Here is a 72,089-nt window from a genome sequence, read left to right on the forward strand (position 1 = left end):
CAGGTACACCTCAGCTACCATGACGTAGACATGCTATGGAGATATGAAAGCAGCCAAGATGGAGGGAGAGAGCGATTTGGGCAGCACATGATTCTTTAGTCTTTTTAACAAACTTTAGAGAGGAGCAAGAACCAGTGGATTACTTCTTTTCTTTTTCTCCACCCATATATTGTTAAAGATTTCAATAATAAAATATATATATATATATATAATAGACTTGGTGCTGCATTGTGCAGCATATCTGTATGTATAATAGGGAAAGGTTGCTGCGATGCGCAGCAAGCCTACAGGTGGAAAGGTTGGATTTCAACCTTTGTACATCTTGTTGAATGGTTACAATTTTTGGTTAAAAGATATGATGCTTACTCAAATTGTATGAGTAAAATTAAAAGATATAATTAGTCAATATTTATTTTCTGAAAATTCTAAATAAAAGACATGTCTTTTAGATCAACACTTTTAAGAAGAGTTGTATATCTTCAATTAAAATGAAAGGACTCGATGAACGGGTGCCTTAATGCCTATAAATACCTATTGTGGCATAATGTTTCATACACAATTTCAGAAATTTGTTGTCTACATAATTTCTTTGCTCTCCTTTCTCTCCTCATCATATTCATATAATTTCTTTCTAGTTATTTCTAAGGGAATACAATTCGGTTTTGCTAATCGAATATTTCATACTTTGTTGTATCCTAGAAGTGATTTGCCAAGAACCCTTTAGCAAACTCATTCGAGTGGGGGCAAATAACACTTTAAGGAAACGATTCAAGTCGTACCTCAAAGTCATCATTCGGATTATTCTCCATATTTCTATATTTACTCTAACATATATGCATGAATTTGATGCATACTTCCTTCTTTAATCTACAATAATCTAGACACTGGTACTCTTTCTTGACCAGAAAAAGACTAGTGCTCTTTATAGCCGATAAAATCTAAAGAATAAAACATTATATGTTTTGACTACTTTGGGACTACATCTGCTACCAGAAATCATGTACAAATAAAATCGAACATGCATCCAAAATACGAGCACGTGGACGTTATTACTTAATTATATGTGTGTGTGTGTATTTGAAACCTAGTATTATTAAGATGAGCCCCATTCTTTTAATTTCTAATTAGAAATTAATTTCTAATTAGAAATTAATTTCAGGACCCATTCCAATTATGCTTACGGCATTATTTACATAGTTTATGGCTTTTTTTTTTTTTTTTTTTTTTTAATGTTCAACACTTCTGTTGAACATCTAGGATACAATCTGGAAACAAAGTTTGTTTACTTTTATCTTCTTTCGTTTTTGTGCGTACAGCTAGCAGGCCAGCCAAAATTTGCATATTCCCGTTCCAAACATTTGAATGCAACCTTTCCCCTCTGTTTGTGGACTAACTGTAGTGATCCTGGAAGCATGAAATTAATTTTTAACAGCCAAACTGATTTGGTTTTGAGGCCAGGGCCTTTGGAAATATGAGCTAATTTCTATACACGAATCTAATCCAATCTTCAAAATCGATTGAAAAGCCAAAAGAGTGCACACATCATTGGTAGGTACAGGACGATCCCCCCCCGGGGCAAAACCAAACATTCTATTAAGAAACTACGTACACACACCACCACATATTATTAATTAGTAGTGGATTTTTCTAAAGCGGGTACATGGTACACCGTATATTGACATGAACTCTTGCGAAATAGTTGCAGGATGTAAGTAGTCGGTAAATCAGCATAATACAACCTGTATATTTGTATTCTATGGTGGGTTTGGGTAAACGTGGTTGCTCTTCTTGGTGTTTGATGTTTCAGCTTTGCAAGCAGAAGTGGAAGGACAAACCTGGACTATTTGAACAAGAATCATGCTCTTAACTAACCTTCTCCTTGATGGAATTACGCTCCCTGGTTTTGGATTGAATGTTTTTGGCTCATCAACTGAAATGTCGCTCTTCATTTCCATCTCCATACTTTGTGTTAGAGAGCCTATGAGTGTATATAGTGGTGCTGTTATGCTTTCTTTTTCTTAACCTTTCGGTGATTTATATAAGCGCAGAAGGTAGGTAAAGGGTTCGATGATGCATGGTAGGGTACGTCATGACTGGTGACGCAACCACCGAAGTTAAAGCGTGGTGGTCAAGTTCTTTCAGCATGAAACTGGTTTAGACTACTGCCTTTTGTTGACAGAGCAGTGACGGAGTTACGATTTTGGCCTAGAAGGGGCCCTAAAGTCTCAATCTGAATAGTTCTTCTAATCTCACATAAAATACTTGGTTGTGTGGTGAGGAACTGACCACCCTTGAAATTTAAGCTTGCTATGGTTTTATCATCATTATTTTTCTTAAACCTAAACTCCATGTTTTTCTAAATTTCTTACGCTCTCCTTTCTCTTTAAAGCTCACAAGCAACAGATTGTTTGAATTATTTAAGAGCCACCAATCTCAAATCAAAACCAAATAAAGAAATTAACTAAAAATCTTAAAAATCATGAACATAACACTAAATATTTTTGCATGAAAAAATGTCATGATTGGCCTGGGATCATTGTGGACCCCTCCGCCCATGTGACAGGATATTGGCTGGTGTTCACAGCCCACCTACTATTATAATACCCCCACAATCTTTCTTTCGTAGATTTCTTTCCAGTCAACGCACCAAGGCATATTCTTAGGCCGCATTTTGTGCAGGGCGAGTAAACCTTAACCGACCATGGCAAACAAATATGGACTATGATTATCTCTCTTATTCTTTTTATCATTTTTTATTCTTTCATCTCACATTCTCTATTTTGTCTCTCATTTTATAAAAAATTAATATAAGATGTTAACGTGACTTAACCGTGATCGTTCAACTAAGAGGAGAAGGAAGGGAAGGGACAAAAAGAGAGGAGAGAATCCTACTCCAACAAATATATATAGGCAACCATTTTGTTCCCTCCAAAAAATTTAAAATTGGGTAAAGCCATAAAACTCAATTCATAAATCAAGATCTTGAACTTCATAATTTCACAAAACCGATTAATGCGAAATATGTAAATCACATACATTGATAATTAGTCGTCAAACATCATCTACAACCTTTAACTTGAGTGATCCATATATGAACCGTTGGTATGGAGAAAATTAGGTTTCTCTCTCTAGCCTTACTTTCACTATAAAATTCCAATACTTGTTTTTTCATTACCGTACACATTAGATAGGTATGTGCAGCTTTAAAGAGAAAGAGGACTTATTTCTAACAAATCTCATAATTAAGAGGACTTATTTCTAACAAATCTCATAATTAATTACCACTCATCACGATGATAAAGTAGGAAATCAATAGTTTGACTAAAAATGATTGCTTCCAAAATTTTGCGAAGGTGAAGCTTTGTTCCGATTTGAGTACCGATGTTTAATTGAAGTACATATCCCCTTTTTTCTGTGTGCGTGTTGGAGGTTACCCCTGATTTATCATTTACAGTCTGTATTTCTTATTTTGAGTTAATTAACTTACAGGTACACTCTTGGTTGTCTCATTACGTTGTGATGAACCCTATGAAGTGCCTGCTGCAAGGAGGTAATGACTTTATAACTCATATAAATCACTATCGAAATAAAATCAACATTATAAGAATTCAGTGTACAAGGGTTTTTTTTCCTAGGACCCTAGACATTTCAACAAATATGAAATTTGTTTTCTCCTTTCTTTCTTTCTACATTTTTTTTAACCTTGCACCTTTTAAATTTCGCTCATCCTCCGATAATTTCTAACATCGTCACTGTGTGTAAGAAGTAACAATAGGTGTGTGGATAGCACTACCTATTTTAAAATGAGAGTTACGATGGATACACAGAATAACGAAAGAAAATTTCAGTGGTGACAGCAAGTAGGTTTTGGTAGTAAAGACCTTGTGACACCAAATGGGGACTTTTCTCGTTGTGATTTTTTATTTATTTTTTTATCAAACATTACTTCCATAAAAAACTAGTACAAGAAAGAGAGACCAAAAGGCCTCCTAAAAACAACAGTAGGTAAGGTAAAAGGTCCAAACAAAATGAGAGTTGCAAGCCTACAACACAAGATACAACGGGAGGCCCACACAAATTTAGGTATGAAGGCTGAAAAAACAAACAACAAAAAAACCTATTCTAAAGCAGTAGAAACCAAATCGTCGTCGCCACCACATCCTCAAAGAAAGCCAAACTCCAAAACAAAAAAGTAGACACTAGACTTAAATTCCCTTTATGATCCCCTACAAATATATACAAACAAAATATCATATGGATAAAGTTGAGACTAAGAGGTATGTGAAATATCCTTATTGTGACGAAGACCACAGAACACATGTCCTCAATGAGAATCCGGCATGCCGGTTGAGAGAAGAGAAATGGGGAAGGAAAATGAATCTGATATCCAATTGACATTATTTTAGAATAAAAAATAAAAATCGGCAGCACTTATAAAAATGCAACTTCAAGTCAAGTCAAATCAAATCCAAAGCTAAATATGACACTAAATGCTAAATATTTCATTGGGCTATGTTTCTTGACCCTGTAAAAGTTCATTATGTTCACGTCGAGTCAAGATAGACAAAATTAAACTTCATTTTGGTCCATTAAAGTAATTAAGTAAAGCACTCATCTGAAATTAGGTAGCGATTTTGCTTTCACTGATTAACCACTTTGTAGTTTGCAGGTTAAACTTATGCCTTCTATTTTCAGTTGTACAACTATACTGGTGGTCTCCTGTTTGTTGATTTTCTTCAACTTTTCGTAGATGAATTCCGACGCGGCTCTACAGAAAAGGATACGGAGCACAAAGTAAGGGGATTTTCACATATAAATGGGGTCCTTGGGTATTGAAAATGACAGAAATATTATGTGTGGGGGTTTGCATAGTGAGGCTTAGATGGATTACATTTTTCCTTTTTAAGAACCAAATTGGAACTTGAAATATCTGGCTGGAGGTTTTGGGCCATACAAGTCCAGAATTGCAGATGTGTTCATTGAACTCAATAGTAATGCAGAGCTCTCAATCTGTTTTATTCATTTTGTTGGTGCGCTAAATTAACTCTAACCCTTTTGTATTATTACTTCCCAATTCATCGTTTCCCACCCCCCCCCCCCTCCCCCCAACAAAGGAAAAACATTTGTTTTTGGGCCGGTCCATAAAATTAAAGGAAAATTAATGAAAAGGGCTTGAAAACTTTGAGTTTTAATGATAAGGACAAAATAAAGGGTAAAGTGAATAGTACCATGATTGATTTTTTAGTGTAAAAATGTGGTTTTTCGTTAAAGTGAACAGTACCGGGTGCTTTTCGTTAAAGTTCTCTAAAATTAAATATCAAAATACAAAAAACAACTTACAATATATATCGTCATCGGGGTTTATCTTGATTTCTGTGGGGAAAATGGGGGGTTAACTGTAATATCTCAGATTAATTATGAATTGTCTATGAATCTAATTACCAATCGTGGAATTCATAAAATTTATCCAGAGAGAGAGAGAGAGAAATCCCAGCATCTTCTATGAAATCCATAAAAATTATACCAGCATAACAAGGATATTAGCAGAAACACAATGACTCTGTACTAATTAAAAAATAAAAAACATAGTTCATATGCAAATCTATGGTGACCTAGGATAAACATGGTTGCTGATGACCTTCTTGGTATCTGAGTCTGAACCAGAGCAAAACCATTTGACAATTTGATCAAGCATCATTCTTTTCACTAACCTCTTCTTCACAGGGAAAACACTTCCAGCTTTTGGCTTGAAAATCCATGGCTCAGCCTTGTTGTGGAGTTCCACCATTTGTTCTTGTTGAGATGGGTTCTTCAACTTCAACTTCATCATCTGCTCTTCCTCCACTGCTTCCGAAGCCTTCTTCTTCATTGCCATCTATAACTTTCTCTTTCTTTTTTTTTTTTTAAATGTGTGCTTGGATGTGCTATATATGAAGTTATGAACTTCTGAACCTCCATGAGATGAGTTTATATAGATGAGAAAACGCAGAAGCAGCCAAGAATGGTTTTAATGCCCGAGTAATGATAGGAAGACTAAATTTAGAGACTAAAATTACAAACTAAATGATGTGTTATCAATAGAAATAAGCATGTCTATCAACGTTTAAGTAATAAATCAATTATTAACTTACATAGTTTTTAGTTTTCAAATTTTAGTCTCCAAATTTAATCTTTCTAGCATTATTTCTTAATGCCCACGGCAGATGGTGGCAGAATATTTTCATGGACCATTTGAGTCTGTGACCGTAGACTCATGGCTAAGTACTGATAATTGACCTTGATCGCTTCAATTGTCCGATCGACTTTTTTGTCTGTCAGGATTGAGAATATTTGGTTATAAATGTTGGGATTTGCCTGAAGTTCAGCCTTGTACTGGTGTTGTGGCGTGGAAGTCTTCAAAGTGAAGACGTGATTCGACATGATTTGTCTGCCACTAGCAAAATTGAAAGCAGGTCTTCACTTGGTCATTTTTCATGCAATTGTGCTTTTTCTTCCATGCATTAAATGGCAAATGGAGAAAATGATTGCAAGCTATAGGCTGCGTGGAGCAACGGATTTAAATAAGAAAACTAATGAAAAGGGTTTGAAAATTTTGAGTTTTAATAATAAGGACAAAATAAAGGGTAAACAGATTTAAATAAGGAAAACTAATGAAAAGGGCTTGAAAATTTTGAGTTTTAATGATAAGGACAAAATAAAGGGTAAAGTGAATAGTACCAGGATTGACTTTTTAGTGTAAAAATGTGATTTTTTATTAAAATGAACAGTACCAGGTGCTTTTCGTTAAAGTTCCCATTTAAATATGGTACGTGAACTAAAGGCCAATTTGGTCTTAGTTGTTGGCTTCAGTTTAATGGGTTGCCGATGATGTATGCCTATAACTAGAAGTAATATTGGTGCATTTGGTATGGATTCGGAGTTGAACACGGGTTGAGAGAAAATCAAAGAGTAAGAGTGAAAGATTTCTTGGGAGAGAGTAAGTTTTGGGGAAATACTGTGAGAGGATGTACAAGGATTTTGAGATTAGGTCAATGGAACATGAAAGGCATATGATTAATTGGGAAATTGGATTGGATGCTCTAAAGAAAAAGAAGGATTTTCACACTTCAAGTTCTCTCTGTTTGGAGAGCTTGCTAACAATTTTTTTTTTTGATTCTCGTTTTATGTAATTGATTGAAAAGAGAGTGCAAATGAATAAAATTAAAGTGTGAAAGCTACGATTGTAAGATAATAAGAGTTTGTTTGGTACCAATTACCTAAAAATTAATTGAATTAGATAACTCATGAAATTCCATTTATATTGAAAATAGATGCCAAGGATTACATGAACCTTCTAATTCTATCATTTTTTTTAATTTTAAATATTAGAGATATTTTAACATCACATGTAAGTAAGGCTTCAATAAAAACAGTAGCATTTGGACCAGTGAAATTACATTATTACCCATCATTTTTTTTTTATGATGGATGACTAAGTTGTTTTTTCACCCTCTTTTAATTGACAAATAGGATTTCATTAATTAATAGATTAATAGATATTAATAGAGATATGCAAAACCGACTAACATAAAAGATAGTCATCTGTTTCTTTGCACTTCCAGCTTTACAATATACCATGCATATGGGGGTGGTTTTCTGAACACTTTTTCTAGGGAAAAAAAATCGAAAGTATCTTATTATGGTTTATGAAAAGGAATATGAGCATTCATGTCATGGGCCACGGTCAATTGACTCATGGAAAGAACAGAGAATGTATCTTATTATGATTTGTGAAAAGGAATATGAGCACTCGTGGGTCATATCAATTGACTCGCTGATTATTTGATTTGAAAGAGCATATTCATAGCATTGTTGTTACTAAGAAGATGGAAACGCCTTAAATATAGCAGAATGTTTCTTTATTTTCTACTTTTCTAGCTTGACATCTCTAACAGTTTTATGGGTTAAATTTCTGGCTTGTATTGAACCCTTTTGATTGTAAAATGGTGCTCTTCCAATTTTTTCGTATTTTCTTCCACTCTTTATATATAAATGACCCAGTGAACATTTGAACTTTAGATGGAGAAGAACTTTGATATGCCACAGAGATTTTACATTGTTTTACAAATCAATCGCATACTATTAAGGGATACATCCAATGACATCCTCATAAGTGATTTGATTGTGTTATTGTATGTTTTTTTGGATTGAAAACTTGAAGTCCTTTTCAAGTTTAAATTGTCAAAAAACAACAGAAAAGGCCAAAGACGGTTGATGTCAGGTACGTGGTGGGAAGCAGCATATTCATGGACCATGTGACCTGGTCTCCATGCCACTGTTTTCCTTAGAGTGACATTTTGTAAACATCCTCCAATTTGGCACCAAAATGTGTCACTTATTTTGAAAAATTTGGTCCTTTTACAACGTAAAAATTAATTCAGAAGAGTGAGTTTGGCAATTTTTATATAGTTCCTTATCAAATTAGTTGAAGAAAAGAAGATTGTGAGCGATTAACGGAGTTTGGTAATGTTACTTCCCTTTTTTATAATTGTTGAGTGATCATCACCTTATTAATTAGCAAACACAATCCAGGATTGGAAAATTGAAGACATATGATCTTGTTAGACATTTTCTAAAAGCATCATTATATGCAATTCCGTCAACATCATCGAGATGCATGCTTGGAGCTAGTTTCCAATAGTTTGATGCCATCAGTTCTCAAAAAAAAAAAAAAAAAAAAAGTTTGATGCCATCTGGTTGAATAGAAAAAGGCATCAAAGTGTAATTATATTTTCTTTATCGTTTATTCCTGTATATGATCCAAATCTTCAAACTAGCCAATCTGCGTTTCCATTAACTTCGGACATAATAATCATGCGAGCCTTAGAAAAAGGTCTCCTACTTACGTCCCCCTAGACCTTTGGGACACGCAAGCTAGTGAGTGCCAGAAAAGGGTATCTCCTCAAACATTTTTTTTCAACCTACCTATTATTTGAGAAAAATCTGGTGTGTTAAATTGTCAATGTCATATGGTTTGTCTTATCAAGATGCTATTTACATACTTTTTTTTTCAATTTTTATACATTTTTATTAAAATAATGTTAAGAAGATTAAATTTGTAGACTAAGTTTTGTAAACTAAATGATATGAAAGTTGATGATTAGATTATTACTTAAACGTTGATAAACGTGCTCATTTCTTATTGGTGACAAATAATTTAATTTGCAATTTTAACTTATAAATTTAATCTCCCTAGCATTACTTTTTTTTTCTGTACTTTAATCATCTTCAATTCATTCGATATAACAGCTGAAAATTAAGAGAGATCTGTGGCCAGCATCATTTTATCATAAATTGGTATAATTTTAATATTTTGTAGTGTAAAATGAAAAGTTCAAACATCATTACCCCTTAAAAAATACCCCAAATTTCAAGAGTGTGAAATACTGTTAACCTTGAAATCAATCATTTTCTTTTCTTCTCGTGAATCTCCTCTGTCCATGACATCTCTCCCAATTTCAGTCATGGAACTTGTGTTTGTTATATAAGGTGACGATCACTCATCAATTTTGATGTTAAAAAATTAATATGATTCTGACAGTGAGTATAATACATAGGGTCCCGTTTATATCACATATCAATTTTGATGTTAAAAAATTAATATGATTCTAACAGTGAGTATAATACATAGGGTCCAGTTTATATCACATATTCGTCACGTATGATATTATTGGGATCCCTTGTTTGTGTATGTGCACACTCCCCCAACTACGTTGTATTAAAAAAAAAGATCTTTGATTTTCATTTTGAAAGTAGTTGCATGCAAAGCATGAACAATTTCATGGAATATTTAAGAAGAAGATTTCCAAACCAACACCCCACCCCCACAAAAACATTCTATTATGAAACTACGTACACACACATCACCACACAAAGCATAATACAACCTGTATATTTGTATTCTATGGTGGGTTTGGGTATACGTGGTTGCTCTTCTTGATGTTTGTTGTTTCAGCTTTGCAAGCAGAAGTGGAAGGACAAACCTGGACTATTTGATCAAGAATCATGCTCTTAACTAACCTTCTCCTTGATGGAATTACGCTTCCTGGTTTTGGTTTGAACGTTTTTGGCTCCTCATCTGAAATGTTGCTCTTCATTTCCATCTCCATACTTTGTGTTATAGAGCCTATGAGAGTGTGTATATAGTGGTGCTGTTATGCTTTCTTTTTCTTAACCTTTCTGGAGTTTATATGAGTGGAAAGAGATCCTCTCTGGATCTTTTCCTCCAAAACCCAAGGATCAAGTGATCCGGACCTTTAAAATTTTATTCAACGGCTAAAAACAAAGAAGTTAGTAAAAAAAATTTAAAAGCTATAATAATTTTTTACCGTTGAATCAAATTTTAAAGTTCCGAATCACTTAATCCCTGAACCTTAGAAGAAAAGATGCGGAAATGATCTATTTCCTGTATAAGCGCAGAAGGTTGATAAGGGGTTTGATGATGCATAGGGTCGTGGCTGGTGACGCAACCACTGAAGTTAAAGCGTGGGAGTGAAGTTCTTTCAGCATGACACTGGTACAACTGCCTTTTGTTGACTGGGCATTGGCTGGTCATCACCTGCCACCTACTATTATAATACCCCAGTTGCTTTCTTTCGTAGATTTCTTTCCAGTCAACCACCAAGGCATATTCCTAGGCCGCATTTTGTGCAGTGTGAGAAAACCCGACATGGCAAACAAGTATATATATATGTGTGTTTGTGTGTGTGTGTGTGTGTAATATATTAGGCAACCATTTTGTTCCCTCCATAAATTTAAAATTGGGTAAAGTCATAAGACCCAATTCATAATTCAAGATCTTGAACTTCATAATTTTAACAAAACGATAAATGCAAAATACGTAAATATCATATTTTGATAATTAGCCGTCAAACATCATCTACAACCTTTAACTTGAGTGATTCATAAACAAGCCGTTGGTGTGGTGGAAATTAGGTTTCTCTCTCTAACCTTAGTTGCACGTTAAAACTCTAATACTTGTTTTTCATTAGTGTACAGTTAGATACATATGTGCACCTTTATATGTCACGTCCCCACCTGGGCCCCCACTATATCCCGGGCTCAACTCCGCCGTAGCACGATATTGTCCGCTTTGGGCCCGGGCTCCCACCACATCCCGAGCTCGACCACGCCCTCACGGTTTTGTTTCTAGGAACTCACATGAGAACTTCCCAGTGGATCACCCATCCTAAGATTGCTCTCGCGCGAACTCATTTAACTTCGGAGTTCCGACTAAACCCGAAGCCAATGAGCTCTCTAACCTTAGTTGCACGTTAAAACTCTAATACTTGTTTTACATTAGTGTACAGTTAGATACATATGTGCACCTTTATATGTCACATCCCCACCCGGGCCCCCACTATATTCCGGGCTCAACTCCGCCGTAACACGATATTGTCCACTTTGGGTCCGGGCTCCCACCATATCCTGAGCTCAACCATGCCCTCACGGTTCTGTTTCTAAGAACTCACATGAGAACTTCCCAGTGGGTCACCCATCCTGAGATTGCTCTTGCGCGAACTCACTTAACTTGGGAGTTCCGACTGAATCCAAAGCCAATGAGCTCTCAAAAGGCCTCGTACTAGGTAGAGATGAGAATATACATATAAGGCTTAGAGGATCCACTCCCTTGGGCGATGTGGGATGTTACAATCCACCCCCCTTAGGGGCCCGACGTCCTCGTCGGCACACTTCCAACCAGGAATTGGCTCTGATAGCAAACCCTCATAAGTAGCCACTTATTCTGAGATTTGCCAAGAATCCTTGTCAATACAAACCCATCGAATAAGTTATTGATATTATGGTTTGCAGCCTGCAATACCGACAACTCAATGTTGTCTCAATAAGCAAGTAACAATTCCCGAGGGTGCAATCCTTATCCACCTTACTGTACTTTACTTATGATCTGTAATCACGTGTGAAATGGGTCCATATCCACTCACTGCGCACTCTAGTATTTAGGCACTCTTAGGTTTAAATTTATTCACATTTTTCCACATCATCGCACTTTATGGTTTCGTCACCTTCCAGGTGTTAGCCAGCACAGCTCGATTCGAAGTCCTAGTGGATGTTCTAGGTCGGGATTTGTCATTATAGGCAAAGAGAGCACTCGATTTCTAATAAAGCTCATAATTAATTATCACTCATCACTCATCACGATAATAAAATAAAAAAATCAATTCTCATAATTTGACTAAAAATGATTGCTTCCAAAGTTTTGCCAGAAGGTGAAGCTTTGTTACCGATTTGAATATCGAAGTAATGCACCCAAATTCAGGTGTAGTCAATTAAAGTTTTAAAGAGTCCATACAAATACGTAGGCATTCAAAATATCATACATTTTGAAGGATTTCATTAAGTATGTGATTTCGTAGGATTTAAGAGTGAATTTTATGCATAACATAAGCAATTAAAATCTGACCTACACCCCTAGAATTTCTTTTCAAGGTTGTATCTCAAGCCGACTTCTCTATCTCTAACCACCCCCACTCGCGCCTTTCCTTTCTATACTATGCAAGGCATCCATGGCTGCCATTTGCCTACCTTCCATGTTTTTTTTATTCCTTGTCGGCACCATCGTCTCAGTTTTGTTCTAAACTCTAGCAGACAGAAGTGCAGAAATGTGCAGCTTCGGTCGTTAGGGTATACTGAGTTCATGCGTGGACTTAGCGAATTCATTGTTTGGCCGGACAAAAGCTTTATTTGGATCCAGATTATTTGTGTGGCTGGATTAGGAGTTTATATCTTGAATGCATAGTTCAGCCATACCATTCATATAGGATATTACGTCTTATGGGTTTGTAGTTCAATGTTTTTTGGCAAAATTATTAGGCCATCTCCAACCGAAGGGTCCAGAGGGCCAGAGGGCCGAAAATAGCCCTAAAACCGTCTCCAATCGAGGGCTAGGCCAGAGGGCTCGAGAATCTGGGAGGGCCCCACGGAATTTCAAAGGGCCAAAGGGTCAAAGGGCTGGCTGCTTCCGGCCAGCCAGCCAGCCCCGGACTGGCTATTTTTTTTTTATTTTTATAGTTTTGTTATTAACCGACAGGAATACATATTTAATATACTAAATAATGGTGTATTCCTGTCGGTTATAACCGACAGGATTGTTTAAAAAAAAAATCAAATGAAATGGCTACTAGCCGTTGCATTTGATTTGATTTTTTTTTTACATTATTTTTTTTTATTTACAAAATTTTTCATATAACTTCTATTTTTTCCTATAACTTCTATTTCACAAAATTTGGTTCATATTTTTTTTTAAATTCCATTTTTTTCCTATAACTTCTATTTCACAAAATTTGTTTCATATTTTTTTTTTCCTATAACTTCTATTTCACAAAATTTATTTCATATTTTTTTTTAAATTCCATTTTTTCCTATAACTTCTATTTGACAAAATTTATTTCATATTGTTTTTTAAATTCCATTTTTTTCCTATAACTTCTATTTCACAAAATTTGTTTCATATTTTTTTTAAAATTCCTTTTTTTTCCTATAACTTCTATTTGACAAAATTTGTTTCATATTTTTTTTAAATTCTATTTTTTTCCTATAACTTCCTAAGCCATTATACAACATTAAATTAAATTAAGTAACATGAAGCAACATTAAACAATATGAAACAACATTGAATAACATTAACCAACATAAAAATTATACAACATGAAACTTAAACAACATTTTAGTTGTAGTTTTTAAATAATAAATTATGTTTGGCCCTATGGCCCTTTGGCCCTCGGTTGGAGACGGTTTTTTGTGACAGGGCTAAAACGAGCCCTCTGGCCCTTTGGCCCTCGGTTGGAGACGGAGACAAATATGGCCATGTACTGTTTATTAAAATATTAATATCTTGGAGAATCTTGGAGGGCCAGAGGGCTAAAACGAGCCCTCTGGCTAGCCCTGGGTTAGAGATGGCCTTAGGTATTATGAGTCAATACTTCTGGGTTTGCAATTCGATTTTTTTCCCATGGAACATATCTCATCGGAACATATAACTTGCAATTATGGGTTTAGGGTTCCCAAAGAGTCGGTTTGTGTTTAGTAGGTAATGAAGAAGGTTTAACCACATTCCCTAGATTTATTAAAAATGATCCAATGGCTCTGCGTGTGATTATCAATTTTTTTTTCCTTCTAAATCCTAAGAAATCCATGAAAGAAGTCCATAACAATCCATAGAAATCTATAATCGAAATTCATAGAAATCTTCCAAAATTCGTATAGAAATGTAGAATTTATTAATATCCTTTGAAATCTGTCACTTAAAAAAAGTCTGTTAAAATCCTCTGAAATCCAAATTGACTACACCCTCAGATAAACTAATTTTTATTATACAATATATTTCGATATACTTTGTCATCTTCATTTAGGTACATTAAATTATTTAATATATTTTAGTATATTTATTTCGATATACATATTTAGATACATTAATTCAATATAATACATCTTGGTGCATACGTTCCGGTTTTAACATTTAGGTACCTTAATTTAATATAATACATTTCGGTGCTAATGTAACAACCCGTCCCTAATTTTATGATTTTATTAATTTGAAAGGAGTGAAATGAAAAAAATGCCCCTTGGGGAGAGATTGTTGACTTTCGTTGACCGTCTTTTTGTGACGCGTACATGCTACTATTTTATTGTATTCTGGAAGTACTCGATGGTACGAACACATTGGCGCAAACAAAATCGAAACATACTTTTGTAAAAATTACTATTTCTTATTTTATATATTTCTCATCATTATTATATTATTATTTTAATAATATTTTGTTAGTAAATTATTATTTTAATATTATTCGGGGGATATTTTTAATATTTTAACAATTTTTCTGGTCTTGGGGCCCACATCTTACCAAGCTCTCCTCTCAACTCTCGACACATGTCCCTTCTCCTATCTCTCAGGACACTCGGTCTCTCTTCCCGTAGCTCTCCCTTCAGCTTTCTCTTTCTCGTCTTGTCTATCTCTTTTTCACCCTCCCTCTCTAAGAACTACACACCAAGACCACCATCATAGGTGAGTTTACCCCAGCGTGCACACCACCCACTGAACCTCCCCATCACGAACCTAGATCGGGCGAAGATCCCTCACTTCTTCTCCTTCCTTGCACAGTAGCGCCGCCAATGTTCAAAAATTCTTCCGACGAGTTCTCACTATCCTCAGTGAAGGTAAGTCTCGAAAAACCCAAGATTGTGTGTTAGGAGTATGATTATGATGTTTTTGAGATGTTTTAATGTTGTTTGGACATAGAGATAACTCAGGGGAAACTTCCCCAGTTTTCCGACAAGGAACCTGGCCTTTGCAGGCTTTTTTCGGCTAACTCCGGCCACGGCTCAACCTTATCTTGGTATACTCTTATTCCTTACCTCCGTATCTTCACTTTGGCTTTTAAATTTTTGGATTTAGTTTTGAATTGAAATTGTTATAGCCTTTTGAAGCTTTCTTGCCTCCTACAAACTCTGATGTTCCTCTTCGCAGAAACCGGCCGACTTGTGAGCTTATTGGGTCGACTTGACTAGAGGAAAAAAAAGGGCCAAGCCCAAACCCGGCCCAAATCTTTGGGCCTTTGACCCAATCATGTCCATTTCCAAAAATGTATTTGGAATACTCTTTGAAATATTTTTTGAATATTCTTTGGATATTTTTTGGAATATTCTCCTTGTGTTGATTTTTTCACAATTTTTTCAGAAACCCTTTTAGGCTAATTTTGATGTTCCGAGTCTGTTTTTAACATCTATTTAGTGAAATTCCGAAGATTTAACGTAGTGGACTACTAGGGCGGCTCAGATGACTTTTTAGTAGGGCTGGTTCGGTATGGGATATTGAACCAAAAACATTTTCCCGATTCCCAAACCGAAATTTTTGAGATTCCCAATTTCAAGACCAATCCCAAACCAAATTATTGAGAATCCCAAAATAGTTTCGGGCTTTTGGGACAAATCGGGAGTCTTGAAATAATTTTGGGCTTTTGAGCTTTTAGGTTTTTTTCAACTTTTTTTGTGCTTTTGGGTTTTTCAGTTTTTGGGCTATAATAACTTGCATATGCTACTGTGCAGTGTGCAGCCAATCTGTGCATATCTATAGTGTTTGGGCTTTTCGGCTTTTGGGCTATATTTACTTGGTTGTGCAATGTGCAAACTAGCCAATCTTCATACCATTTTCCTGAAGCCAGTTACCTTTGCATTTGCCCCGTAACCAATTAAAAAAATCATACTTGCAACCAGAGCTTTCAATATAGTATATACACAGAGCTTTCGAATAAAACCCTAATTTAGGATTAAAGCAGACACAGATTCCTGCAACACTCACCAAATTGTGAGACTCAATAGAAAACCATCATCGCACTGAAAATTTTCTCAGAGGAACATAATCATGCATCACAATGCATTTCAATTCCTTTTGTACTTTTCGAGGAACCAAGCAAATGGACCAAGACCCATTCATCTCAGCTAATACACAAACACTAAGACTTAAAGCTCCACTTATCATCTTCATTTACCTTCACAACACAATTACTACCTAAAAGTTGCAGCAACCAACACCCAAAGCCAAAACCCTAATTAAAACCCCTTAAAAATAATTAATCCAATTCAGGTCTTAATCGCCACAGAAATCCATTATACATTCAAAATTTCATGTCCACAACACTATAATCTCTGCTTTAATCCAATTCAGGCCCACCATTAACCAGTTAAACACATAGAATTTAAAATAGTTTCCTCAGATTCTTCCATAAAAGCCATCGTTAAGTATTGCCCCAATGTGAGTATCCATTTTGTGCCCTTCATTTCTATGAAATTTTTGGAAATCTTAAGTATTTGATCGAATTGGGATGTTGGGTGATTGTTTTTTATAGGCGCTGATCAACATGATTAGCAACCCAGTCAACTCTACGGTCCCGATTGCGGCCGAGGTGTTGAAGAATGCCGGGAAGCACCACAGTGGCAACACTCTAGCGAGCACCATCATCACCTGTGGATCGTTCCTTCTCCATTTCTCACTTCCCGGCGAGCACCATCAGGCAAGGGGAGACCTTGTTTAGGCCGTATGAGGCGGATGATCCATCAAACCCGAGCGGGTTTTGGGATCCAGAGAAAAGGGATTGCTCATTTTGATGGGTCTGAGTGTGGATTGCAGAGAAAGGCATAGATCTTGGCAGCTGGGACGACGGAGCCTCAGCTGCAGTTGCGACGACGAAGCCTTGGCTGCAGTTGCGACGACGAAGCCTTTGCTGCAGTTGCGACAACGGAGCCTTGGAGATATTATCGATAATGTCGCGATATTATCGATAATGTCGCGATATTATCGATAATATCGCGATATATTGACGATAATTAAGTGGATAAGTGTGAAAATATCGCCCTCTAAAAAAATGATATTATCGGTGAAATTTCACCGATAATATCGATATTTTAGACATTATCGGTGATATTTTAGACTTTGACTTTCTTAGCTCGAAAGGATACGACACCGCAAGTACCTGTGAGTGGGTCTTTTCTTTTATATAGTGTGTGTGTATATATATATATGTGTTTAGTTTCCACATATATTTAATAAAAAATATTTCTACGTGATTGCCATAATTAGTTTAACGTTTATAAGAAATGTCGTAATGTTGAGAATTATGAAATTATTCTGAATCCTACAGGATGCACATGTATGCATACTATTATGAGATGCTTTAATTATATTTGCGGTTGTGAATAGTGTCATGGTTGACTAGAATTATCAATTTACCGTTATATGAACATTATTATATTATCAACTCATCGTGTGCTACACTGATGTTTGTACTCGCTTGGGCCAGGGCCATACTTCACGTGTATGTTCACATCGCACCGTACGCTTATTTTGGATCCATTGTAGGTGCCAATTCTGTTCTAGATTGCTATAGATAATTATGGCTCGTATGTGATGAAAAGTGTCAGTCTTCACGTGATTGTAGTACTAAAGCGTAAATCACAAGGTTCTAAAAAACACTAGGTGCTAGTCAGGCAGCGGGGTCTAGGCGGCCTAGGCAGATTTAGGTAAACTTTTTGTATATCTTGTAAATAAGTGCATATTGACACTTACAAAAAATTATACTTGTATGAAATCCATGAATAAGATAATAAAAAAAATGATAAAATGCAAAAAGAGTATCCAACAAGTCCAAATTTAAAAACATACTAAGCATGTATGCTATATAACCATAGTGATGAGTATTGTAGGATGACAAATGTACAACAAGTTCACAATTTTAAACCACTTAGACTTAGATTGGATTTTTTATTGTATTTTTTAATTTCATTAAAAAAAAAACACCTAGCCCCGCCTAGTCACCTAGCCTGCCTAGGCCGCCTAGTCGCCTACCCTGTCTAGGCCGCCTAGAGCCCATCTGATTTTTCCAACCGATTTGCAAGAAAATGCCTCGGCTCACCACCGCCTAGACCCTTTTTTAGAACATTGGTAAATCATTATTACACCCAGTCTTGTTCATGTCAAAACATCTCTATATGAACTCGTGTGTCAGCATATGTCGATGAGCCCTCGATTTGATATTCGTTTATGCGAGTTATTGTGATTACCATATTATTATATGTTTAATTATGAGATATTGTGAAATGTTGTATGTTTGAGATATTACAGTTTATGGTAAGTATTTTCATACTATATGTAGTATACTATTTTGGAAACTATACTTATTTTATGGCGATGGGTTATTATGTTTTTGAAAAGGTTTTTTTTACAAAGCTTTATTTTTAGGTCCACTCATCCTTGTTTTTCGCCTCTTCAGGTTTTAGTGGCAGAACTTATGTGTCAACGAGGATTCTTGGCATTGATATTGGTGATTACCTTAGATGGTATCATTCTTATCCTACCTTTATTGTACTTTATTTATGTTTTGACATCACGTGTAAAATGAGTTTATTCGCGCCCACATGCGCACTCTTGCATGTAGACACTTTAGGTTTAAATTTATTCATATTTTCCACATCACTACACTTTTATGGCTTCGTCACCCGTCTAGTGTCGAACAACACAACTCGATTCGGAGCCCAGATGGACATTTCAGGTCAGTGTGTGTCAACTAACATTTAGGTACAATAATTGAGTCTTTCAAGTTTGAAGAATTTTAAATAAAATTAATACATTAAAAAAAAGTTGGTCAAAAAATTAATGAAATGTATGTATTAATAAATTCAAATATTTAATTGGAGACATTGAATAAAATACACATTAATTAATTTGAATTATGAACATATCAAGGGATTATAATCAATATGTAATCTTACACCAGGTTATTATTATTATTAAATTTAATCTTTTTTAAGTATTAAAGTTAAAAAATCCTAATTTTTTTTCTCCTTTCTCCTTTACATATATATATATATATATATATATATTTATATATATTCTGGCACCTTTTTAAATTTTACCTTTTCTCTTGACAATTTTTAACTTTGCCTTTTCTCTCAACAATTTTTAACTTTGCCATTGATAATGAATGTGTGAATAACACTGCCTATTTTAAAATGAGTGACGATGAAGACATAGAAGAACGAAAGAAAATTTTGATGATGGCAAGTTCGGTAGTAAAGACCCTGAGACATCAAACAGGGATGTGTCATGTTGTGATTATATATGGCCATTCTCTTGGAATTAAAAAATAATCGAACGTACTTATAAAGATACATCTTTAAGTCAAATCAAATCAAATCTAAATATTTCAGCGGGCTATGTTTCTTGACCACGTAAAAGTTTATTATGTTCACGTTAAGATAGACAAAATTAAACTTCATTTTGGTCCGTTAAAGTAATTAAGTAAAGCACTCATCTGAAATTAGTGGTGATTTTGCTTTCACTGCTTTTCCAGCTTTATCTTGGAAATTCGTAACATGAGGTGGGAGTGGGACCTTAGGAAATAAATTTTGGGGATCATTGGATTTGAAAATAACGCCGTAGAATGAAAAAATTTCAAGTAAAAAAATTGATAAAATACAATATAAAAATAGTTTTATTATTACTAAGAAGATAATTCAAAATTATTATATTAATTTAGAGAATGAAGTGTTCCGAACTCTTGAATGCAAGATAGAAATATAAAATAAAATAACAATTTCTTTTTATTATTTTTATTTCTTTTACAGTTTGTTAGACCGACTGTGAAACTTTGAAAAATAATATACCTAGTCATTCATAAGTGATAATTGACTGATTGATTATGAAATCTAAACAATGTACATACAAACAGATTCTCATGATGAAACCGCCGGAAATAGTAAAAGTAATGTTCTTTACTTTTCTGCCTTTAACATCTTTAACGACTTTGCAGGTTAAACTTTTGGCTTCTATTATCAGTTGAACAACAATAATGGTGGTCTCCCAATTTCGCTCATTTTTTTTCAACTTTTCGTAGATGAATTCCTACCTGGCCTCCTCAACCATCCTCTTGACAAGCTCCTACACGACCTCCTCGAGTTTCAAAAAGTGTTCAACCAAAGGCTCCTCCAAAGCCTCCCAACTTTCACCCACCAAGGGTGTCAAGCATAAGGCCCTAAGGGGGTGTGTGTTTGACCTCTTTAGCTTTCACTGGACTGGACTAGACTAAGAGTTAGTCTAGTCCAGTATTTGTTAGCAGAAGGGACTAACTTTAATGAGATTAGGTGGGATTCGCATGGACTAAAGAGCGCGCTAGGGGGTCTTAGCGAGAGACCCCGAAAAACATCGGACTACTAAGACCGTTTCTGGGTTTTGCAGCGTCTCGAGAAATCCAAGCGTTCCCCAAGTCACCTTCGTCTCTCACTCCCCTGACTCCACAATCCCCCACTTCCCGCCAGTTAGCTTACCAGGCCTTGCTGCAAGCCGGTTTCACCGCTCCCCAGAAGCTGTTTGAAGATTTGACGACGAATAACCCGATTTCTCAACACATTTTTTGGCCAAAAAACGAAGAAGGGGAGAATTTGGGAATTGCAAAAACCCCCAAATTTGCTGAGAACGCAAGAAGTGGAGGGCAAAGAGGAGAGAGATTTGACTAATTGGGAGAAAAGAGAACGGCAGAGAGATAGGGGTTAGATGCAGAGTTTGATAGAAACAATGAAGATAAGAGAAAGGAAAGTAAATTAAAAATAATATTTTATAATATAATATTTGACTTTTTTTGTTTTTTAAAGTAAAAGTAAATTAAAAATGATAAAAAAAATATTTTGGGCTTTAAAATCATTTTAGTCCATAAATTAGTCCGACACTACACCAAACACTTCATTAAGCTAGTCCAGCTTAGTCTAGTCTAAGCCAGTCCAGTCTGAGATAGTCCGGTGCAACAAACGCACCCTAAGGGCCTAAAGGGGTAATTGTATTTATTTTATATAAATTGAACTTACCTTTTCATTTGGTTCATAGAAGTATTTATACCATAAGACATTTAGTTGAACTTTGTTTTTTTATTTGAGTTGTTTTAAAGGAAAACTAATAAAAAAGGCTTGAAAACTTTGAGTATTAATGATAAGGACAAAATAAAGCGTAAAGTGAATAGTACCATGATTGACTTTTTAGTGTAAAAATGTGGTTTTTCGTTAAAATAAACAATACTAGGAACTTTTCGTTAAAGTTCCCTTATTTTAATGCCAGAAGGCTTTGACTTGAACTTTGATTTTTCATTTGGGTTTGTACTATCACCACAAGGCATTTACTTAAACTTTGATGTTGTTGACTTGCTGGATTGGATTTGTTGATGTTTGATGTTGTTGGCTTGTTGGATTGAAATTGTTGATGTGAAATCCTTGATGTTGTTGGATTGAAAGTAAATTTGATTTTTGATGTTTGAGTCATGACCCATTTTGGACCCGTAAGGGAAGGTCCAAAAAACAGAAATGGCTTAAAAAGGAAATGCCCAAAAAAACGAAGAGGCTTAAAAAAACAGGGAAGGCCCAAAAAAGGGAAAAGGCCCAAAAAGGAAAAGGCCCAAAAACCAAACTGGACCCGTATTTAAACTGAACAAAATTGAACCCACTAGTTTCGGTAGTAATTTGGTACACCCAGTCATACCGACCTGTATTGAACCGATTTTTTACCATGTTTCGTTTCGGTACCACATCTGTGAACCGATTTTTTTAACAGATCTGATGTATGAAAAGGAATATGAGCACTCATGGGTCACTATCAATTGACTCGCTGATCATGTATGAAAAAACAAGATTCATGAAATTGCTACTAATTAAGATGGAAACGCAATAAATAGCAGAATGTTTTTTTTTTTTTTTTTTTTTTTTTGGAAAACGAATGTTTCTTTATTTTCTAGCTTCACATCTCTAGCAGTTTTGTAGGTTAAATTTTGGGAACTTTAATGAAAAAGGTTTAGATCAAGACTATTTTAATAAAAAACCATCTTATAGTTTTCTTTAATCAAAAGCACCTCAAAATTAATCATAAGGACAAGGACCCCAAATTTCACACGGGCTGGATTACAGAGCCCAAAATGAACAAAGTTAAGTTTCCAAAATTACCCCAACGGAAGCCAGCCCTTGGTGAATTGAATGAAGGATTGTTTGGTGCATATCTTCTAGTAGATTCAGAGGTTGCCTTGTCATGGTTTCCTCTGCAACCAATTCCACCAAAGGTGTCAACCAAAATACCGAATCAAAATTGCTCTCTCACCCGCCATTGTTGCAAGCTCGGTCTCTCCCTAGAGTCTTCCATTCGCGGTCGCCGCTATTTTCTACGATCTTCGATTTCAATCAAGATGGTGCTTCAGAACGATATCGATTTGCTCCATCCATCAGCTGAGCTTGAGAAGAGGAAGCACAAGATCAAGAGGCTTGTACAGACCCCCAACTCTTTCTTTATGGTATGGATATTAATCGATGGATGCTTACGCTTTTGGGTTTTGTATTTATTCTTATTCGCTCTAATTTTGGGTTTTGTATTTTTTTTTTTGGTCGAACGATGGGTTTTGTATTTAGGTTGTTTAGTTTTGAATGTTTAAGTGGGATGATACTAGTTTTGAATGTTTTGAACTTGAATAGGATGTCAAGTGCCAGGGGTGTTTCAACATGTGAATTTTTATCCTTTTTTTGCTGTTTTCGTTTAAGTACTTATTAAATTATGTGCTAAATTAGAAAATAAGAGTATTTATTTGTTGTTTAAAAGTGAATGTAATCGAATATGTTTGTGCAGAACCACTGTGTTCAGTCACTCGCAAACAGTTGTGGTGTGTGGGAACTGCCAGACTGTGCTGTGCCAGCCTACTGGTGGTCGTGCCAGACTCACCGAGACCGAGGGTTCCTCTTTCAGGAGGAATGGGGACTGATTGTCCTGCCAATACCATTTTTGACTCATGTTAGTTTATGTGAAAGCAGGCATTTTGAAGGTTCATCTCGTGGAAGAAAAGAAATGGGTGCTGCTGTTGTTATTGTCCAGTTATCTAGGTTTGGGTTTCGATATTTAATTTTGTTAGGATCGCTCTGGACTTAGTATGACAATGCTGCATTTTGATTCTGTTTTAGTTGAGTTTGCTATTTGATTGTATGAGATGTCAATTACATCTTGAGATTATATATTAAAAAAACAAAAAAAAGAATACCAGATTAAAATATGTCTAACGTTTGAGCAACATGTTGTATGACCTTCATCTTAATCATATGAGCTAATTACATAACAACCCCCGAGGTTTGAACCCGCTGTCAAAAAACACAAACAATGTTTCATATTTTTTTTATTAGATGTGATTGCAAGTGAGGTTTGAGCTACTTGTTCAGTAGCAAAAGCAAAAAAAGCAGAAGAGAAGGTAATGATTAATCATATGTTAAGTAGCAAAAGTTAGAAGATTAGAAGAAAAGGCAATTGTAAATTATATTAAATTCAAAGAGTGCAGGGCATCAAATACCAAAGAGTCAAGATTCCGATATAAAGACTCAGCGGTGCTTATTAGCTATGTTAATGGAATGTTGTGTTTCAACTTGTAAGATGAGAAAATTTGTAGTATGTACTTTGATCTATCTTCATGGTCACAATCTTATATATGCCATGGCCTATAATATATATTGGGATTGATGATATCATCCATAGTATTGTAATTAAATTAGTGGTAGTGCATAGTATTTTGGTTCTGTTTCAGAAATAGTGTAGGTTATATTGTTGTAGTTCCAGAAATAGTGTGGGTTATTTTAGTTCAGTTTAAGAATTAATGTGGGTTATTTTGCTGTAGTTCCAGAAATAGTGTAGGTTACTTTGGTCCAATTTCAGAAATAGTGTTGGTTATTTTGCTGTAGTTTCAAAAATAGTATAGGTTATTTTGGTTCAATTTCAGAAATAACATGGGTTATTTTGCTATAGTTCCAGAACTAGTGTAGTTTTTTTTGTCAAATTTTAGAAATAGTGTGGGTTATTTTGCTGTAATTTCAGAAATAGTGTAGGTTATTTTGCTGAAGTTTTAAAAATAGTGTGGGCTTTTGGTTCATTTTTAGAAATAGTATGGTTTATTTTGTTGTAGTTTCAGAAATAGTGTGAGTTATTTTGCTGTAATTCCAGAAATAATGTGGATTATTTTGCTGTAGTTCCAGAATAGTATTGGTTATTTTGGTTTAGTTTCAGAAATAGTGTGGGTTATTTTGGTTCAATTTCAAACATAGTGTGGGTTATTTTGTTGTAGTTGCAGAAATAATGTTGGTTATTTTGGTTTAGTACCAAAAATATGGTGGGTTATTTTGGTTCAGTTCAGAAATAGAAGTCAATATTCAATTTTGTAACCTATTCAAATTTGTTGAAACCAAGAAAGAAAAGAGTGCATGGCATATAGTTAGGGGTGGGTTCGGTACGGTTACCGTACCAAAACCCTTGTACCAATTACCGTACCAAACTTTCGGTTTGGTAAAATCTATTACCATTACCGTACCAAACTTTCGGTATACCGAAGTTCGGTATTGCCAAAAGTTCGGTTGGCATGGTATGGTAATGGTAATTGCCATTTTGTTTTGGGACAAAATATGTTTTTGTTTTTTTAACCCAATTCAAGGGCAAAACATTTTTTTTTGTACCTTTATCTCATACATTATAGATTAAATTCATCTATTCTTCATCATTCACAATTCACACACATAATAATTCAAATGATGCATCAAGGTTCATCATGAAAATTAAGCTTACAATCCAAATAGAAGTTACGAACCAAAACAAATAGAAGTTAACAATCCAAATAGAAATTAAAGTTTCAAACTAAATGAAAATTGGAAGTAAACTTCAAAAAAGGAGAATTCATTGATCAGTTATTCAAGCTTGAGATGTCGAAGCTTTTGGAGGACGCATTGAACTTGTAGAAGATTGAGTTTGTGTCAAGCCTACATTACAAACAAAGAAAACATATTAATTAGTAGCAAGAAGAATTAAAGTTAAAAACCATTTAATAACAAATTTACTAAAAAAATTAAAGCATATCTTTCTTGTTTTCTCTTCTTCCATTTCCTTGTAAAATTGAAGCATATCTTCCGTTGGTTCCTTATAGAAGTTTACTTCATCTGCCCTAAGCCAACCACTAGTATACACTAGTGCCTCCATTATTTTAGGAGTCAAGGATACCCTAAAAGGGTCCACAACCCTCCTCCCTAGGCTAAATGCATTTTCACTAGCAACAGTATAAGTGGGGGTTACAAAGATATTTTGGCTATGTGTGAAAGAATTAGGAACTCTTTTGTGTTTGATTTCCACAATTTTAAGAGATCAAAGTCACCAACAACAATGCTAATATAAGTAGAGTTTTATTTTCAAATTATTGGAATATTATAAATATGTATTATATAATTATCTATTATATAATTTATAAATTATAAATTATATTGGATTTTCGGTATGGTATGGTAATACCGTGGTAATGGTATCCATTACCAAAACCGTACCATGAAATTTCGGTACGGTACAATACCATACCATTACCGATTGGTACAAAAAATTTGGCACAAAATCGGTATGGTACAGTTGGCAATTCGGTTGGCACGGCAATTTGGCAAAAAAATCCACCCCTACATATAGTGGAGGTTCGTGAGGTATTTTTGAGCATGGCAAACTGCTTTCCTCTGCGTCTCCTCTCTTTAGGTCTGCTTTTGGGTTTTTGTTTGAATGCATGTGATGTTGAAGTCCCTTCTGCCCTTCCATCCTATATGATATCTACTAATTAAGTTCAGAACCCAGTTAAGCGTCAACATATTCCCCATTCGCTTGCCATTGCCATATACTCTTTTACTTGCTGAACATTACTCATGTATAATTAAAATTGAATTGATTAAGTCTCGATTGATCTCAATTTTTAAGGGCAATTGAGCCAGGTTATGTCTTTTATTTTTGAGGTGATGGGGTTTGAGAGGAGCTTCAACTATTTATGGCGTGCATAAAAATTTGTAAATGAAATTAGAGAAACTAAAATGAGAAGGAAGAATTGCTCATCTACTAATTTATTAACTACTAAATGAAATCAGAGGAATTGAATTGAAAAAGATTTAGACTGAGGAAGATTTAAAATCAAACTCGTGTTGAAATGCTTATCAAAATATTTATAGAATCAAAGTAAGATTAATATAAATTTCTTATAAGCTATTTATAAAGAGTCAGTTTGAGATTGTTGCGAGTTTAAAAGTTGCTACCACTATTTTTTAGAACTAAACACCGGTACTATCACTAGTAGAACTGAACATTAATTATTTCTTAAAACTGAGCACTAACTAATTCTTAAAACTGAAAACTAGTACTACACTATTTCTAGAACTGAACATGGGTACTATCACTATTTCTTAAACTGAACACTGGTACTATCACTATTTCTTAAACTGAACACTGGTACTATTACTATTTCTTAAACTGAACACTGACTATTTATGAAACTAAACACGAGTACTACACTATTTCTAGAAATGAACATGGATACTATCACTATTTCTTAAATTGAACACTTGTACTACTACTATTTCTTAAACTGAACACTGACTATTTAAGAAACTAAACACGAGTACTACACTATTTATGAAACTGAACACTAGTACTACACTATTTTTGAAACTCAATTCCCGTACTATCACTATTTCTTAAACTGAATATTAACTATTTCTTAAACTAAACATGGGTGCTACACTATTTCTGAAACTCAACACTGGTACTATCACTATTTATTAAACTGAACACTGACTATTTCTAGAACTAAATAAGGATACTATCACTATTTCTTAAACTGAATATTAACTATTTCTATAACAGTTTGGGTTCGTGATGAGAGGATACAGAGGTTATGAAGATACAAAAAGCTAAGGTTTCCCGTGGGGAGCTTGAAAAATTAAAAAAGAATGGTATGAAAAATAAAAAGAACGGTTATTTAACCAAAAGATCAAAAATAGATCCACTGATTGTATATGGGCTTATTAATTTCACATATCCTTCCTTCACACACATGAATTAAAATATATAGTGGAAGCCATCGGAGAGCTTAAACAATTGAATATATTGTAATCCATTCTCCACATATGACCTGCTATTGATTTGCTACCAATCTTTTTTCATTAAGTTCATATGCTGTCCCAAGGCAACAATCATATGCTACAGACTACAGTACCTTGTCAGGAATGATCACCGCACTACGAACAATTATATATCAACAATCCGCGCGCACATCTATTGATGAACAGGAGGTTTGTATGAAAATGCAGAGCAAACCCGGGATGAAGAACACCATCTCCAGCTCTCTGGAGTAGAAAGACTCGAATAGATATTATTTAACCAAAAGATCATAAATACATCCCGCCGATTGGGGAAAAGAGCGTGAAAAATATCTTCAAAACATACAAAAAGCAGAAAGAATTCAAAAGAAAAAGATCATAAATGAATGATTTACCATGGGGAACTCGAAGGGATAAAATTGTTCGAAGTGCGGTTGGAGTCGGCCGGCCGTTTGTGAGGGTTGGGTTTTATGCGGTTTTGGCAGTGCATTGATCTGGGTTTTTGTTGCTTTGCTTGCGGGTAGTAGTTTGGTCTGTTTCACGAAAAAACTAACGGAAGGTCAAGGGTAAAATTGGAAACACATTAGGTTATTTCAGTTGGGCCATGTTGATTGGACTGATTAAGTGTTGGGCTTTATCCTAACCATTAAATAAACTTATTAGATGGTTTTTGGTTAAAATCCAAAGTTTTGGAACCCTTATCATTAATTTTCCTTTAAATTTTTCTTGCTTGTATTGAACCCTTCCATTTGTAAAATGGTGCTCTTCCAATTTTTCATATTTTATTACACTCTTTATAAATGACTTAACGAGCATCCGTTTTTTATAAGGCTTTAGATGGAGAAGAACTTTGACATGCAATATAGATTTTATATTGTATCACAAATCAATTGTACACTATTAAAAGATACCTATGCAACAAAGATTTTATATTGTATCACAAATCAATTGTACACTGTTAAAGGATACCTTCTTCAGTGATGAAAGGCCATCTTCAACCCCGTCTAGAATTATAATCCTGCAAAAAATTATTTTTAAATAAACAGTGTCAGATCATACCATATACAATTTCCAACCGAAGGGGTAGCCCCACAATAATTTATTAGTTTTAAGTTTATACTTTAAATTTATTGTTTAATTTCATTAAAGTACATTTAGATGCTTTCAATTAAGTCGTTAAATTTGAATTAATTATTGCATTTGAGGAGTTGTGCCCAAAAAAAGGTTAAAAGACTATGTTTGGCTAGCCTGGTGCCATTTTAACCAAATAATAGTCTGGTGCGCTCAACATAATTATTGCCTAATCATGGAGATGACCCAAGTTTTCTGAGTGGAAGCCCTTTTCAAGTTTAAGAGTAGTTCCACCCCTAAAAAAAATAAGCCAGCACCCAACCCATTTAATCCACTCAGTGAACAGTGATAGACCCCAATGAATAGTAATAGGCCAAATGTATCTCCACCCCTAAAACTAAATAGCCTAGTCAATTTTATTAAAATATTATTAAATTTTATTATAAAATAATAATTTGACTTTTATTTTCTAACTTGGTTTCTCTCTCTCTCTCTCTCTCTCTCTCTCTCTCTCTCTCGGTTTCTTTCTCTCTCGCTCGGCTCAATCTCTCGGTCTCTTTCTCACTTTTCCGACTGCTGCATCTGCATTGCACATGCCTCTACCTCAAGGTCAAGGTAAGAAATTGCACCTTCCCGTTCGAATTGGGATTAGGGGTTGGGATTTCGAATTCAAAATCTAAGGTAAAGTTAAGGATTGTGATTTTGAATTCGAATTGGGATTAGGGATTCTAAATTGGCATTAATCAGTATATGTTATCAGTTTCAAATGGCATAGGTTTTGGCATTTTTTCAGTCGTTCATTCATCCCTTAATTATGGGATCTGCTTGTACATCATGCATGCTTTCAATTCAGTTTTCAAATAGCCCTTTCCTTAGAAACACAATCACATAACCAGCTCCCGTCCTTCTCCCTTCGTGGCTCCTTCCCTCCCGACACCCTCTCCCGCCTTGACCAGCTTCGCTCCTCAGCCTCCACAACAACTCCCTCTCTGGTGCAAAAACAAAAAAAAGGTGGCTGATGTCATGTAGGCTAGGCCATGGCTCTGTCGATTTTGGGCTGGCTTGGAGACTAGCTTAGACTGGGTGCCAGCCTATCTACTGGGCAGGAGTGGAATGGCTAGATGCCGGGCCAATAATTTGGCTAGGTGCCGACCTAAAGAGTCCCTGGTGGAACTGCTCTAAATGGCCAAAAAAATAACAGAAAAAGGCAAAAGAGGGTTGATGGCAGGTATGTTGGGGGAAGCAGTATATCCAAGAACCATGTCACCTGAAGATCTCCATGTCACTTGTTTCCTAAGATACACTTTGTAAACATCTTCCAATTTGGCACCAAAACGTGTCACTTATTTTGGAAAATTGAGTCCTTTTACAACATAAAAATTAATTCATGGAGAAAATGGCAGTTAACTCATTTAGCAAATTTATTGGGAAAAGGAACAAAAAAAAAGGTATAAGATTAATTAACCGAGTTTGAACCACCACGGGATGGTCTAGTAGTTGGGAGCAAATTATAAGTCTATATTCTATACGACACGTCTTAGGTTCAATTCTGGTTGCTGATGAACCGCACAATGGTGGTTAGGGAAATGCTGAAATGCTGAAATGCCTCTATCAGTCTTCTCGACCTCGAAATGATAGACTATCGTGATGAAACCATCAACTGGTCTCCTTTTATTTAAAAAAAAAAAATTAACCGAGTTTGGTAATCTTACTTCAATTTTTATAATTGGTGAGGGATCATCACCTTATTAATTAGCAAACACAATCCATGATTGGTAATTTTAAGACCATGATCGTGTTAGACATATTCTAAAGTCATCAATATACTTGCAATTCCATCAACATCAACAAGTGGATGCATGCTTAAAGCTAGTTTCCAATAGTTTGACGCCATGGTCTGGTTTAATAGAAAAGTCATCAAAGTGTAATTAGGATCTATATAATTTTTATATTTCATTTTTATACTTTATCGTTTGTTTCTGTACAAATCTTCAAATCCACCAATCTGATTTTCCATTAATTACTTGGGACATAATTAATTGTCATGCGAACCTTAGAAAAAAACGTCTCCTACGTACGTCTCACGAGACGTGTGGGACATAATAGCATGCAGTGAGTGCAAAAAGAAAGATTCTCCTCAACTTGTTTCCAACCTACATATTATTTGAGAAAATTTGGCATCTCAGCGTGTTGTATCATTCATATTATAAGATGATGATATTTACATACTTATTTTTATTTTTTATGCTTCATACATTTACTCTTAATTTCTAATCATTTAATTCTCTTCAATTCATTCGATTCTGATGCGAAAATTATGTTGACACACAAATTAAACCCTCTTTTTGACAATTGTAGTATGGATAAGTAGAGATCGTTCTAAACCGGGGATTAGGAGGGATTGCTAAACGCTTGAAAACTGACTTAAAAACATAAAAACAAAGTTTAAAACACTAAACTAGACTCAAAGAATGCAAAACTAAACTCTAAAACACTAAAACAAATCAAAAGACTCAAAACAGCACCAAAAACACTCAAAACTGCCTTAAAACACTTTCTGGGCAGTTTTGAGACTCTAATGCAAACTTGAACGAATTTTGGTTTCCTAATGACCTAAAACACTTAAAAACATAATCTAAGACAAGTTCTAACTAATATGACTCAAAGAAATAAAGTGGGGTTGATTTTGGACGAATTTAAATTAAATGGCAGATTGTAAAGAAAACAGATTGTAAGACAAAATTGTGATGAATCAATGGATGATGGAATAGCTAAGGGGTTCTTCTCCACACATGAAATATATGCAACGTAAATCAATTTCCAGTTATCAATTCAATAAGTTATGAACCTCGACACTCCAAGTTAATTAGGTCCGCTTAAATTAACCTTCAGATTTCCCTAGAATCATTGAATTGGATGAATATGCATCACAAACAAATTATTCCCAACAAGTTCTCTATATGAACAGCATGATAAAGATACAAGTTAGAATCACTACGTTCTTTGGAAATCATAAGCATCGACAAGGCATTCGTAACTATGAAAAGCATGATACTCTTGCCAGGAATCTACTTAACATGATCGTGACTAGCGACCTTCACTACTTGCGAATATAAATTCATAACGATTAGGTGAAACAAACTTATATCCTAGCACCAAATTCAAGCATGCAAATTAAGCGTGCACTCTCAATCAACATACAAGAATAAGTTCTAAATCAAACGGTTAAGCAAATTGTATTCACGACTCATGCAACGATAACTGGAAGTAATCAACTTATTTCACATATATAATCATGGTTTTGAATCCCCCCTAGCCAAGGGGGTTTTAGTTCCTCATACTTGCAAAGCAAAGATACATAAATTTAGAAATTAAACTCCAAAGAAAGAAAACACCTAGAACGCTCCAACTTGGCAGCAAGCTCATCAACGATTTCTCCTTCCTCCTTGCTGCGGCAGAGAACTTTAGAACAGGTTTTGGGTGGTATTTATGGTGTAGAATGGATGGGGAATGGTATGGAAAAGTTTAGGGTTGATGGGTGGTGCGGCTAGGGTTGTTTTTGGGCAGAAATTATGGACTATGGTGATGGAAAGGTGCGGCAGAAAGCAAGGAACAAATTCTGGCGTGAATGATGTGAATCGGAGATGGTCCTTTGGCCAAAAGGGTTTAATGAGTATATATAGGCACTTCAAAACCCTAGCAATCAGATTAGGGTTTCTAGAAACCCTAATCCATCAGAAATTAGGTTAAAACAATCAGATTTTTAGTGGGAATAAGGCCTAAGGTGCGGCTAGGGCTAGGGTTAGGGTTAGAGATGGGCCTTCTAGAATGCCTTGCAAGGCAAGGAAATCAGATATTCTAGAGGCCTAGGTGCGGCTAGGGTTAGGGGAAAAAGATAGGTCATCTAAAAGCCCAAAGCCACGAATAGAAACTCTCGAAAATGGAAACCTCCAAGAATAGAAACTTCCAACTTTAGAAACTTTGGTTTCGAATTCTGAATTCTTTGTTCTTCACTTTCATTTCTTCATTTCTTAAGCTCCTTTGACCTTCAAACTCGTCCATTCCTTGTGCTCCAAGCATGTACTTTCCAATCTAAGCTTCATTTAGCTCCAAAAGGCTCCAATTTGCATCCTTTTATGTAATATGCCCTTAAACCTGAAAACATATGAAACTAGCTTAAAAGACTACTTTAAACTAAGAAAACATAACAAAAATGCATAAGAACTAGTTAACTAAGGTGCATAAATATGCTCCTATCAGATTCGACGGCTAGAAATTAAGAGGAATGTGAAAAGTAAAAAAGAGTGTGTGGACAACACCATTCTATCATAAACTGATATAATTTTAGTATTTTATAGTGTAAAATGAAAAATTAAAAGATCATAACCTCTTTAAAGTTTCAAGAGTGTGAAATATAGTTAACCTTGAAATAAATCATTTTCTTTTCTTCAAGTGAATCTCCTTGTCCATGAAATCTCACCAATTTCAGTCATGGAATTTGTATTTGTTAATAAGGTGACGATCACTCATCGATTTTGATGTTTAAAAATTAATATGGTGGCAGTGAGTATAATACATAGGGTCACATTTGTATAACATATTCGTCACATATGGTGTTATTGGGATCTTTTGTTTGTGTATGTGCACCCTCCCTCCAACTAAGTTGTATTAAAAAAAAGGTCTTGGGTTTTTTATTTTGAAGATGAACTTGCATCAACAAAAAAAATGAGTTGAGAGGGTAATTTCATGAACTATTGCTCCAAATTATCCTTTTATTTTACAAATGTGACGTGAGTTCCTAATTTGCCCCTAAGATTGAATTATGAAAGTGATGAAAGAGTTGAAGGACTTAAATATAAGTCACAAATAATTTCAAGAACCATTCCTCCAAATTACCATTCTACAAATTAAGACGTGTAAAAGTTGGTAGCCCTTCGATAAATTTGATTAATATGTTTAATAGAAAAATTATTATCTCATTTTATACCAGTTTGAACGGATACTAATGAATTAAGATAAAATGCGATATACAGAGGAGGGAGAGGATGGGGGAGAAAAGAAAGATAGGGGGACTTTGAAAGAGTGTGTGCGTGTAACGTATCAATAAAATCCCATGAGCGCAAAAGCTCAAAATGTTCACACAGAAAAAGACCAGTCAAGAGACACGTGGCATGTAAGAAAATTACACTACATTAACAGTATGAACATGAACATGAAACCATTAGATTAAAACAAGAATAAGTAAACCACACAAAATTAGATGCGAACAAGCTGACAGTGCCCTAGCTAGAACTCAAAGTGACTTAAGCAATCAATTTCACGATACAAATCTTGTTTTTAATAGAAAAGATACAAATCCTTAAGGAAAAACAAAGTCAGGAGTAACGATAACTAGTACAATGATAAATTTGTATATGGTGACATGGAAAATTTTGAAAAGTAGTCAAATTGTGGGCACACCGAAGGTTATTAGACCAATGATTCAAATTTTTAGAATTTAACTGCCCGAAGGGGATTCAGGCCCAATTTCGAGCATTGCCCGAGGAGGTCTCTACTGCTTATATTTGTAAATTCTGAAAATAATAGCTAATTATACTTTGTATGCATGTATGTTGAAGGGTCCATGCATGATGTCAACTGTGGAGCAGCAACAACAGTAAGGAACAGCACTTATCTGCCACATCTCCCGAGGAGTCTATGTACTTAGACTGTCAAACTTTAAGAAAGATAGGCATGTCACTTTATATAGCGGTATCAATTGCAGACCTTGATCACCGAGATCTCTTGATCAACATCTAGCACAACAAGCAAACTGATATGAAGCAGGTCATGCATATGGCAATTCAGAATTCAGATAAGATCAAACTCAACTGCTTAATTAGTTATTTGTTTTATTTTTATGTTTTTCTAGACCTAATAAACAAGATAAATTTTACGCAATTCATAGTTATTCCAAACTTGGGTTTCTGGGTTGTTTTAGTTTTAATATATCAGGACTTTTCTCTCATTTCCGCATTTTTTTTTCTTTAATTTCCAAACTTAGGTTTCTGGGTTGTTTTAGTTTTAATATATCAGAACTTTTCTCTCATTTCCGCATCTTATTCCCTTTAATTTCCAAACTTGGTTTTCTGGGTTGTTTTAGTTTTAATATATCAGAAATTTTCTCTCATTTTCACATTTTTTTTTTCTTCTTTAATTTGTGTATGGGACCCTGTGAATCTCTTAGAATTTTTCTAAATCTCTTAGAGTTTTGATGCACTAACCAAATCCGAATCAGAGACACAAAAGCCAAAAGTGTGCACACATGAATTATTCGTTCTATATATGAAAAAGTAGAAACATTGAAACATAAATTTAAAACAGATAAGCAAACCACATACATAGATTAAACTTACAAAAGCGAAATACACAGAATTAAGTACTTCTGGGAGGAGTTAAAAAAAAGGGTACTTTTGGGAGGAGTAGAATAACTGCTGAATTGTATGCATTACAATGGTGTTTGATGTTTGAGGTGAGATCTAATAGGGTTTTGGGGATTGGGATGCCAAAGCTGATGACGAGGAAGGAGGACGATGAGGTAATGAGCCAAAGCAGACAACTAAACGATCAAAGATCAGGCGTTTGACTGATTTTCTCTTGGAGGGAAACACACTTCCAGCTTTTGGCTTGAAGCATGAGTAGTTTTGCGTCTCCCGCTGAACCATCATCTTCATTTCCCGACCATCTGGATTCTTCTGCTTCTTCATCCCTTTCTCTTCAGCCTCTCCAATGTTTGCCCTTACTGCCATCTCTCTCTCTCTCTCTCTCTCTCTCTCTCTCTCTCTCGTGTGACGTATATGTGTATGTGGTTTTGGTTGTGGGCTTCTTACTCTAAGAAGAGAGGGTTTAGTAATGAACCAGAAATCGCCAAAAAAAAAAAAAAAAATGAAAAAAGAATAATGAATGAAAGATGACTTGATGAAAGGTAAACCTAAAAATCAACTCAGGACAGAAAGCGTGGCAACAAACAGTAGCTTTGTCGCAATTTAAAAAAAAAAAAAGCTATATCAAGACAAATTTTTAGGACAAACTAGAAATTGTGCCCGCGCGTTAGTGCGGGATTGAAAATTATATGAAAAATTACGCAACTGTATTCTCTTCATAAAACAAATATAACAGAAAGTTTTAAATAATTAGATAATGGAAATTGGATACAAAAATATTAAAGTGGCAAAGTAAATGTAAGTGGTGAGAAAAGCTATACTAATTACGCCCCCGACCTTTATCGAACATAGGCTTGAACAAAGAAGCAATCACTTCTACTTTTGGTGATTGAATACAAATTCCAACATAAAATACATGACATGATAAAGCAACAAACTTTATAGGTGACATCGTATGAAAATTGGACATCGTATGAAAATTGCTAGTCCAGACGCAATAGTGTAATATAACGGAATATAATAGGATTTTAAAAAGTTCAATTTCCATATCAACTAAGTTGCTGAAATAAAAATTAAAATCAATTCAGTTACAATTCATCTAGTAGGATAATCATCAATTAAGTTGCATTTCAACAAAAATTAGACGTGCAACCTGTAAGTGAAGAAAAATAAGAATCTTACTACTATAAGGCCACTTTTCTTGTCGAGCTCATACTTAACCTTGCTGCGTTAACCATACTCACAAACCGGTCAACATTCAAGAAAATGGGAGTGTGCGTGAGAAAGAATCCAACCTTAATTGTGCGCATGAAATTCAGCAACTTCCTACAATACCTCTGTAATCGTATCACCCATGAAACTACATAAACAAAACCAACAAATGTGGAAATCTAAAGGCATCATAAACATCACAGATGAAACACAACTTATGATTAATCTTCAAGATGTAAAATTTAAAATTATTACTCACATCAGCATTCAACCAACAAATAGGTACAATTATCTAGATACTGATGAATTAAAGCTTGCAGCAACAACTTCAAGACCCATTGACATCACGCGAGCGGATAAAATGTATTAGTTAATTCCCAAGCTAGTAAGATAACGAATTTCATGAACAAAAAAAGAGAGATGCAACTCCAATTTAACATGTCAAAAGCATTGCAACTATAGGTTTGGAAATTATAAAAGTCCATCCAATCAATAGACAGAAAACAATAGTTGTGAGTAGGTGAATATGCAACCAAGAATCTAAAATATATTTGACAAATTTGCGATTCCATTGTAGCCTAAATGATAACAAATAATTTGCCCATTATAGACACAATACAATTTATATACAAACTCATCATGAATGAAACAAATTTAAACACCAAAACAGAAATTTATTCCTCCAGAGTAGAGGGGGGAAATAATTTTTTTACTTGAAAAGTTGAAGTAGCACTACTGCATAAATTACAAATGCAAATTGAGGGAATACCTATCAAATAAAGTTGACTACATTCCGAGCAATGCTAAGAGAATATTCTTAATCTTTTCAAGTGCTACATGCAGCGAACATAAAGTTTGGATACCAGACTGGCTCCTAGTTGTTTCCAAAGAAGGAAAAATTGACATTATTTTGCAATAAATTGCAGAGAGTACCTTACACTGAAAACAAAAACAATCAACCAACGATGTATGACGATAAAACTATAAGACAAAATAAAAGGCTGATATTCAGATGACCCATGGTGATGGTGATCCAAAAATATATATATATATATGGACAACAGCTTCAAAATTGAGTTTTAGAGAGAGTGAGAGGTGAAGTCACCTTGTAACCAGAGACCAAATCCATTTTTTTTCTCATTACCCACGTTGCAATTCAACTTGAGAAATCCCGAAACCAAACACCCAAACACAATGCAATCAAATATCAGCACGAAATATTAATTGGAAGCTAAAAAGATTGAAACTTGCCTACTGTGATGTATACAGTTTGGGCATTTGCTTGTGAGACTGTTGTGACATGCTGATCTCAGCTCCTTTAAAGTAACATCAGACGTTGTCTGCCAAGTAGGTAAAATCCATAAGATATCTTATAATCCATGAGATAAATTATTACGTCAAAGTTATACGCTAAAAGAAAATTCATACTTCTATATGAACCCAAAGGACAATTTTTGCATATACCTTGGTAGGTTCATTCTCTAGATGAGTATCTCTACTCATCATCCATGTCATGTGAAAACCTCATGCTAACTTCTGCAGAAAGCCACCAAAAAAATGAAAAATAAAATTAGACAAAAAGGTTGGAGAGAATATGAAATAACTAATTAGAGAGAGCAGAACCATAGTAACCAATCGGGAAAGATGCTTTTAAATTCAAGAAAAAACATTTAAGAGAAAGTGAAAAAAAAAACCATCAATTTTCAATTATTTTTCAGTCTTATAGTTGGGATTACACAGAAAATATAACTAAAATCCCCAACTTTCTCAGAAAACTACAACTATTTTTACAAATTTCCATCACCCAACATTGAAAAATGAAAATTAAGAAGCAACACAAAAGCAGGCAAACAACAGAATAAAAGAACAAAACACGTGAGAACCGAAACGTTAAAAACAACACATACCCATTCAAAAACAAAAAATCCCAGAAAATCTGTATATTAGCACTCCCTGCAATACCCCAAAATCAGAAAATTAGAAAAATTTAGTTTGATAACATTGTAACTTAAGAAACCTCTAAATTTCTAGTCAAAGGAAAATTAATACCACCTCTGCATAAAAAATAATCAGAAGATAAAAACTCAAATTCATAAAGCATTTGTTCAAAGTATTTATTAGAGAAACTTACATATGGATGAAGGTGTCGATCTCTTGTATCATGTAGAGCAGCATTGCCTGGACTTCGCGAATATAATAGGTTCTCAGCATTCAAATGATTTTCATACACTTTGCAAAAAACCCGACCATATAACTGCACAGAAAAATTAAAAAAAAATTATAATGATAAATTCGAATCTATAGTAAAATAAAGAACAAAGAAAAAGTCACTTATTATAAATCACCTACTTTGCTTCATCATCGTCTGCACAATCTTCTGCCAATTCATACCCAAATATCCATACGATCTAACAAATAAATCGCCTGAAAAAACATATGAAATCCAAACTCCAGCAGTTTTGAAGTAACCTAAAATAAAAATTATTCTTATAGATACAAAGCAACTAAACAAAATTTATACCTTTCTCTTTTTTGGGATTTGAAATTCTCGAGAGCCCCATCCTCATTTTCTTTAGTCCAGACAACAGATTGAGAAGCATCTTTACAGAATACACACATGCATGAGTCAAAGTTGCTTGATTTGACATTCGGCCATGAAAACGAAGAAAGGGAGAGGTGGTGTGCTTTACCTTTATCGCCGATGGGATTTGCGGAGTCCTCCGTGAAGGCAGAGTCATCGATGATGAGTGCAGAGCCGATCTGAGCAAGGCACCGGGAGATGGTGATGGATCTTGATCCAGTTTGGGGGTTGAACTTTTGGAGATCGATTTAATTTCTTGTTTCAAAAGTGTTAATCGCAGAAGACGTAGTAGAGACGTTTGCGGGAGGTGTGTTAGGGAAGGAGAGGGCTAGAGTTTTTTTAGAAAGAAGCAGACGTCTGAGAGCTTGGCTTCGAAATGGAACGAAGAGTCCAGAAGGACCATAATTTCTAGAACCACATCAATGCGTCGAGATCCCATAGAAGCAGGTTTCTTTTCCACGAAGACCAACACGTGTATACAAAGGGTAAAATTGTAAATGCACTGTACAAAACGGAAAAAATAGCTGTGAATGGGCAGCAGCTCAAGGGCAGTTCCGCCAAAACACTGCTCGTGAACAGTGCTTTTCCACCGGGTTTTAGTATATAGATAATATCAATACATTTGATATTTTATATCAAGACAAACTTTTGAAATACAATTTCAACATACATATATAGGTAAGCAAACATGGCAACAAACAGTCTTGCGATATATATATATATATGATCGTCGTGCTTGTATTTGATTATATAATTTTCTCAGACAAATTATACCCAAGATAAACTTTATATGTAGGGTTTAACTATCCGAAATGATTATGTAATCTTTTTTAGCTTTAAAAAAAGGGTTTATAAATAATTTCATAATAATTGGATATAAATGAAAATTTTGAAAATAGAGAGATAAAAGAAAAACATAGAAAATATGAGATAATTAAAAATAGATACCAACTGAAAGTTGGATAGTTTACAATGCATAATTTTATATTATATATTTTACTTATTTATTTATTTTTAACTTAGGTGGTCTAGAGAAAATTTCTAGATATGAAAATACAAAGAGTAAATTTAAAATTCTTTATTAAGAATTAAACATATTCATTTTTGTTATAAACTTCTTATTTAAGTATGACTGTGTAAATCCTAAATTAGATTTGATTATAGTTATTCTTCTATATTAAGGACTTGTATTCCTTGGAGGAGAAATATTTCTTCTCTCTCTTATTACTATAAACAAAGGCATTGTGTAGGGGGAATAACACATCTCTCTCTGTATTTTCTCTATGCTGCCGGTCCCCTCTTCCTGTTAGTTTAACATAGTTCACAACACGTTATCAGCATGCTCCTACCGTTGCACTTAGGAATCTGACGTGAAAGTTTTCTGCATCAAACCAGTTCACCAATATCATCATGCAATCAGGTTCTTTCAAAACAACGATTTTTATCTCGATATTTTTGCAGCCCTGATAACATGAACATTCACCATAATGCATGACTCAACTTTATGTTTATCGAATTTTAGATTCTACATAAATTGTGTATGCCTTATATCCATAATTGTTGAATTATGTGAATTTGATATTGCCATGCATTAAATTATTTGAATACATATGCATTGAATTGATTGAAAAAAAATATATATTAAAATATGATTCTTCTAGGGTTCTTTGAACCCAGGACCCGAGTAAACCCCGTGGAGCTTGAAGTTCCACCTCCGTGAATGAACCAAAACGACGTCGTCCTAAACCCAGAAACCCCCCCCTCGTTGTCACTAGCCACAACCTTGTCGTCTTCTTTTCTGGGCAACCGCGGCCTGAAGTCGTGTTCTTGGGCTACTTTCATTGTCTTGGACGACGATTGAACGGAATTCTAGAAGAATTCTTTCAAAATATTTTTTGAATCTTTGGTTCTAAATCCCTCGATCAAGAAACCTTTTCTTTATCACTTGGATTTGTTCCCCTTCGAACTCAGGGACCTGCACCATGGTTTTCAACCTAGAACTCAACCGCCCGCAGTAGTGGCACCAGTCTCCTTCTTTGGCGAAGCTACCCAGCACACATTGAGGTGTTCTAGACACCAAAACTCGAAGCCCATATTGGGCTAGCCTGCTCGGCCAGCGAAAAAAAAAGGAATTTTTTTTTCTTCTTTTAACTAGGCTCGCCTAAAGCGGTCCAACACCATAGCTTGGCCCAACACGTGACACCAGCCCGAGGGCTATGGTGTCCCACATGCACGCATTGCACCAAATCCCAACCCCGTGTTGGTGCATCTGTGTTCCCACATGCAAGCGATCCCAGCCTGCAGTTGGTGCATCGGTGCACCTGCATCGCGCCGCATATGATTAGTGCCCATATGGGCCTTTGTTTTGGACCCTATTTTTGCAGCCTGTTTGCTGCGATTAGGCTCGCATCCCAATTCTTTTTTACCTGACCAACCTGTGTCCACCGCATCCCATTTTGGGCCTAGGCTACACGGCACAAATTTGCTCAACCCACCTGTGGGTTTTGGCCCATATTTTTGGGCCCCCGAGCTCAATTGTTTATTTTTTTAGACAATTTGGGTTTTATATTTTTTTTCACCCGTATTTTAATTTTGGCCTGAAGTTCAAATAATTAATTCAATTATAATTTTAGACTTGAATATCTATTTACATATTTTCTTGTTACATATATCTATATATAATTGTGTTTGTCTGCAAGAACATATGAACCTGAAATTCATAATTATTTTGAAACATGAAGTTTCTAGAAACATGCCTTATTTGAAAACCTGAAGTTTTCCTTCAAAACTTCACCCATGAAAACCTGAAGTTTTTTCATGTAAATTTAAACCAATACAGGTCTATTAGAACCTGAGTGTTCTACTCTTATATGAATGGATTGATTTTTCTCCATTACACTAACCACATCTTGTCCATTTATTTTGTAATAGGAATATGTCGAATTTGAACAAATTCGACTTCACTGCGTTGGAGGTCTCTAGAAAAAACTACCTCAAGTAGGTCCAAGATGTGAAGCTCCACCTCACTGTAAAGAATTTGCGTTCCGCCATTGAAGATGAGACGGACAACCTAGTTAGCGAAGCTGAGAAAGCCACTGCTATGATCTTCATCTGAAGACACATTTATGATGCACTGCAAACCGAGTACCTTCCTGAGGAAGAATCACTAGCACTCTAGGTCGCTTTGGCTAATCGCTTTAATCACGAAAATGACATATTCTTGCATGAAACAAGACATGACTAGCACTATTTGCGCTTCCAAGACATTAAGTTTGTGAATGAATATAATTCTGAAGTTGTCGAATTTGATCACTTCTCAAGTTCTATATTGAGACCTTGACTGAAGAAGATCTCTTGGAGAAGACCTGTTCGACCTTCTCTACTACTAATATTGTCTTGCAGCAACAACATAGGGCTCAGAAGTACATTAATTTTTCAGATTTAGTCTCTGTTTTACTTATCACTGAAAAGTAGAATAAGATGTTGATGAAAATCATCAAGCTCGACCTACTGGGGCTACTGTTGTGCCTGAAGTAAATTATAGCACAAACCAACGCTCAAAACGCCAACATAGGCATGGTAGGGGCTGCCAGAAGCCACACCGTCAAGGTCAACAGAGCAAGGCCCATCTAAGGGAGGAAACCGAGCCCAGAAGCGGCCTAACCTCACTCCGAAGGCCCCAAATTTCAAGAATAAGGGCAAAGCACCTGAAACTATGGATGTGGACATATGCTACCATTATGGTTTAAAGGACCATTGGTCCTGTGTTTGTCGTGCTCCCCAAAAGGTTCTACAAAGGATTCAGGGGAGATATTTGTAGACTGATTCACCCTCCATGTGGACCATTTAGATATTTTATGATTTTGGTTGACGCTTCCACACATTGGTCACATGTGTGCTTGTTTTCCACAAGGAACGCTGCATTGTCCAAATTGTTGGCTCATGTTATCAATCTCAAGGCTCATCACCCTGATTATCCGATCAACTTTATTCAATTGGATAATGCTGGAGAATTCATATCTAAAACTTTTGATGATTATTGCATGTCGGTTGGGGTTGAAGTTTAACATCCAGTACCCCATGTTCACACTAGAATGGCCTGGCATATGCATTCATTAAGCGCTTACAAATGATTGCTTGATCATTGATCATACAAACCAAGCTCTTGATCGCTGCTTGGGGCCATGCAATATTGCACATAGCCATGTTGGTTCGCCTGAGGCTTTTTGTGACCCAACCATATAACGTCATTCAGTTGGTTACCGGATATATCGCATCTGAGCATCTAAGCATTTTTTGTTGTGCGGTCTATGTGTCGATTTCGCCACCCTTACGTAAAAAAATAGGGCATCAGCGAAGGATGAGAATCTATGTTGGATATGATTCTCCTTCAATTATTCGTTACTTAGAACCTTTGATAGGATATTTGTTTACCGCTCGTTTTGCAAATTGTCACTTCTATGAGACAATCTTCATGTAGTTAAGGAGAGATAAGAATGTCAACGTTCCTAAAGAATGACGCGAATTATCGTGGACGATTCCTACTTTGTCTCATTTAGATCCCCACACCGCTCTGTTTGAAACTAAAATACATCACATATTAGATCTTCAGAGCGTAACTCAGAGCATGCCAGATGCTTTCACCGATCTAGCGTGACTGACAAGATCACATATTCCGGGTGCGAATGTACCTGCAAAGATAGATGTACCAAATGTATGACAGACTTTCTTCCTGGAGGCCCAGAACGCCACTTTGGCTAATCCACATACATTAGCGACTAGCTAATCATCCGCCCCTACACATAAGTGTGGCAAACCACTTGGTTCATACGATTCACACCCTCGAAAGAGGAAACCCAAGACACAGGCCCCTGAAGAGCCTACCGTGAATCCGACTGTCTCTTAATCATTCTATCCAACTCATGAAGAAATTCTAGATTACAGAAATGTCCTTGAATAGACAAATTCACCTCCTGAAAATCATGATATTTCGGTCCATTATACTAGCCTTGATGATATTTGGTGTAGAAATGAGATGATCGTCGACAATACATTAGCATATGCAGTAGCTACTGAGATCATGTTGAGCGATGACATTGAACCTCGTTCTGTTGATGAATGTCGACGTAGAACTGATTGGTCAAACTGGAAACAAGCAATCCAAGTCGAACTTGATTCGCTTGTGAAACGTAAGGTGTTTGGACATGTAGCTCTTACTCCTTCACATGTGAAGCCTGTTCGCTACAAGTGGGTTTTCGTTCGGAAGTGTAATGAGAAGAACCAAATTGTGCGTTGCAAAGATCATTTTGTTGTGCAAGGCTTCTCACAACTCTTCGGGATTGACTATGACAAAACTTATTTACCCGTTATAGATGTGATTACTTTTCGCTACCTTATCAGTTTGTTAGTTTTTGAAAAACTAAGTATGCAGCTGATGGACGTAGTAACTGCGTATCTTTATGGGGATCTTGATACGAAAATTTATATGAATGTTCCCAAAATACTTACATTGACTCGATCAAATATTTTCAAACCCCGGAACATGCTCTCAATTAGGCTGAGGCGTTCACTCTACGGTTTGAAACAATCAGGAAAAATATGGTATAACCGTCTAAGTGAGTATTTGACTAGTCAGAGATATGTGAACAATAAACTATACCCTTGTGTGTTCATTAAGAAGTCACATTCTTGTTTTGTGATTCTTGCAGTATATGTTGATGACATGAATCTCATCAGAACTCCTGAAGAGCCCCAGAGAACTGCAGTGCACCTGAAGTCGAAATTTGAGATGAAAGATCTAGGAAAGACTTGACACTGTCTCGGTCTCGAGATAGAGCACCGTTTAGATGGAATCTTACTACATCAATCAAACTACACCTAGAAGGTGTTGTGCCACTTTAACGAGGATAAAGCGAAGCCTTCGAGTACTTCTATGGTCGTTCGATCGCTACATGCAAAAATAGATCATTTCCATCCGAAAAAGGATAATGAAGAGATTTTAGAGCCTGAAGTTCCTTATCTAATTGCGATAGGCTCTTTATTGTACTTAGCTCAATACATTAGACCCGACATCTCCTTCACTGTTAATCATTTGGCAAGATACAATAATGCACTAACATGCAAACATTGGACTGGTGTTAAAGACATCTTCCGTTACCTTAAGGGTGCCACATATCTGGGCATGTTCTATCCTACGGATCCTTGAGTGATGCCGCACCCCCTTATCTTAAATCGATTCTCACCTTGTTAGTTATGCCAATGCAAGATACTTATCTGATCCGCACAAAGCGTATTCTCAAACGGGTTAGTCTTTACCGTTAGAGGTACTGCAATCTCTTAGAGGTCAACCAAAATAGACCTTAATTGCCACTTCGTCTAACCATGTTGAAATTCTCGCCCTACACGAAGCAAATCGGGAATGCTTATGGCTGAAAGGAGTTGTGGGCCATATTCGAAGCTCTTGCAATCTTTACCCCATCGTTGACGTCCCGATAACGATCTATAAAGACAACGCAATATGCATTGAACAGCTCAAGAAGGGTTACATCAAATGAGACAACACCAAGCACATTGCGTTGAAGTTCTTCTTCTCACATCAACAACAAAAGCATCAGAATATTGATGTCACGCAAATCCATGCACAAGACAATCTGGCCGACCTCTTCACTAAATCACTACTGAATGTGACGTTTCAGAAGTTTGTTCAAGAAATTGGTATGCGTAAACTTTCTGAGTTGTAACATTGTTAGTTCTCTTTGGAATTGTGTCAAACTCAGGGGGAGTATCCTGAAGTATACTTGCTTGATCTTAATGTACTTTTTTTCCTATGATTAGGAGCATTTTCCCACTAGGGTTTTGCTACCTAACAAGGTTTTGACGAGTCACCCACCTTGGGTTAATCATATCCCTGATAACGTCTTGTAGACGTTTCATTTGACTTTGCATTACTCACACATTTTTCCTTAGACTATGGATTTTGTCCCTACTCGGTTTTTACCATAGCCTTAGGATTTTTGTGAGACTTAGTTCCTTATACAAGTTCCTACCTTATTGAGACTAGCGTGTTCCCATAATCAGTGACGATGAGTCGATTTCCTCAACTCTACATGATGCCGAATCTACTTGAGTACTTATACACTCAAGGGGTAGTGTTATAAACTTCTTATTTAAGTGTGATTGTATAAATCCTATTTATATTTGATAGTTATTCTTTTCTATTAAGGCTTGTATTCATTGGAGGAGAATGATTTATTCTTTCTCTTATTACTATAAATAAAGGCACTGCTTAAGGGGAATAACACATTCTCTAAACAACCCTACAAACACATCTCTCTTTATATTTTCTCTGTGCCGCCGACCCTTCTTCCTTGTCAGTTAAACATAGGCCACAAAAATTTTGAGTTATATTGGGCTTTTGATATGATCTTATGTGCCACTTTCTTTTATGTCTTTATTGATATTTTTTTTACAAATAATAAAATAATCTAATACTAAATTAAATATATTTAAACTATGAAAATGGAAAGGGTGGAGGGATTTAACTCGGGCCCTGAGACCAGTCTACCACTTCTTGTGCTTATTGATTTCCAAAAACTTTATATACGAATCTTATAGACAACTTTTAGCATGGAATGAGGACGGAAGCTTCCAGGAAGATGTCTGGCTATATCCTACTTAACTGATAACTACATCTCAAGTACGCTCTTAACGAAATGGAGTCACACTGACAGCGACATTTCTTCTTCCGTGCATCTTCCTGGATGTTTGAGGTGAGGACCAACCGACCAAGGCATCGGCTTCTTTGAGTCAATTCACCTAGGGCTTTATTACTGTAAATTTACTTAGTGGTTATCAAAATTGTTCTCAATTTTTTTGTTGTTCTTATTTGGGCATTTTGTTTTGGAAAATTACAGAAAAATATAAACCATTTAAAAATTAAATTAAACGTCGAGACCAGGCCATTCAAAAGAAAGACGAATCCATAAGACATTCGCAAATTTCAAAAGATTTAGGGAGATTTATTAGGTCCCGAAATAAAATCTCAGGAGGGTATTATGTTGATGAACCAACAAGATTTAGCAAGATGCGCTATGTAACTTCGTTTGTGAAAGTTTTAGGATGGGTAGTTAATCTAGAGGGGATGAATAGGTTAACTTAAAAATTCAATTCAATTTTCAATTTACTTTCACATTCACAACATATCAAATTATCCTACATATATGCAGTTAAAACAATAAATAAAACGTGCAATAGGACGTAGAATTTTATGAGGCAAAACCCACCACTAGGAAAATCATCGGGCTCCCATCAAGACAAACACTAAAGAAATGAGTAAAGACTTACATACTAACGTGATCATGCATAATGTATGTATGATGAAATGATTTTTGAAAATCAACCAATTACAAAAATCACAAGGCACATTTTCATAATTGATTTCGATTAAAGCTCGGAAAAAATCAGTGAAGAAAAATGAATTTTGTCTTCTAAAATCACACGGCTGAAACAGTTTTTCTCACACTAGCACACTGACGTAAAGATCAAACTGTAATGCTCTATGTGCTTATTAGCCTAGCTATGCGACAAGAACCAAATATATAATCATATATACTCATGCACCATGAAGTGACTACACCATCTATGAAGCACGCACAACCGCAACCATGCTATTTTTCTTCTAAGCTCTTCTCAGTGCATGTGGAATTTAAAGCATGTGTATCTCACTAAAACCTCACTCACGCATGAGCGGCAGCCAAACCAAACCCTAATCTAATGCATGCTGCAACAACCAAAACAAAAAATATGAGATGATGATGACTTCTAAAAACCTAACCCATGCCATAATACTCTCCAAAAACAAACTGACTACTCTCAATGCATATATTGTTGAAATGTAATCTTGTCTTAGCCCAAGACAATTGATCCAGCCCATACACAAAGAAAGATCCATGAACATGCTAGAGAATTATAGCAAAGTTCAAGTTGGTGGAAGAGTCTAGAAGAATGGTGAGGATTCCACCAACATACAAGATTAATGTAGATAATTCTAGCTTAGGAAGGTAGTGGAATTATCTAGATATCTCTAGCATGATGCTTCCATGCTTCTCCAAGGTTCCATCCATGCCTATAAAAGGAGAAGGCATCCACACCATTTGAAACAACCAAGAAAGCAAGTAGTGAGAAGTGAGAAGAAGCAACAAAGCTTATAAGAGTGTTTGAGTGTTTCCTCTTGTTCTAAGTTTGTGAGTGAATAAAAATCTTGTGTAATAGTTTGAGTATTATTTCTTTCTCTTGCCTATCGATTCCGATGCATTACATTCTTTTTTGTGAGATAAACATCTCCAAAGTAGTGAAGTCTTTTTAAACCCCAACAAAGCGGTACCAGAGCTATGGCTAGCAACGCTATGACAGCCTTCCAAGTTCCAGTGCTCGACGACAACAACTTCGATAATTGGAGTATCAAAATGAAGGCCCTTTTGGGAGCACACGATGTATGAGAAGTTGTGGAAAAAGGCTACACTGAGCCAGAAGATGAAGCTACTATGTCCCAACCCCAGAATAAGAGTTTGAAAGATTCAAGAAAGAGAGACAAGAAGGCTCTCTCCCTCATCTACCAAGCATTAGATGACAATGGCTTTGAAAAGGTCTCGAGTGCAAACTCTGCCAAGCAAGCATGGGAGAAGCTTCAAACCTCTTGCAAAGGAGCCGAACAAGTGAAAAAGGTTCGTCTTCAAGTATTAAGAGGTGAGTTCGAATCTCTACAAATGAAAGGGTTTGAATCAATCTCTGATTATTTCTCAAGAGTCCTAGCCGTTTCCAATCAATTAAAAAGAAACGGAGAAAAGTTAGAAGATGTTAGAATTATGGAGAAGATACTACGCTCGTTTGACCCCAAGTTCGAGCACATTGTTGTGATGATTGAAGAAACTAAAAACTTGGAAGAAATTAGTATAGAGCAATTAATGGGTTCGCTATAAGCATATGCAGAGAAACATAAGAAGAGGCAAGGGAATGATGAGCAGCTCCTCAAGACGCATGTCCAGCCAAAGAAGAAAGAAGAAAGCTTGGACAACGAGAGAAACCAGTACGAATGAAGTCGTGGTCGAGGTCGTGGACGTGGACATGGTTGGAACTTTAACAATCATAACAACTACGAAAGAGGAGGAAGCTTGACATGGTCATGGAAGATGATGCTCAAACTTGAGGTATGAAAAATCTCAAGTTCAATGCTACAACTGTCAAAAGTTTGGGCATTATGCTTGGGAATGTAGAGCTCTAAGCAACAGGCTTGATGAGAAGGTCAATTATGTGAAAGAAGAGAAAGAAGATAAAGGCATTGTGCTACTAGCATGCAAGAACAATGATGGAAACCAAGACTATACATGGTACCTTGACACCGGCGCCAGCAACCACATGTGCGGAAGAAGAAGCATGTTCGTAGAGCTCAATGAATCGGTGAGTGGCAACGTTTCTTTTGGAGACGAATCCAAAATACTCGTCAAAGGAAAAGGTAACATCCTAATTCCCATGAAAAATGGCGGTCACCAATTAATTTCAAATGTCTACTACGTGCCCAATATGAAAAGCAACATTTTGAGCTTGGTTCACTCTTAGAAAAAGGTTATGATATTCACATGAAAAATTATAGCCTTTTTCTGAGAGATGACAAAGGAAGATTAATTGCCAAGATGAAAATGTCAAAGAATAGGATGTTTCCTATGAATATTCAAAATGATGTTGCAAAGTGCCTCAAAACATGTTACAAAGACACATCATGGCTTTGGCATCTTCGTTTTGGGCATCTTAACTTTGGGGGACTTGAGTTATTATCCAAGAAAGAGATGGTGATAGGCTTACTGTGCATCAGTCGCCCTGATCAAGCTTGCGAAGTATGTTTGCTTGGGAAACAGTTCAGGAAAAGTTTTCCAAAGGAGTCGACCATAAGAGCTCAGAAGCCACTCGAGCTCATTCACACCGATGTGTGCAGTCCAATAAAACCAAGCTCTTTGGGTAAAAATAATTATTTCCTTCTCTTCATTGATGATTTTTTATGGAAAATCTGGGTGTATTTCTTGAAGTAGAAATCAGAGGTATTTGGAGCATTCAAGAAATTCAAAGCTGTTGTAGAAAATGAGAGTGGTTGCAAGATCAAAGCCATGAGATCTGATTGAGGAGGAGAATTCACTTCAAAGGAATTTCAAGAATTATGTGAAGCCAATGGAATTCATTGACCTTTGATAGTTCCAAGATCCCCTCAACAAAATGGTGTGGCGAAAAGAAAAAATCAAACCATCCTCGACATGGCTCGAAGCATGCTCAAAAGTAAGAGATTGCGTAAGGAGCTGTGGGCAGAAGTGGTAACATGTGCTATCTACCTATCAAATCGGTCTCCAACAAGAAGTGTGTGGGGGAAAGACTCCGCAAGAAGCATGGAGTGGAAGAAAACCAGGTATCTCCCATCTAAGAGTTTTTGGAAGCATAGCCCATGTACATGTACCAAACGAGAGGAGAACCAAACTCGATGACAAAAGTGAGAAGTTCATCTTCATCGGCTATGACTCAAATTCAAAAGGCTATAAGCTGTATAATCAAACAATGGGAAGATGGTGATCAGTCGAGACGTGACATTCGATGAAGAAGGAGAATGAGATTTTTGCTCTCATGCAGGTGATCTTCACTTCTTTCCTTAGTTTGAATAAGAGAATGAACAAGGGATGATGGAGCAAGCAAGAGAGGTTCAACAAGAGTCCACTACTCCACCTGCTTCACCAACATCAACCAATCATGGTAATTCACCAGCATCAGCATCATCAAGTGGGAGTCTAAATGAAAGAGAAGTACCACGCACAAGAAGTCTACAAGATCTCTATGAGGTAGCTGAAAGACTCGATAATCCTACACTTTTATGTCTCTTTGCTGATTGTGAACCAGTTGACTTCCAAGAAGCAGTGCAAGATACTAAGTGGAGGAAAGCAATGGATGAAGAAATTGAAGCAATTCAGAAGAACGATACATGGGAACTCGCTATTCTTCCGAAATGACACAAAGCCATCAGAGTCAAGTGGGTGTATAAGACAAAGAAGAATACCAACGGAGAGGTTGAAAGATACAAGGCGAGACTAGTGGCGAATGGCTATAGTCAAAGAGCCGGAATCGACTATGATGAGGTATTTGCACCCGTTGCTCGGTTGGAAACTATACGATTACTAATTTCTTTGGCAGCTCAAAACAAATGGAAGATTCAACAAATGGATGTGAAGCCCGCTTTCCTAAATGGAATCCTTGAAAAAGAAGTCTACATTCAGCAACCGTCAGGCTATGAAATCAAAGGGCATGAAGACAAAGTTCTGAAGCTGAAGAAAGCCCTCTATGGGTTAAAACAAGCGCCACGAGCATGGAATAGTCGCATCGACAAGTACTTCCAAGAAAACAACTTCATCAAGTGCCCTCATGAATATGCTTTCTAGGTCAAAGTCAAGGATGAAGATATTCTGATTGTGTGTTTATATGTGGATGATCTAATCTTCACTGGAAGTAATCCAAGTATATATGAAGAGTTCAAGAGAGTGATAACCAAAGAATTCGAGATGACCGACATCGGGCTGATGGCATACTACCTAGGCATTGAAGTCAAGCAGAACAAAGAAGGCATTTTCATCTCCCAAGAAAGCTACACAAAGGAGATACTGAAAAAGTTCAAAATGGATGATTGTAAGCCTATAAGCACACCAGTGGAGTGCGGAGCTAAACTAACCAAGCATGACGAAGGAGAAAGTGTAGATCCAACATTTTTCAAGAGTTTAGTTGGAAGCTTGCGCTACTTGACTTACACAAGACCAAATATTCTCTATGTCGTCAGATTAGTCAGTCGCTACATAGAGAATCCCACAACTACACATTTGAAGACCGCCAAAAGAATTCTTCGATACCTTAAAGGTACTGTTAACTTTGACTTGTTCTATTCAAGCTCTAATAACTTTGACTTGTTCTAATAACGACAGTGATTGGGCAGGAGATTCAGATGATCGAAAAAGCACTACTGGATTTGTGTTCTTCATGGGAGACACTGCATTCACATGGATGTTGAAGAAGCAACCGATTGTCACTCTCTCTACCTACGAAGCTGAATACGTAGCTGCTACCTCATGTGTCTGTCATGCAATCTGGTTGAGAAACTTGCTAAAAGAATTAAGCATGCCACAAGAAGAGCCAACATAGATCTATGTCGACAACAAATTTGCAATAGCTCTAGCAAAGAATCCAGTATTCCATGACAGGAGCAAACACATAGATACCCGCTATCATTACATAAGAGAGTGTATTGCAAGAAAGGATGTACTAGTGGAATACGTGAAGTCTCAAGACCAAGTCGCCGACGTATTCACCAAGCCACTCAAACAAGAAGACTTTGTTAGATTAAGGAAATCAATCGGCGTCACAAGACAAAATTGAAGGGGGATGTTGAAATGTAATCTTGTCTTGGCCCAAGACAATTGATCCGGCCCATACATAAAGAAAGATCCATGCACATGCTAGAGAATTCTAGTAAAGTTCAAGTTGGTGGAAGAGTCTAGAAGAATGGTGAGGATTCCACCAACATACAAGATTAATATAGATAATTCTAGCTTAGGAAGGTAGTGGAATTATCTAGATATCTCTAGCATGATGCTTCCATGCTTCTCCAAGGTTCCATCCATGCCTATAAAAGGAGAAGGTATCCACACCATTTGAAACAACCAAGAAAGCTAGTAGTGAGAAGTGAGAAGAAGCAACAAAGCTTCTAAGAGTGTTTGAGTGTTTCCTCTTGTTCTAAGTTTGTGAGTGAATAAAAATCTTGTGTAATAGTTTGAGTATTCTTTCTTTCTCTTGCCTATCGATTCCGCTGCGTTACATTCTTCTTTGTGAGATAAACATCTCCAAAGTAGTGAAGTCTTTTTAAGCCCCAACATATATGTGTGATTCGGCAGCCACATAAAAACCCCTAATCTGATGCATATATAGATGATATAGATACTGCACTGAGACTCCTATCCCAACGTAATAATGACTCTCTTCTCTTTATCTTTAACAAACTTAATCAGTGATATGCTTGCAAAGGGAATTCGAACGTCCAAAACCTTGAGCCCAACTAATGTAATGTAAATCGAAAACTACATCAGGTGCAAGCATGCAAACATACATGAGCATGCGTCTCAAGATAGTCTCTAATTTAAAACATCATTCATATACCTGTAGCACCTAAAGGATGCCCTAGAGCAATATCGCCTCCGTTAACATTGACTTTCTCAGGATCAAGCTCCAATTTCTTGACACAATATACATATTGAGAAGCAAATGCCTAAATGAAACAAATAAAACTGCTTAGCTGAAATCTTCAAAGCTAAGCTAATTCATCATGAAGCTTACAGAAATCAAAAGCAATGCATCATCTCATTTATCTCAAATAGATCTATGTCATCAAGCTCAAGGCCAGCAGATTTCACCGCTACTGGAATTGCAGCAGCTGGACCCACTCCCATGACAGCGGGATCCACGCCAACAGCAGCAAAACTCCTGCACAGAGATCATAAAATTGTATACGAAGTACAAAGAAAGCTTTAGTTAATTCTTGAACATATCAATCTCAAGGAAATTAACAAAAATTAGCAATGAAAAGAATTATAAAGAATGAATAAACCTCTACCAGCCAATCTCTCAATTTTCTGTTTCTTAATAATTAGAGTTCTTTACTATGAATTTGCAGATCTGTACTATAAAGTCAACTCGAGAATAGGAAGTCAAGCAATTAAATTGAACATAAATAATCAACGCCATACCTGAAAACACCAAGAATAGGAAGTCCCTTCTGCATAGCTAAACTTCTCTTCATAAGGAGGACTGCTCCAGCACCGTCACTCACCTGGCTAGCATTTCCTGAAAGACAAAACTAATGAACTGATTCACAATGCTTGAAACAAGTTTTAAAAAAAAATTAAAAAATAAAAAATAAAATAAAATAAAAAAAACTTCTTATTTAAAGAAAAGAGTTGTGCAAAGATATCCACCTGACAAACATATATCAGTTCAAAATAACACCACGTAAACCAAAATATCAAATAAACAAGGAGAGTTAGATTACACTTTAGGGTTAACTTTACTGAATCCGCCAAGTTTATCAACTATCATGGACTCCAATCCAGCTGCAATGCCTGTATTCAAAACAAAGATCAAATCCATTGATGGAGACCACCAAGCGGTTAAAATAGATGCCTAATCTAGAGTTTTTCTCACCGATGTCATGATATCCTGCTTGTTGGAGCAATATTAAAAAATAGGGCAAAAGACTGTTTACTAGCCTCATGTTTCGTGATTTTCAACATTTAGTACATCAATTTTTTTTAATCCCAGAGTCATACCCAAAGTGTAAATTTTGGAATAGTCTCATACATCCGTTAGTCAAACTGTTAAGTTTCCAGTTAAGTGATGACGTGGTGCCCATGTGGACAATGATTGGGCGCCACGTGGTTCCACGTGGATTTTTTTTTTCCCACAATCATGTACCTACATTTTTTCCCGCCAAAAGCTTTGAAAAAAAAATCATCTTTTTTTTTTCTTCTTCTTCCTCGGGGGGGGGACGAACTGGGTTCCTGATTTTTTTTTTTTTTTTTCTTCCTCCTCCTCCTCCTCCTCCTCCTCCTCCTCCTTCTTCTTCTGGGTTTTGGGGGTTGGGTTTTCTTCTTCTTTTTCCTCCGAATCTGGGTTGCAGATTCAGGTTTTTTTTTTCCTTCTTTCTCCTTCTTATTCTTCTTCTGCCTCCTTCTTCCTTCTCCTTCTTCTTCTTCTTCTTCCTCCGAATCCTAGATTCAGTTTTTTTTTTTTTTCCTTTTTCCTTCTTCTACTTCTTCTTCCTCCGAATCTGGGTTGCAAATTCCGTTTTTTTTTTCTTCTTCCTTCAAATCTGGGGAAGATGAAGGTTTTTTTTTTTTCCTTCTTCTTCTTCTGGGTTGCAGTTTCAGTTTTTTTTTTAATTTATTTTTTTCTTCTTCCTCTTCCTTTTTCTTCTTCTTCTAGGTTTTTCTTTTTGTTCTTCTTCTGGGTTGGCGCTGAGGAGGTCGAGGGAGCGGACGACCGGGGAAGAGGAGGGAGGGAGAGGTTGGCGCCGTCAGACTCAAACACCGGAGGGTTCAGGTGTGTGTGGTGAGATTGGTGTCGGAAATGGCGGAGCTTGATAAAATCGGGTGGTGGGTGTCTTGATAAAATTGGGGGATGAAATGGGTTCTGCTGTGTGAGTATCAGGGAAAGGAAGGGTGTCGGTGGGTAGGGGTGGAGGGGATGGAGGAGTGGAGCCGTGGAAGGGGTGGAGGGTGGGGAAGACGAAGGGGAACTGGAAGGGTGGGATTTGGGGAAGACGAAGGGGTGAGTGATGGGAGGGTGGGATTTGGGGAAAACGTTGAAGTTGAAAAAATCCAAACCTTGATTGCAGTCAAGAGCCCAAATGTCAAGGCCGCTTGAATTTCCTAAAAAAAATAGTAAATCTATGAATCACAATGGAGACAGAGGCAAATTTATGCAAGACATTGCTAAACTTCTTCACTCGAAAAGCTGCAAAATTATGCAAGGGTTCCTTACAATTTTAAATTTTCAAATAGAAATCAAATTGAGTTCGTAAAACCTTGAATTCGTCAAGTTTAAGCATGCAACTTGCTGGTATCTCACATCAGGAAACTAGGAAACGCAACAGAAGGTCACAGAGGTTTATAACTGGAATTCTAACTCAAATCCAATAGACAGAGCAAGGAAATCCTACCTGCGATTGGAAGGGTTAAGCCTAAGTTTGATACCAGTCGGATTTTGTCCTGATTCTTGCCGGAGAGCTCAGGGATTTGAGTTCTTAGATTTTCTTATCCCCAACAGCCAAAACACGATTCCCGTAACCCAAACTTAGGGTTAAATTTGTAGAGGTGGAGATGATGATAATCTGGTGGTGAGATGATCTGAGATCGAAGGTTTGTGTGTGGGGTTGTCTCTGTGGAGGAAAGAGTTCAGAGAGAGGGAGAGAGAGCTGAGAGTTTTCGTAAAGGGAAAGGAAGACACGGGGAGAAATGAAATGGGGTGTAGGCCCCACGGCCACACAAAATCCTCACATAAAAATAGTAATATTAAATAAAATATTAAAATAGTAATATAGTAACATATAATTCATAATAAAAAATCATATATTTAAAAAAAAAATTATAAAACCGAAATTTGAGGGACGGGACATTACAGAACGAGTCCTCGAAACAATTTCGTCCATATCCTTCTCTTTTCCTTCTTTCCACTATGATTTCTTTCTTTTCCCTCAAATTTATCTATTCTCCAAAAGGCAACTAACCTTTATTACGTGTTTTCATTTAATTGCATCAAAAGCCAAACCCTATTTTAGTGCTTGTAAATTTGGATCGAGAGAGGGATCAGAGGGAAGGAGAAGACAGAAGAAATCAAAACCCACATATAAATCAGAGAAATGATAAAAAACATTTAAAAAAAAAATCAAAACTAAAGGATTTGGGTCTCCTCCAAGAAACACCAAACCAATCACTTCAACTCCAAAAATCCATCAATCAAAAAGTAAAATTAAGCAAACCCAATTCACAAAACCTACGAATGAAAAGGTAAAAATCGAAGAAGATGAGTGGGTTAGAGAGAGAACTCTTGTGTATATTCAAAATGTAGAGAGAGAAGAGAGAGAGAAAGAGAGAAAGCTTAGATGAAGAAGATAGTTGGGTTAGAAAGAGCTCTTGGTTGAAGAATATGGGTGGGTTAGGGTTCTTCGAACTAGAATTGGGGAGAAAAATTCTCTCTCTCTCTCTCTCTCTCTCTCTACAAAATAAGAAATGAGAGCTGAAATTTCTGGATAACCCATTTATATGAGAGGACAATTTAATCATTTCAAGGTGTAGGAAAAATCATATTTCTGTCTTATTGTTGTGCATGGTGTGCATATTCGAAATGTCCTATTTTTGCCCCAAAATTAAGAAACTGTCATATTTTTACGTATTTTCCCAAAAAAACAAATTTAGGCAATAACCATACCTAGTATAATGATAAATTTGTATATGGTGCATGGGAAATTTTGAAAAGTGGTCAAATTGTGGGCACACCGAAGGTTTTAGACCAACAATTCAAATTTTTAGAAATTAACTCAAAGGGGATTCAAGTCCAATCAAAGTTAAGCTTTTCGAATCCGGAATCTCTTTGTAAGGATCCTAAGGATCCGTAAATTGTGTATGTTCATCGTATCGTAAATCGTACGATTATAAATCATTTTAAATATTTTTATTTAAAATTAAACACAAATAGTACCTGATAAAAACTGATTGCACAATGTATGATGAACGAACTCGATTCACGGATCTTCAAGATCCTCACCAAAAAAATCCGAAGAGGATCTTGTTGAACGCTTTTCTATTTACGTTGTCTTTTTTTTTTTCAAATATTGGCATTAAGCCCCCTTGATCTAAGAAAATTATATTTCTATTGTTGAAAAAAGGGAACTATCGCAGAAAACTATAGAATATTTTGGAGAAGGAAAAACAACTTCATTCAACTTTGCTTAACCATTCAAAATACAAATTACAACTTAAATAATACGACTCCGGGGCCGGATGGGTTATCTCTACTGTTTTACCAAAAGTTTTGGGATATTGTGGGAATGGATGTGATTGCTGCGATTAGGTCTTTCCTCACCTATGGGCGCATTCTTAAAGAATTAAATTATACCATTGTTTCTTTGATTTCTAAGGTCCCTGAACTGATAAACATGACTCAATTACGTCTTATAGCGCTTTGTAATGTTCTTTACAAGATAGGGGCCAAAGTCATTATGAATCGCCTAAAGGGTCTAATGGATACTATTATTACGACTCAACATGGGGCTTTTGTTCCCGGCAGATTGATTTCCGACAATTCCCTTGTAGCTTCTGAATTGGGTCACTACCTTCACAATCTCCAGCGAGGTAAACCGGGGTATTTAGCCTTGAAACTAGATATGAGTAAGGCGTATGATCGTGTGGAGTGGAGCTTTCTCAAGAGAATGATGTTGCAACTCGGCTTTGACCCGCACTAGACTGAATTGATTATAGGTTGTGTTAGTTCGGTCACTTACTCTTTTTTTGTTAATGGTGAAGTTACTGGCTATATTACTCCACTCATGGTATTAGGCAGGGGGACCCCCTTTCCCCTTATTTATTTCTCATTTGTGTGGAAGGTCTTACAAGTTTGTTTTCTCGCTATGAACGGCTTGGCCTTATTCATGGAGTTTCTATCTGTCGTGGGGCGCCTAGCATTTCTCATGTTCTATTTGCCAACAACAGTTTCCTGTTTATGAGAGCCTCTTTTAAGAAGTGTTGGTTCTTGAAGCAAATTTTGTGTCTGTATGAGAAGGCTTCGGGACATTGTATTAACTTTCAAAAGTGTGCAGTGTCATTTTCGCCTAATATTAAGCAGCCTATAGTAGCTGCGTATATTGGGGTTATGTGTGTGGATATGCAGGATCGTTATCTTGGTTTGCCAATTGTGCTTGGGAAAAGTTGTTCTGAACGGTTTTCTTATATTAAGGATCGGCTTTGGAAAAAGTTGAAATGATGGAAAGAGAAATTACTCAGTGCTAAGGTTGTAGGGCAGTCTTTGCCTATTTACTCAATGAATTGCTTCTTCCTCCCGAAGACCTTCTATGAGGATCTCTAGCGCATACTTAGCCGATTCTAGTGGGGGGATGGTGAGGACTCTTATCGCATCCATTGGATGTCATGGGAAAATATCTGCTGGCCTAAGAAGGAGGGTGGTTTTGGCTTTCGTTCATTATATGATTTCAATCTTGCTCTCCTTGCTAAACAAAGGTGGAGGTTGATTCAAAACCCAAATTCTTTAGCATCTCGGCTATTAAAGGCTAAGTACTTCCTTTACAATTCTTTCTGGCAATCATCTCTCGGGTCTTCTTCTGTGTGTTGGCGGGGTATTATTAAAGCTAGATCGATCCTTGAAAGAAGGTTTCGCTGGCGGATTGGAAGTGGCACCTCGGTTCGAATTTGGCATGATCGGTGGTTAGATCGTCCCTATCTGTTTAGACCTATCATGTAGTCCTCACCGATTCCAGAGGTTGTGTTCGTTTCGGATTTAATTGTCACTGAATCGGTGTCTTGGAATTCTGATTTGGTGAATGATTTGTTTCCTCCATCGGAGGCTGCCTTGATCCTTACTACTCCTTTAAGTTGGAGGTTGCCCCCTGACAAACTAATATGGCATTACGATGCGAAATGTGCGTTCTCAGTAAAGAATGCTTACAAGATTGCTTTTGCTCGTCATTTTAAGGCATCTTCTTCACATTCAATTGTGAGGGGAGTGTCGGTTTGGAAAGCTTTGTGGAAGGCTTCTGTTCCGAGTAAAGTTCAGATGTGTGTTTGGAGGGCGTGCATGAACATTTTGCCCACTTGTGATAATCTGGTTACCAAAGGAGTTGTGGTGGATAATTTATGCCTTTTTTGTAGTTCCTCTTCGGAGTCGGTGCTACACATTTTCACTGTTTGTTCATTCGCTCGTGCAATATATGATGCTTCTTAGATGCAGTTGGGATTGAGACTTTCAGCAAATGCATCATTTTATGATTGGTTGTCATTATGTGTGGATCAAGTTTCCTCAAGACAATTTGCGCTATTGCTTATGTTTATACATGGCATTTTGCGTTCTAGAAATGCCTTGCTTTGGGAGAATAAAGTGGCGAATTCGACTTTAGTCTCTCATCTTTCCAATTTGCAGCTGTCGAAGTTTATTAAAGTTAGGCCGGGTCCTATTTCACATCCTATGCAGGTGATGTCATGTTAAAGCCCCCTTCCGGCTGGTTGGGTAAAAATTAATGTTGATGGTTCTTTCTTTTCTGGGTCAAATATAGGTAGTGTTGGAGGTGTATTTCGTGGCGAAGCCGGTAGCTATGCTGGAGGTTTTGTTCTCCAAATACCCTTCACATCATGTCCCACTATGGTTGAGTTTCTGGCAATTCGTGAGGGACTGCACTGGGCAGTGGAAAGGAATTTGGATCACATTGTTGTGGAAAGTGACTCATTGCAAGTGGTTCAAGCTGTTGGCAGTAGTTCTCAAGGGTCTTCTCCTATGGATCTTCTGGTGGATGACATTCGTGCTAGTTTGCGAACCTTTGTGGATTCACAGGTTTGCTTTGTGCGCCGTTCTGCAAATACTGCGGCACATGGTATGGCCATGTTGGCTTTGTCTTTCCTTTCTGAGTTTTATTGGTTTAAGAAGCCTCCGAATTTGATTGTGGAGGCCCTCGTTGATGTTGGTTGATTTCTGGTGATTCAATCAAAGCTATCATTTCTCTTCAAAAAAAAAAAAAAAACATAAAACAAACTACCAAAGAAAATAGGAACAACTATTTTTAGGACTCCCAACATGTCTCCAGTTTTGGAGTCTCGTAAAGAAAGGGATTTACTATCCACTTCATCAACAGACTTACTATAGAAGAGACAACCCATTATTTATTCAAACATAAATGAATAACTCTAAATAAATTAATTGGCTTTTTAGCCAAAATGGTCCTTGAGATTTGCAAAACACATCACTTTGGTCCTTGAGATTGAAAATCAATAGAAATGGCCCCTAAGATTGTCCACCATCCATTATTTTGGTCATTCTGTTAAAAACTCCGTTAAATGTCTCGAAACTCTTGGCTGAAAGTTTGGGCAATTTTCAAAGTTTCATAACTCAATCGTTTTTTAACCAAATTCGACCCATAATATACCAAAATTAAGATAGGAAAGTGTTGAACAAGATTATATGTATATGGAAGCCCAATGGTTGACAGCGATGGTCGGAAAATAGCCTGAAAGGTGACTGGTCCACGGGAAAACTGGAAAACTCGCTAGAAACTAGGTAAACTTTAAACGTTCATAACTTCTTCAATACTCAACGAAATCGAGTGCTTCAAAAATAAAAATCATACTTCTCAATAAGAAGAAGAGAATGGTACCTTTTTCAAAGGCTAATTCGCCATGGTTTGGCCGAAAAATGGCTCAAAAGTGGCTAACTCGAGACCAAGATAACCACTTTCGAGCCGTTTTCCGGTCAAAACACGGTGAGTTAGCTGTCGAAAAAGATACCATTCTCTTCGTCTTATCGAGAAGTATGATTTTTATTTTTGAATCACTCGATTTTGTTGAGTATTGAAGAAGTTATGAATGTTTAAAGTTTACCCAGTTTCCGGCGAGTTTTCCAGTTTTCCAGCGGACCAGTCACCTTTCAGGCTATTTTCCGGCCATCTCCAGCAACCATTGGGCTTCCAAATGGTATAATCTTGTTCTACACTTTCCTATCCTCATTTTAATATATTATGGGTCGAATTTGGTTAAGAAACGATTGAGTTACGAAGCTTGGAAAATTGCCCAAACTTCCGGCCAAGAGGTCCAAGACACTTAACAAGGTTTTTAACGGAATGACCAAAATAATGGATGGTGGACAATCATGGACCATTTTTATTGATTTTCAATCTCAAGGACCAAAGTGATGTATTATGCAAATCTCATTGACCATTTTGGCTAAAAAGCCAAATAAATATTAACAACCTCCCTTAAACTGAATGTTCTTCGGACAATCAGTTTAAACAAAAACCTCAGTCTTTTCGATGCTTCTTCCAGCAATCATCCAAGTCTCCTTAAACTGATTTCTACGGAAACAGTTTAAGACTAAACTTCACTTTAGTCCAATGCAACTACACAATTCATGTACAAGTGCTCTTGCTGTACTGATACTTGACTAGAGCTTCATTGACATTCTTAACACCAAACTTGATATGAACTTGATGCTGTTGCAACAAATCCATCATGGTTCCTTTGCATTCTCTATGCTCTCGTGCTATGCAAATATATCCATCAGCCGGATGCCGCTTCATTCCATGCTCTCAAACCTCAATGTTCACCTCTCTTGCCTTGTATTTGTTGATGTGCCTAGCCACCAACCCTCTGCTCATGACATGATTTCAAGGCTACACTCATGTTATGGCATACCCGGCTACTCACGGGTGTGACAAATCAGCCCCATCAAAGAATGACGACTGCCTTGTCGTCCGTTTGTCTCCTCCATTTTGGCCATCCCTCTTTTGGCCTCCGAATGCCATCTCAACATCCGGCTTTCATCCCTGCTGCTGCCGATGATCTGTAGTGGTCCTTGGTCCAAAATATGCACCAAGTCATCACTATCTCCGTCCTCAACCTCACAAACCACCTCCTTGGTACTCAAATTCCCAAAATTCACAACCTGTGCAGAAGCATACCTTCATCCTGGTACCACTTCTGAACCCGGTCGCGAATCTTTTGCGAAAGCCTTGCACTCACCTTCCCTTGTTCTCTCACAATCAGCAACAGCTCCCTCTGAACAGGCGCCGGCAACAAACACGGCCTCGCCCTATGAGTCCTTCTCTTGTAATCCTTCTCCTGGATCCCAAAATACTCGAGCTTTTCCTAATCGGTCATGCCCGGGTCCATTTCGATTTGCTTCGAATGCGCCATCACACCCAATCAAAATTTGTCCGCCGACCGCCATGTGCTCTCTGTAGACGAAATCGTCACGCCCAGAGTCCCATCTGGGTTGGGGTGGTCTTCCCTTCCAAATCGATCTTCTCGAACATCCCGCAATTGGCTAAGGTCTCGAGCTCCTTTTGCAACTGGGCTTTGGTGTAAACGCCGCAGGGTCTGAGGAATACCGTGAAGAACGAGTCTTCGGTGCCGACGATGCTCCACGGCCGCCGATCGGAGAGCAAGATCTCGGGGACCTTGTATTTCTTGAACCCACTGAGCTTGTTGAGCTGGACAACAAAGTTGGCCGGTAACCCATGCGAGTCCCACTCTTGGGATCTTTCGCCATGGCCGTCTGAACCTTGGAACCCTCCCATAACCAAACGCAGGATAGAAGGGTGCAGCAGGTATGAAAGGCCTCCTGGACTTCCTCAGGAGTACATGATAATCAACATTACCAACATAGATGGATCTAGAATCCACCTCCTCTTTCTCAGCCTGAGATGCAGAACCACTCCTGGAATCTTGAACAGTGCCCATCTCCTTCTCGACCTAGGCCGGCACGTAACGGAGAGCGCCGGCCTCCTCCTCTATCCGAGATCCCTGAACGACATGTCGACGTATTTTCGCCGTTGGGGATCTCGGCACCGTAAACCTCGTGCTCCTGTTGTTTCTCCATAGCTCTCCGATATGCTCTCCATCGCTTCGCCTCTCACTGGTTTTCCCTCCATCTCTGCTGAGTCTGCTCTCTCTCAATCTCGTTAACACTCTGATCCAACAGTCTAACGGCCGGATGACTTTAAAGCATCCAGAATCACCTTCATCTGATCTCTCTCTCATTAACTCGGTCCGCTTCACAAAAAGGCTCCAATTCAGCAACATGCAGCTTCCCCCACTTCTTATACAACAAATCTCTTTTGTTGCAATAAGGTTCCGACATTATCAAACCACAATCTCTTTTAGTTTTAATATATCAGAACTTTTCTCTCATTTCTGCATGTTTTTCTTCTTTAATTAATTTCCAGACTAGGGTTTCTGGGTTGTTTTAGTTTTAATATATCAGAACTTTTCTCTCATTTTTGCATTATTTTTTCTTTAATTTGTGTATGGGACCCTGTGGATCGCTTAGATTTTTTTTAAAGAAAGAATCTCTTGTTTTGATGCACAATTGCACATTTTATTAACCAAATCCGAATTAGAGACACAAAAGCCAAAAGTGTGCACACATGAATCATTCATTCTATGTATGAAAAAGCAGAAACAGTGAAACATTAAATTAAAACCAGATAAGCAAACCACATATATAGATTAAAAATACAAAGCGAAATACACAGAATTAAGTACTTTTGGGAGGACTTTAAAAGAAAAGGTACTATTGGGAGGAGTAGAAAAGCTGCTGAATCATATGCATTACAATGGTGTTTGATATTGTTTGAGGTGATGAAGTGAGAATTAGAGATCTATTAGGGTTTTGGGGCTTGGGATGCCAAAGCTAATTATGAGGAAGGAGGACGGTGAAAAAATGAGCCAAAGTAGACTACTAAACGATCAAACATCATGCGTTTCACTGATTTTCTCTTGGCGGGAAACACACTCCGTACTTTTGGCTTGAACCATGAGTAGTATTGCGTCTCCTGCAGAACCATCATCTTTATTTCCCGATCATCTGGATTCTTCTGCTTCTTCATCCCTTTCTCTTCAGCCTCTTCAATATTTGCCCTCACTGCCATCTCTCTCTCTCTCGTGTAACGTATATGTGTATGTTGTTTCGGTTGCGGGTTTCTTTGTTTTGGTTGTGGGTTTCTTGCTCTAAGAAGAGGGGGTTTAAATAATGAAAAAGAACAACTAATGATGATATGACTAGATGAAAGGACAACCCAAAAATCAACTCAGGAAACAACGACATGCATGAGGACGAGACAAATAAAATCACTTTCAAAAATGAAAGTGGGATGCATTTACAAATGACACGTGGTTTTGGTGGCCCACTGCCCATACTTTCATTGGAGTTTCTTGCACTGCCCACTTGCGGGAACATGATATTTTGGGAAGATTGATTAGTATTTTCAAACCAACTAACAACTAGAAAAAACATGTAATATTGTCAATATAAAGAATATACGGAAGAAAGTGATTGAGTTTGAGGAAAAAGGTAACAAAAAGCTATATGAAAGTGGTTGTAAATCTTCATCCTTTAAGGAGACATCAAAATTGCAATTTGGACTATAACAAAGTCTCAAGTTTATTTGTGAATCCACTCTATTATTCAAGACATTTGATATTTATCAAGACAAATTTATGGCATACAATTTCAACATACATATAGATAAATTCATTTTTTTGCAAGAATCAAATATAAGACATGTCACTTACAAGTGAAGGAATATCATTAGACCATAGTACTAAATAGCAAATCAACAGTAATTTTGAAAATAAGTGTTTATAGGTCAGTTTCATAATTGGATAGATGAAAATTTTGAAAATAAAAATGATAAAGAAAAAATAGTAATTATGTGAGGAATTGTTCCCATTATATGAGATAATTAAAAATACATACCAACTGAAATATGGATAGTTTAATATGCATAATTTTATTTATATAGTTTACTTTTGTTTCAAACCTCGGCGGTTCAAGGAAATTTTTTCATTACGAAGATACAATGCGTAAATTTAAAAGAATTAAACATATTCATTTTGAGTTATATATATTATTGGGCTTTTGACATAAACTTATGTGTCACTTTCTTTTATGCCTTTATTGATTTTTTTTTACAAATAATAAAATAATCTCACGAAATATATTTGTTATATATATTATTGGGCTTTTGACATAATCTTATGTGTCACTTTCTTTTATGTCTTTATTGATTTTTTTTTTACAAATAATAAAATAATCTCACGAAATATATTTGATGGAGTTTTAATGAAATGGGCCTCTAATTTTTTTTAACCAAAAATCATCTAATAACTTTATTTAATAAAAAAACTTGAATTTTAATGAAAATGAAAAAAAATTAATATAATAAAAAATTAAAAAAGCTTACACTATTTCTACAATTGTTCACACTATTTCTAAAATTGATCACACTATTTCTAAAATCAATGCCACTAAATCTAGAAACAACGATACTATTTCTAAAATCGATGACATTATTTCTACAATCGGTGCCACTAAATCTAGAAACAACAACACTATTTCCAAAACAACGACACTATTTCTAGAATTGGTGCCATACGGTGAAACTATTTATAGAAATAATGGTCACTATTTTTTGTAAAATTAATTTACAAAATTATACTTTTAAAAAAACAATCTCAGTATTATATCAATGTGTCCTTTTTTAGACAATTCCACTTAATAATAATTTCAATTTAATATTTTAAATTTTGATAAAAGCAAGTTTTAAAATAATAAATCAACAGAATAAGTTCTAATTTTACACACACACACACACACATATATATATATATATATATATATATATATTATCTCTAAAATTACATTAATGAACCCCTCTTTGTCAATCAAAAGATGATGAAAAGACATCTTTATCTTCTATCACAACAAAATAGTTAAGGACAGTAACATAATTTTACATTACAAAATTTTACTTTTTTTTTAAACCTCACTTGCATATAAATTTATCATCTCTAAATTTGTTTTTTTTTTTTAAATAACCTACCTCCCACTCTCCTCACTCACAAGTTCTTTCTCACTCTCTTCCTCTCTCACTTTCAATTTAACAACCAAATTTAAAAAAATTCACACACCGTGTGGGCATGTACTAGTATATATTTTTATAAAGAGAGAGAATGAACATGAAGAGAGAAGAGAGACAAAGGGGTGGGGGCCATGTGGAAGATGACAGAGGAGAAGTGGACGGATGGAGGAGAGAGTGGAGAGAGGGAAAGAAAAAGTTGGGGGCGAGGAAAAGAAGGGAGGGAAAGAGAAAAAATAGTAATTGAATTGTTTAATGTTGAGTTTTGTGTTAATTATTAAATAAAATTATTAGATAGTTTTTATTAACTCTCACAGTTTTGAAATTTTTTTTATTAGTTTTCTTTATATTTAAATTATGAAGAAGACGGACGGTTTGAACTCGGGATATGATGGGTTGAAGAAGACGACCACATCCCCTAAGACCAATCTAGCATTACTATGACGTGTTTACGAATCCGTAATCAGAATGAAACAAGGAGTCCGATTCCGATTACGATCACTCTTCTGTTTACTGAAATTAAGATGAATCAATAATGTGTGGGACCTACACGAAAAATGGAATTCAATTCTTGAAAACGGAGGAATTGGACTCCCTCCATGGATCAGGTAATTGAATTCCCGGAGGGTGAGGGAATCAGGAATGCATTTTGCATGCCTAGTATGCCCTCTTATCAATCTGCCTTCAAGAGATCGCATACGAGATCTCGTCTTCGTCGTTCTGGATCGTCGTCGTTCAGGAGGCGATGGACCAAAGGCTTTGACACCGCCGACACACACCGTCGTTCAGGAGGCGATGGCTCATCGTCGTGCGACGTCGCTTTGACGATTGCGACCTTGGTGATGTCGATGCTCGTGTGGTCTTGACGGCTCCGATTGGTTTCTGCATTCATTCTTCTGCGCGGTTTGAAGGTCTTGACGGCTGGGAGCCGTTCTGCGTTTTTTCTTCTACGGGATAAGAAGATGGATGTGGCTTTGTTTATGGCTTTTAATTAGATTATAATTTAATTTATACACAATTAATCAATAATGGACATTTTAACTCTTTACTTTAACTAAATAAATAAAAGTAACTAATAAAATGCATTTAAACATAAATATAGAATAAAATATTTGATTTGGAACAACATTTTAGTAATCATGCTGGTTTATGTTCCGATTCTACTGAATTAGTAAACAATTTTAGTCAACAACTTCAACAGGAATCTGATTCTGATTCCGCCTTATTTCAATTCCTCCTCAATCCAATTTCTCCTCAATTTAATTCCTCTCAATTTAATTACGGATTAGTAAACGCGCCACTAGTGATTATTGATTTCTAGAAACTTTATATAAGAATCTTATAGACAACTTTGAATTGAATTAAAATCATTAGCATGGAAGGGAGGGAAGCTTCCTGGACAATATCCCCATAGATGTGAATGAAGTGACATTTCCAGGATGAAAAATACTCCAGATAACGTGTTAGTTTTGGTTCCCACTTAATGGATAACATCCTATTACGTTCTCAACGAAACGCATGCAGTGACACCAACTTTTCTTCTTCTTCCATGCATCTTCCTTGAGTAACATTCTTTATGACTAGATGTTTGAGGACCAAGGCATTGGCTTCTGTGACACAACTCAAACAGTAAGTCCATATTTTCTTTTACCCACCAACCATGGTAGCCGAAAGAGTGGATTGGAAGAGGAAAAAAGAAGGAACCAGACCTAGATAAAAGAATAGTAAAGAGGAAAAACAATCAGCAACTTTTGAACAATTAGGATTGAAGTTCCAATTTGTTTTCGAGTCCACATATCTTGCCTGAATTGATGCAACCTCAACTTCATTCATCTAGAACTTTATAACCCTAGATTTACGTAATGGTTATGAATCATTCTCAGTTTTTTTTAGTAAGTACGGTAGGGCAGATCGGTACACAACGTTGTGATTTGAATGCTTGAACGTTTTGTTTTGGTTTTGGAAATTTACAAAAAAAATATAAACCCTTTAAAAATCAAAGTAAACGTGGAGACCAGGTCATTCAAAAGAAAGACGAACCTATAAGAACAAAAACATAACAGAAAAAAGCCGAATATTCGCAAACTTAACAAGATTTAGGGAGCTTTATTAATTAGGCTTCGAAATACATCCCAGTCGGGTATTTATTTTGATGAACCAACAAAATTTACCAAGATGCTCTATGTAACTTCGTTTGGCAAAATATTGTTCCTCTAGACAGCTCTAGCATTGCTTAACTCATCAACTGAGTCCCCTCTTTCAAAAACTGCAGCAGCCCCCATACCTGAGCCTGCAACAAGGACACACACACAGTCGCGTTTCTTATTCTCATATCAAGCTCTCAATATTCTACCTTCGTTCATAGTTATATTAGACGGAAGAGCGCAAAAGGATACCTATGCACATGGAGATCACACCAAAGCGGTTATCCTTGCCACGACGCTTCATCTCATTCAGGAGAGTTGCAACACAGCGAGCACCTAGCACACAAAAACAAATACAATATTCGCCTCAGATGACAGAGTGAACGAGTAGTTGTGTCAAAACATATCAGCTTTAGTTTATTGCAGAAATATAAGATAAGAGTCTAATTTAAAACGTCAGTTCGTATACCTGTAGCACCTAAAGGATGCCCTAGAGCAATAGCGCCTCCGTTAACATTGACTTTCTCAGGATCAAGCTCCAATTTCTTGACACAATATACATACTGAGATGCAAATGCCTAAATGAAACCAATAAAACTGCTTGGTCAAAATCTTCAAAGATAAGCTAATTCATCTTGAAGCTTACAGAAATCAATAGCAATGCATTACCTCATTTATCTCAAATAGATCTATATCATCAATCTCAAGGCCAGCAGACTTCACTGCTACCGGAATTGCAGCAGCTGGACCAACTCCCATGACAGCGGGATCCACACCAACAGCAGCAAAACTCCTGCACAGAGATCATAAAGTTGTATCCAAAGTACAAAGAAAGCTTTAGCTAATTCTTGAACATATCCATCTCAAGGAAATTAACAACATTACCAATGAAAAGAAATATTAAGAATGAATAAACCTCTACCAGCCCATCTCTCAATTTTCGGTTTCTTAATAATTAGAGTTCTTTACTATGAATTTGCAGTATCGTATCTGTACTATAAAGTCAACTCGAGAATAGGCAGTCAAGCAATTAAATTGAACAAAAATAATCAACGGCATACCTGAAAACACCAAAAATAGGAAGTCCCTTCTGCATAGCTAAACTTCTCTTCATAAGGAGGACTGCTCCAGCACCGTCACTCACCTGGCTAGCATTTCCTGAAAGACAAAAGCAATGAACTGGTTCACAATGCTTGAAACAAGTTTAAAAAAAAAACAAGAAAAAACTTCCTATGTAAAGAAAGAGTTGTGTAAAATTAAACGAAGAAACTGTCCTGCATAACTAGCAGCAAGCTTTATGATAATTGAGTGACAAAATACCTGCAGTTGTAGAACCATCTCGTTTGAATGCAGGCTTTAGTTTTGCCAAATCGTTCATGTTTGCATTTGGACGGAACCCATCATCCACAGAGATTGTAACAGGCCTCTCCTCTCCAGTTTTTGGGTCCACAATCTGATGATACAAATAACCAATTACAAGAAAATAAAACGCCATTTTACTTTTGTAAGACTCTTTGCAAATAAAGGGAGCACATTTTTATATTTACCTTGGTAGATACAGGGACAATTTCATCTTTGAATTTACCAGATGCTGTCGCTGCAGCAGCACGCCTATGTGATTCTACCTGTTCACAAACATTCATGGAATTACAGATTCAGCATTATCAGTTTATCGAACAGTTAATGCATGTTTTAACTTAAAACAGACAGAAAACTCACAGCGGCTCTGTCTTGTTCCTGCCGGGTCACACCATATCGCTGGGCAACATTTTCAGAAGTAACACCCATGGGAAGAAGGCAGTCGCGTGCTTGTGCAAAGATATCCACCTATTGACAACATGTATCAGTTCAAAATAACACCACAAACCAAAATATCAAGTAAAGAAGAAGAGTTAGATTATACCTTAGGGTTAACTTTACTTAATCCGCCAATGTTATCAACTGTCATGGACTCCAATCCAGCTGCAATGCCTGTATTCAAAACAAAGATCAAGTCCATTGATGGAGACCACCTAGCGGCTAATTAGATGCATGCATAATCAAGAGTTTTTCTCACCAATGTCGTAATATCCTGCTTTTATAGCAGCAGCTACATCAGCAACTGCCTGAAGGCCAGATGAACATTGCCTGTTAACAGTTCTAATGGGAACCGTATCTGGACAAAACCAACAAACCATAACACTATAAGCCAAACCAAATACAAAGAAGGGCCTCCAAAACATCAATTAAAGATAAAAACTTACCTGGAAAGCCAGCGTAAAACGCTGCCATCCTGCATTCCATTGCTCTAAGTGAGCCAGGTGCCAGAACTGTACCAACAACTATATCCCCCACCTCCTTTGGGTTCAAATTTGTTCTCTCTATCACCGCCTACATAAAAAGCACACCATATGTCAATATCTAATCCCCCTTTCTATTTGTACATGCGATACTCTACTTTAAGCTAATCTAAATTGTGAGAATGAAGATTCAAACTCGGCTGCATAGGGGGTAATACATTCACAATTTGTAGAAACACATTCATTTCTCTGGAATTAAGTTGGGAATTGTATCTAACCTTTAAAACAGGCGCCAGTAAATCATCTGGCAAAGTGTCCTTAAAACCGCCACGCTTCGCCTTGCAAATGGCAGTCCGGTAGGCTCTATGTAACATGATTTTGCAGCAAGATTCAATACAGAGAAACTATAAAGCTATAAACTTTATTACAAATTCCATACAAAAATAGAATGAGAAAAATTTAATAACTTCATCAAATCAGTTTAAAATTTTAAATTACTCACGCCACAATCACTATATCGTCTCCAAAAGCAGATGTTCTATGGTATGCAGCGCTATCCCCAGCTGCACATGTTGAAGCCTAACAAACCATTTCAGAAGAAATAAATTAAAATTAAATTAAAATCAGCTAAATAAAATAAAGCAAAAATATTTACAAAATTAAGAAGTGAACTGAAAAGAAAGTGGATAAACTTACAGAGAGAGCAGCAGATTCATAATCTGGAGAAGAAACAGAAGAACTGGGTCTCAAATGCTGAAGCAGAACCTTCTGTCTGTTGAGTGCTTTATCCATCTCTCTCTCTCTCTCCCTCCTCTCTTTCTCTCTCTAGAAAATGGAATGCAGAAAGCTCTCCTTGATCAATACAATTTGTTGAGCAGCAAAAAAAATATGCAATGGTTTGTGGGAATTTATAGGAATTATGATTAATAAGATCGACCCTTGAAATTTCCAAGTAAGGACTTGACCAAAGAGACCAACCCACTTCGTCAAATTGCGAAATGGAAGGGCACTGAAAGATGCCAATATTATACTCCATTTCAGAAGACCACGAGTAAGCCACCAATCACAATAATTCCCACGTTTTCCACTGAAACCAACCACAGCGACCATATACATTTTTGCTTTTTCATTCTTCTAGGAAAATACAAGGAACCAAACCAACAACTCTCACGTCTTTCCACTATTGTTCTTTTTTTTTTTTTTTTTATGGATAACCCCATTTTACTTCTAACACATCTTTGATAATTTCTGTTCGTTGATCTTCTTCAATTCATCCGATCCGACGGTTGAAAATTAAAAAGATGCGTGAGAAGTAAAATGGGGTGTATGGATATCACACCCTTATCGAGAATTGATTTATGCATGTTGTGTGTTTTTTTTTTAAATGAAACTCTCCATAGACTTTTTGAGTATACCATGCAATAGCTCAGTTGATGCCTCTCCCCCAACAACCTTCAGGTTTTTTTTATGTGTTTTGACAAAACGCATTTTGGGAACGAATATGAATTTCCCCACTTGAGGCCAATTTAAAAACGTTTGGTGGGTGTGAATCCACTTGAGGCCAAAATCATTGACTCAGGGGGCTGCTGTGCAATTTCGTTTTCCATACTTCTTTCTCAAAAA

The 72,089-nt window shown here is 36.5% G+C and overlaps 3 protein-coding genes and 5 long non-coding RNA genes across 9 annotated transcripts; 3 read left to right on the top strand and 5 right to left on the bottom strand.

Moving 5' to 3' along the window:
• Nucleotides 1-4,481: 4,481 nt before the first annotated feature.
• Nucleotides 4,482-5,926, bottom strand: LOC139196493 (uncharacterized). Its single transcript, XR_011581474.1, has 2 exons — nucleotides 5,712-5,926; nucleotides 4,482-4,768 (listed from the first exon to the last, which is right to left on the bottom strand). It is a non-coding gene; the product is annotated as an uncharacterized lncRNA (long non-coding RNA).
• A 9,069-nt stretch (nucleotides 5,927-14,995) lies between these two features.
• LOC139196492 (uncharacterized) lies at nucleotides 14,996-21,486 on the top strand. 2 transcript variants are annotated; one of them, XR_011581473.1, is made up of 5 exons: nucleotides 14,996-15,213; nucleotides 15,296-15,392; nucleotides 18,822-18,888; nucleotides 20,361-20,590; nucleotides 21,364-21,486. It is a non-coding gene; the product is annotated as an uncharacterized lncRNA (long non-coding RNA). The 2 variants fall into 2 exon arrangements; XR_011581472.1 differs by lacking the exons at nucleotides 14,996-15,213; nucleotides 15,296-15,392 and having other exon boundaries at nucleotides 18,691-18,888.
• Nucleotides 21,487-22,400: 914 nt separating this feature from the next.
• Nucleotides 22,401-23,618, top strand: LOC103435808 (uncharacterized). Its single transcript, XM_070821641.1, has 3 exons — nucleotides 22,401-22,871; nucleotides 23,050-23,078; nucleotides 23,201-23,618. The coding sequence occupies exons 1-3, from the start codon at nucleotides 22,503-22,505 to the stop codon at nucleotides 23,331-23,333; spliced, it is 531 nt and encodes a 176-aa protein (XP_070677742.1). The 5' UTR covers nucleotides 22,401-22,502; the 3' UTR covers nucleotides 23,334-23,618.
• Nucleotides 23,619-27,540: 3,922 nt separating this feature from the next.
• On the bottom strand, nucleotides 27,541-28,105 carry LOC139195945 (uncharacterized). The gene is made up of 2 exons (XR_011581027.1): nucleotides 27,894-28,105; nucleotides 27,541-27,744 (listed from the first exon to the last, which is right to left on the bottom strand). It is a non-coding gene; the product is annotated as an uncharacterized lncRNA (long non-coding RNA).
• Nucleotides 28,106-37,670: 9,565 nt separating this feature from the next.
• LOC139195946 (uncharacterized) lies at nucleotides 37,671-38,458 on the bottom strand. The gene is made up of 3 exons (XR_011581028.1): nucleotides 38,335-38,458; nucleotides 38,111-38,156; nucleotides 37,671-37,739 (listed from the first exon to the last, which is right to left on the bottom strand). It is a non-coding gene; the product is annotated as an uncharacterized lncRNA (long non-coding RNA).
• Nucleotides 38,459-51,371: 12,913 nt separating this feature from the next.
• Nucleotides 51,372-51,871, top strand: LOC139196198 (uncharacterized mitochondrial protein AtMg00810-like). The gene is made up of 2 exons (XM_070821867.1): nucleotides 51,372-51,720; nucleotides 51,786-51,871. The coding sequence occupies exons 1-2, from the start codon at nucleotides 51,372-51,374 to the stop codon at nucleotides 51,869-51,871; spliced, it is 435 nt and encodes a 144-aa protein (XP_070677968.1).
• Nucleotides 51,872-52,989: 1,118 nt separating this feature from the next.
• Nucleotides 52,990-53,970, bottom strand: LOC139196494 (uncharacterized). The gene is made up of 3 exons (XR_011581475.1): nucleotides 53,903-53,970; nucleotides 53,601-53,697; nucleotides 52,990-53,337 (listed from the first exon to the last, which is right to left on the bottom strand). It is a non-coding gene; the product is annotated as an uncharacterized lncRNA (long non-coding RNA).
• Nucleotides 53,971-68,120: 14,150 nt separating this feature from the next.
• On the bottom strand, nucleotides 68,121-71,620 carry LOC103435806 (3-ketoacyl CoA thiolase 1, peroxisomal). Its single transcript, XM_008374224.3, has 14 exons — nucleotides 71,163-71,620; nucleotides 70,969-71,045; nucleotides 70,745-70,829; nucleotides 70,431-70,557; nucleotides 70,244-70,342; nucleotides 70,091-70,158; nucleotides 69,907-70,014; nucleotides 69,735-69,812; nucleotides 69,508-69,640; nucleotides 69,249-69,345; nucleotides 68,857-68,980; nucleotides 68,657-68,765; nucleotides 68,440-68,523; nucleotides 68,121-68,333 (listed from the first exon to the last, which is right to left on the bottom strand). Exons 1-14 carry the CDS (start codon nucleotides 71,256-71,258, stop codon nucleotides 68,257-68,259), a joined length of 1,362 nt encoding a protein of 453 aa, XP_008372446.2. The 5' UTR covers nucleotides 71,259-71,620; the 3' UTR covers nucleotides 68,121-68,256.
• Nucleotides 71,621-72,089: the final 469 nt, after the last annotated feature.

The sequence above is a fragment of the Malus domestica genome, chromosome 05 (assembly GCF_042453785.1).
Source record: "Malus domestica chromosome 05, GDT2T_hap1".
Lineage (NCBI taxonomy): Eukaryota > Viridiplantae > Streptophyta > Magnoliopsida > Rosales > Rosaceae > Malus > Malus domestica.

Bases quoted from the DNA above. Each gene is read 5' to 3' on its own strand.
- LOC103435806 (XM_008374224.3), bottom strand. From the start codon at position 71,258: ATGGATAAAGCACTCAACAGACAGAAGGTTCTGCTTCAGCATTTGAGA. The intron at 70,015-70,090 runs GTATAATCTAAC...TGTTGTCAATAG, and splicing joins TAAGTAAAGTTAACCCTAAG to GTGGATATCTTTGCACAAGC. The intron at 69,346-69,507 runs GTATTTTGTCAC...TTTGTCTTTCAG, and splicing joins AGATGGTTCTACAACTGCAG to GAAATGCTAGCCAGGTGAGT.
- LOC103435808 (XM_070821641.1), top strand. From the start codon at position 22,503: ATGAACAAAGTTAAGTTTCCAAAATTACCCCAACGGAAGCCAGCCCTT. The intron at 22,872-23,049 runs GTATGGATATTA...GAACTTGAATAG, and splicing joins CCCCCAACTCTTTCTTTATG to GATGTCAAGTGCCAGGGGTG. The intron at 23,079-23,200 runs GTGAATTTTTAT...ATGTTTGTGCAG, and splicing joins TGCCAGGGGTGTTTCAACAT to AACCACTGTGTTCAGTCACT.
- LOC139196198 (XM_070821867.1), top strand. From the start codon at position 51,372: ATGACCGACATCGGGCTGATGGCATACTACCTAGGCATTGAAGTCAAG. The intron at 51,721-51,785 runs GTACTGTTAACT...TAATAACGACAG, and splicing joins AATTCTTCGATACCTTAAAG to TGATTGGGCAGGAGATTCAG.